Raw genomic sequence first — 72,089 nt, 5'->3', positions numbered from 1 at the left:
TCACCCAGTCATCACCTATGTGACGTGACGCAGAACCCGGAAATCAACACACATCGTCTCACAACACAACGTGTAACAATTCAAAATATAAAACTGTACTTTAAAAGGAAACAACAAGACTGTACAATTTGTAAAGTACTTTTATTTCATAATAAACCCTTCGAGAACATCCAACTATTGCCATATTCAATCAAATTGGAATTTCTTTTCTTTGCTCTCGATCAGCAAATGTTTATCGTGAGTCACGAGGTGGTCCTTTTGAGTAAACAAGGTGTTCGTTTTGGGTAAAAGAAGCGCTTTGGTCACACAGTGAATTGCAAGGCTTGTGCATCAACTTGGGGCTAGACCACCGTAAAGGATGTTATGTTGCTCCTAATGGCTGGTACCGCGTAAGGGCATATCAGCCCTTGGCGATTGTCCCAAAGAAGAGTCAAATATATCCAGTTTTTGACATGTATCTGCAGCTGCCAGTTCAAAAACCCATCAGTTGGTATCTGGAATCGATGACAATCGCAGAATGGCAGGATGTACCTGTTTGGAAAACATAATAGAAATGTGTCTCAGTAGCCGATCTTTATTACAATTTATCATTTTACTTATTAATTCGGCATTGAGTTAAAACTACCAATTAGCACAGACTTGAAACAAAGTGAACAGAGAGAAAACAACGTGAACATTACTACACAATTTGCTTCTGAGGATAGTGCTATGGAGTGTGTTCAGTTCTAAACAGGATGCGGAAGCTGACGCTGCAATTCTAGGTGCACATAGATGGCATTTTAATGAAATATTAGCGTTGAACCTGGGGCAACCGAGTGGTGGTCTACATGCATCTCAATGCTGGACTGCCCATGTGCCGGTAGAAAGACCAGTACACACAAAGGTTGTACTTGCGTTTCATTGCAATATGCCACACAGAATAAACGAGTACAATGTAACCGAGCAATAACGGTCAGCTAATGATAAGTTGATGCTTGTTCGGGTATAAAATCATTGAAAGTCAAACTTACATTATATTCAGCATTTCCATTCTCTTGGCATAACACAGACCGTAACGCAGACTCCGTTTGCATCAACAATTTTTCATTAACTGAACTTACATGTTCCTTAGTCCAGTTTTGGAATGGAGAACCTTATCATTTATTAGGTTATTACACCCCTCCTTTAATTCAATTCCTTTCGCAATGGTCCCTTTCTCTCAAGTACAAAAAACAATTGAACCTTATACTGTGTGTGCGATGCGTGGGCTTCCCCAGCTCGCAAGTAAAAATTCAAAGCTGGTGAACTTCACTCAGAATGAAGGTACATTCTTAGTTTGCAACATCTTGGCTCACCGCATCCATGAGAACTGGAATTGTGAAGCACAGGCACAGAAGGAAAAATGTGGGGGCTGTCCTTGCTCGATGTTCGTGGCGCTGCTGAGGGGTAGAGGAAGCTTGGCAATGACAGAATGCGCCCTACTCCAAAAATGGAGTCCAGGGTAAACAAAATGGAGTCAAAGTGTGTCTAGAAATAGCCCCACCTCTGCTTATGTCACAGCCTCCTTCCCTTATGTAGCCTAGGTCTCATCCCTTTTGTGGGATGAGCAGTTATTCAGCTATTTGGGCAACTGTATGGTAAGGTAACTGCTGAACCACAAAGTTTCTTTTACACTATTATCCATCTGGCCCTCCCACGATCAGTAGCTCGACGAAACTGTGAACTGTGAAAGCACAGCGTTGCATTGTAAGGCAATTGTAAAAACTGCACTAGCTGAAAAAAAAATAACAAAGACTATACATTTTAACAGCCAAATGGGATGCTTTATTTGGACACTTCATAAAAACATTGTTGATCAAATAAAACAGATGGTAATCATTTGTACCTGGATTTGAACTGTTGCACAAGCTCTGCTTTAGGTGGACAGGGCATGTTGGCAATGTTTTGTGGCAATGTTTTGTGGCAATGTATGTGTACTCGGAACAAAATCGCGTGCAAATCCATGATTATGCATCTCCAAAACATTAATAATAAGATCTTTCACAAATTCAAATACCATTTACTCATATACTGGCTTGACCACCCATTTTATGCTTCTTTTTGTAAAGGCCATAGTGTAGCGAAGCATCCCAAGGTTTCCCACAGTCCTCGATTGTTCACTGCCACATTCTCGTTATGTGCTAATACCGCTAGTAATGTCCTATATTTCATCCCTTGAATGCCGAAATGCAATCTCTTTGGCCTGTACTTTAGGCACATATTGTGGAACACCTCAAAATCTCACATGTGACATAATGCTGTGAGTCCCTTCAGATCTCTTGATAGAGTTTTATCAAACACAATCTTCTCAAGGGCTTTGTGTGGAGGCAAAGATGGAATCAACCACTTTTTCTTCCGTTCTTGCTCCGATGACAAAGGGCCATGTTCACATTGGTGGAAGTGTTGGTTTTCTGTCCAAGAGTCAACGTTGGTGCATCAGTGACCGCCATTTTTCTAGTCGAATTTCCACAGACCCATCACAAGTTTTGGAGCTCCACCAAAGATGATTGCTGAAAGATTGCGACCACTGTGAAATACTTTCAGAAGCTTTTTTCCCTGCAGCTGAGATGTTTTTATTGAAGGGTTTGGCAACGTGCAATACATCAAATTGATGGAACATATTTGGAAACTGCTCTCTCATTGTCTTGGCTATTGAAACGTGTCTATCCGTGGCTATGAGGTCAATTTGCATTCCCCTCGATTGTAGATTTTCCAGTGATTTTATGAAACCAAGTTTCTCCATGGCGACTGAGGATTTAAATTCAGAGACCTGCACGACCACCAAACTCACATTTGTTTTGCTTTACATGTCCTGAAAGTGGGATGTGCAGTACTTTGCTGAAAATCCGGGGCTGTCACACTGTCCGTCGCCAACTAGCCTGAACTGTTTTTTGGAGAATGTACTTTGAATAGACAATTGTTCAATTTTCCAAGCTTCACTAATGGCAGGGTATAGATATTGACGTTGATATTTGTAGTACTGAGTTTTAGAAATTAAATGGAGTCCCACAAATTGACAGAAACTGGAAAACTTAATGAAACTAGAGCCACTGAAAAGTAAAGCTGCTGCACACAGTAGTTTGCCAGCTGGCAGTTTCCCCTGTATTGGTTGAGCGGACCATGAACATTTTTCATGGAACATTTCACAGGTGGCATGTATTTTGAGGTTACTGCCTTGTGATACACGAGTAACATTAAATTCATTTTCTGACCATTGGGAAAATGCATCTCAAGTCTGAACATGCCACACCTAGATTAATAGTTGCTGCATGGTGAAAACAGTTTGGCAAGCAGCATCTCTCATTTGTGTTGCTGTCTGTGTCTGCATAGTCCGTACACCATTGGGAAACTAGAAGACAGGTTGGAAAAAGATGTTCAATGTAAATTTAATATACTGTATCGGACAGTTTACATTTTTTAAAAAAAGCATATTATGAAGGCCACAGCACAAAACACTGGTTACAAATTGAAATTGTTTATAAATTACCTTATCTTTCTTGCTTTTCATTGAAACCTTCTTTACTGTAACGTCTGCAACAGCAAGCTGGTCCACCGACCTGGATCCACGTGCCTCCTCTTCTATATCTGGATCTTGTACACATCCCTAGAAAAGAGTATCCATTTAAAATAAGTCATTTGTTAAGTCATTTGTATATGAAATCAAATTATTCCTTCGCACACATGGCTTACACAGATAAACGTGTACATCGTCTACGTCATTTAGTCAAAATATACATATGGGATTTCACCTGATTGATGGCTAGTTTACTCGATCAAAGTTGACTCTCCGAAGCACACTCTTCGAAATGTTGCACTCAAACAATATGCAAAAATTGCTTGTTTCTAATACTGTCACTGTCTAATAGTATCAGATCTAGGTTCGACATTCTATCATTCGAGGGAACTGTCAGTACGCATACCTCTGGCTCTGGATCAACTATAAGGGATGATGTAATTGTAGTCGAAGCTTCATCATCTACCTGTAACACAGTACTTGGATTAGTATGGTTGAAAAAATTTGAAATTTAACACACACATTGTGACGCAGACATTGTTACATATCAATAGCAATCCACGAATGAAACATTGTGTAAACGAATGACATGGTACGTAAATATGATCAGATTATCTCAAATTCCATGCATAAAACAATTCCGGAACTGAATAGCTAAGTAAGATGCCCTGATACGCGCTCGAAGTGGTTGTTGACTCCAGGCAAGACATGGATGCTGAATCTTGCTCCTTCATATTCAGTGTATAGTCATGGAGTTATAAAGGGAAAATAATATTTGATTTAGAAATGCTAATCTTAAAAATTGACATGTAAGGAGACAGATTACGAAAACATTATGCTTATTTCTAAGGACACTATAGCATAGTTATCTGTGACCATAAATCAAATTTCTATGAGGCTTCTAAAACCAAGGACAGATGTTTAGCAAAAAGGTCTTTATTTAAAAAGCAATACAATCTTACTAATATGAAAAGTATTTTAAGGGACAAACACACCTAAAACACCAATCCGTCCATTTAGTTCTCTGTTCACTACCCCAAGGGCTACAGCTAAATCCAGAACCGTGACCCACCTGAGGCGACATGTGAACGAATAGAGTCCGTATTGCATTTGGGAGCAATTTTCAAGTCGTTCAGAGATGATTCTTCTTTGTGTACATGGATGGGTCGTACATATTTTGGGTAAAGTGCAGGCTGCAGATGCAGAATCGATTATCCTTCTTGTCCTCCAAGACATCTTTGACTCTACTTTCAAGCTCTGCCAGCGCATATCCGCAATATCTGACCCATTCTCTTATTCGATCTACAGTCTTTGGGAATCCATGCATTGTAGTGCCTTCAGATTTCTCATGGGTCTTAGAAGGGCAACCGAAAATCGCACATGCAGGCATTGTAAATTCTGCAAAAAAAAAGGTCAACATTATTTGAAAATGACTTTGCATAAAAATGTGAGAAAGTAGGATTATACCATATATTCTTCTATGCAAGGTATGTTTTTTTTCACCACAACAAAACCATTGTAGCTTGGGCAGCTGTATTATAGGATAACTTTCATAAACAATTCTTTGATGTGACGAAAATCAGAACATGTTACTCGTCCCTTGAATGTACTATCGTGCATCAAAAGGAATCATGCTTATAATATTGACACGGTCTGCTAAGGATGCAATTCTATGCCGATTGACACTGATGACAATTGATATATCGATAACATAACAAATGAAACTCAAGTCAATGGCAAAGAGACGAATGAACATAACACTACTGGGTACATTCACTCGAAATAGATAGACATTTAGAGATCAAGGAGATATGAATAGGAGACATGCCCTTACCTTGACCAACAAACAGTTAGATTCAGCAAGCAGGGTAGTTAGTTGCAGGAGAACAGGGAGATGTTCACAGGTAGAACGACGACGAGCTTAGTCGCAGTGGTCACAGAAGTTCTCAGGTAGCACGACGATGAGCTGAGTCGCAGTGGTCACAGAAGTTTTCAGGTAGCACGACGACGAGCAGATTTGCAGTGGTCACAGAAGTTCACAGGTAGCATGACGACAAGCAGATTCGCAGTGGTCACCGAGGTTCTCAGGTAGCACGTTCACAAGTTGACTTGCAGTACTCAAAGATGCTCTCTTGCTAAATATCAAGTGGTTTATAAAGAATTAGAAAAGAGGGTGTGTATGTGAATGAATGACGTGTATATGTCGTGGTTTTATGTGGATTGCGGGGGCACGCCCTGCTTCAGGGGATCCTGCCTGTAGACACAGGGTCTGTATAGGCCATGTGTAGAATGGCCCTTGTGCAGAAGATACCTTTGAAGTGTACATGGTGTTTGGCACTTGGCCGTTCCCGCCCCTGCCAGCCCCCTTTTGCAGCGCATATCCACTGGTGCCAACTGCCTTTGATAATGGAGGGGGGACGGATGGGCCTGAGGCGTGCAGACAAAGGCCAGAACACTGCTGAATGTAGACACACTTATGTGGATTGCAGTGGCGCAGCCTGCTTTAGGGCATACTGCCTGGAGACAAAGGGTCTGTATAGGCCATGTGTAGAATGGCCCCTGTGCAGAAGATACCTTTGGAGTGTACATGGTGTTTGTCAACTTGGCCGTTCCCGCCCCTGCCAGCACCCTTTGGCAGTGCACATCCACTGATGCCAACTCCCTTTGATAATGGAGGGTGATGGATCGGCCTGAGGCTTGCAGACAAGGGCCGGAACACTGCTGAATAAAGACACACTTTATTCACTGTAGAACTGAAACAACCATTGATAAAAGTTCTGTTGTGCTTTATTTTTTTTCTTAATTTTATGGCACAAATGTACTACACATTATAAAATTCAGGTGGCAGCACAGTGAGGGAAAATCCCCAGTATTGTCCGTTGCCACTGGGGAATGTGTCTCTAATGGCATCAACGGTACAGGCGGGTATTACTCGTCGAACGCGGTGTCCAAGCCTCCCATGAAGCCACCATGTGTATGAACGATAGGCCACCAGCCTGTACCACCTGTGAAAGAGAAAGATACAAACTGTTTTTAAATGACCAAGATAAGTGTATTAAACCTTAGTTGCCAATGACAATTCTTGTATCCAATGGCATTCTTGCCAGTGCAAATGCTACCTAGACACTGAACAATATTGAACGACTATTATATGAATATTACTAGAGAATTGCAAGACTAAATTGGTTTGACAATGATATATTGAAGTTACAACAATATAGGAGACAACCTTGAAATAGTAGTGGCGTAAGTGACATCACAACCAGAGTACACTTACTCGTTACTTGGATTCCGAGGGCAAACTGTTGCGCGAAGTTCGTACATAAGCACCATCAAAATCCTCAACACAGACCGTGTGAGGCAGGCTGCCCTGAAGTCTGGCAGCTCGGTAACGCATTGCGGCCGTGGCTCGCCTTGCGATATGTAGGACAAGCATCCAGAGTTTTCTCGGCAGCAGCAGTTCTCCTCCTCAGTTGGCATTAGCGCGCACCGACTGCAGGTACACCAGGTGGAAATGCCGTCCATGCGACTAGGACCAGGCTCTTCATCTGTTGAATCGTCCTCCCAACTGTCGTCCGAAGCCCCATCGTTTCCGCATCTTTCTCTTTTGAGTAATTCCGCCTCGGAATACTCTGGCTCGTACTGGTAGGGCTGTATTGTTGCCATTGTGGGGGAAACAAACAAAAATAATTTATGGTAATGGTACTGGTATCTGTTTACATGGGCTACAAGCAATGAAGGTAGCTGACAGGAGCACAGAAACGAGGCACAGCATACTCAAAGAAATACAGTGAGAGGAATGGAAAAGAAAATCTGATGTTGTCTGTAGTGAAGCAATCTGTTTATACTTATTGAGGAAAGAGACATCCTGCCATTTCCATGGTGACACGTCATTAGCTGAGGCGCAGAGAATGTTGACACGAGACGTGCTTTGGCGTTGTGAAATAGGCGGTATGCGTCTAGTGGTGTCAGGCTCAGGGGCGGGGGATATGATTTAGGGCCTCATCACGAGTTTGACAGTAACCCTTAAATCCGGCGGTCACGCTATTACCGCCGGATTTAAGGGTCCGCCAAATCAGGGCTTCGGTGGATTTCTCCCCAGCTCTGAGCTGGAGGGAAATCCGCCAAAAATCCACGCTATTACTGCCGGCGGGAAATCTGCCGGCGGTAAGAGCGCGAAAATTCCCCATTGAGCCCAATGGGGAATGGGGCATTCCCGAATGGGCTCAGTGGGGAATGGGGAATTCCATTACCGCCAAACCCGTGATCGGGTGCTAGTTTGGCGGTAGGGCTAGTACCGTCGGCGGTAATACCACCGGCGTTACCGCCCAACTCGTGATAAGGCCCTTAGTGCCGCAAGGGCAGTCCTGCTTGGGCGATGCAGCAACAGATAAGATTATCACAAAATGGCCGCACCCTGTTGCTTGATTTCGCATATGTACAAAGTGGAAACTTCGGTAAGGTGCATAGGAAATTCTTGTACAATCGATCAACGTATGCTGAAAAAACACATGCCCGAACCCTCGGGACAATACTATTTCTGAGCGCACTATTCCTTTAAGTCACCTAAGGGTGTAGGAAGTATCTGTGTGCCATCCCCAGTGGGTATCATCTGATTTTGAGAAACTAAGAGTGTGTTTTGAAATGTATTATAATTGTTACATGTTTTGCTCACATCTGAAGAAGGCTTATATAACTGACTGTTAAATAAATTAATAATTGTTTAATCAAGAAACCTTGAGTATAGTTGTTTATTTGAATAACTGTCACTGTGAAAATCTGTGTTACAACCCTACTGCTGACATTGACCCGTATTGAGATAAGCCTGGCTGCTCAGTCAGACTACTAACCTGTGTAGTCCAGATGTTTACCAAATGTTGGGTTCCTATTACCAAGTTAAGGTTGCTATAGTCTTCCAAAGGATACAGCACACAATCTTGCCTAACACTGACACTGCACCAGCCCTAACAGCCTCTCAATCAATGGCATACTCACTCCAACTCACCCCGCACAAGCTCCAGCCCCACAGACTACCACATTGGGAACTTACTCTTTACCTTTTCTCCAAGAACATTTACTGGGATCTCACTAACAATGGACCAATCCCATCAGCCTCTATGAGGCAATGCATAGTGTCAGACTCTCTCCAACCCAGCTCCATCAGTCAGAGAAAGACCTAGCCTCACAATCTTCCCAGAGGGGTTTGAGGGTCCCTGGATCATGTCAGACTATGCCCTTTCATCATCCGTTTTTGAGAAACACAAATTTTGACAAGAACATGCCACACAAGACACCATTAGTCAAAGCTCTAACTTCCCCTTTCATTTAGACCCCTTAGCACAGTCTTCCTTTCAAACTTTGAAGACTGCGATTTTCTGGGGGTTTTAACATATGAAATGCATACCTCTCTGAAGAATCTGCAAATTAGGCACAGATACAGGCTCCTGTATGTAGTTCCAAAAAGAACTGGTTACATTGTAATGTTTTGCAAAAGCTTTGTTTCATCTCTGCCTGAGCAAGCAGATACATGATCATGAAAACTCACATATAAATGACTTAGCCTAAATACTTGTTTTCTTTTTGATCGCCTCTCTTTATAGTCCCTTTGGTTGACACAGTAAAAGCAGACTTAAAATAAATGGATACATTGTTAGTAAACTGTGTTTTTTCCGCAACTAAGGTAAAAGTTACTTTTCAATTCATATGGTCAGACTATTTGTAGTATTGAATATACTGGTTATCAGCAGCCTCTGCACTCCTTAACACTGAAGTGATGTTCCTTGTTATAAATAAAGGTTGATATACCTGGCTATTCATGATAAGTAAATTGTTCCATTTTATAATCTAATTATTGTGCAGCCCCACTTTTATATATAAAATTATGTTTGCAGTTAAAAAAGATAAGGGGCCTCATTACGAGGTGGTCGGTAAGGGATTACCGGCACCGCTAAGGGCACCGGTGCCAGTAATCCTTTACCGCCCTAATACGAGTTCCCTTTGCTGGTCCTCCCTTAACGCCTGGTTTTTCCAGGCGTTAAGGACGGGACCCGCAAAGGGACTCTGGAGTTAACAACGGTACCGCAATTTGCGGTACCTATTAGCACCTTCCCCATTCCCATTGAGCCCTATGGGGGCTCAATGGGAATGGGAAGGGCCTTGATGAATGGGGAATTACCGGTCCCGCCAACCTTGGAATGGACCGGTAATTGCTCCATTGACCAGGGCGGAGTCGGAACGAGTTTGAGGCAGCCATGGTGCTAATAGTGCCATAGCTACCTCCAACCTCGTAAAGAGGCCCAAGGGAGCTACATGTTAATGGCTTTTCAGCAGGACACATGTTCACCTGTTTCTTGGATGTTCTTTCCCAGCTACTGATGGTGGAATGGATATGTGGAGTGTTGGCCTCGATCGTATGATCCAATTAATAACTAGAATCCGAGCACTGCATAAGGATGTTGTTGTGAAATACAAAGTGCCAAACTTGCCAATTAGGGCTTCAGATGACAGCATTAGCAGCTGGAAGCCAATAGTTTATTCAAAGTATGTGCTAAATGCTGAAGGTAGCGCCTCCATTACGCTTTAGTGAGCTACAAGGAATATGCAGGCCTAGTAGGGGTGGTAGGTCACATTATGCATTGTGCATAAACAGGCAGGGCGGAGGCCCCAGTTCAGTAGCTAATAGAGACATTATTGGAGTGTTTGGAGTATTATGGCACCTATATAGTGCTTAGATATCCAATCTTAAGCGCTATGGACACTAAGCTATCAGTGCAGGCCTGGTAGATCTTGCTCACTTGCTCAAATGGGGTTAATTGATTTCGGCTTCTCCTAGAATATTCTCCCTTCCCTTAGCCGGGGCCCTGCCGTGCTTCGTAAACAAATCCTCTTTCACTGAGAAGGCCTGGTATGTCCTTGCCCACACGCTGATAAGGACATTCCAGTGCTTTTGCGGAGAGGGCTCCAAGGGAGGGGTAGGAGTGAGCAGGGAGCATCTCAGAGAGAGTTGGGTTTTTCCATGAGCAAGCCTATATTTTGCACAGGGAAAGTTCTGAAACTGTGCGTCATGTTGATTGACGGCATGAGGGCACAAAAGATGCACGCACCCAGAACTGGTGGGAGATCGATCTGCGGGCTTTCTCCGAGCAAGAGTGAGTGCCAGGAACCTGAGGCTCTGTGCAGTACCCTGCAGCGCTGTCATCTGAGCGGGGCTGGCAGCAGCTAGCTTAAGATGATCAAGGTCTCCAGCGCTGATGGATGATACCATCTTAAAGGGGTGTAAGACTGTTTTTCTCTATGTTTCTCTAAGTTGTGTAGGTTTCTCTAAGTTGTGTAGTTTTCTCTATATTTTGTGATTGCTCTAATGAGATTTGTAATCTTCTCTAACTTGAATTCCAAAGTGCTGCTAAATTTACTGTTTATGCTTTTAGTCTAATAAATGCTAAACATTCTGAAGGTGTCATTTTTCATTAGCATGAGGTCATTGCTCAGCACAATAGGACCTGTATTTTGGGCTGAATTGGGTAATTTTTGCTCTCAAGGGCTGGTCCCTAGGAAGATTTTCCCCTTTTCAAGAGAGATGGCAATTTTCTTCTGAGGGGTGAATGTTACTTCCTTTGTTCTGTTTTCTGCAGCTGACCCTGGTCAGTTGTTTGTTCAGTCCTAGAAGTCACATTGGAATCTTTGTGGCCGTACACATGGTGTACTGTACATGGCATTGGTTAGTGGTTTCCCACCGGGCTACCATTTATTTGTTTTTTGGGGGGATCCACGTGCAGTAGTGTGTTTAGGATTCTAATCGTCATTCATTTCCTGGGATCTATTGTTGTCCTTATCCAAGAGACTTCTTTTGATCGGTTTATCAATTTCTCCTTCTCCAATTTGTTTGGAAGGGCACTAAGTGGAGTGTTGACCCTTGTTATTTTGGTACACAATCATCTTCCCTCATTTGCTTTACTGTATTGCATTGTTTTTGGTTCATGAGAAGGAGGTGGACAGCCCAGGGCACAAAACATCAAACATCTGTGTGATTCTCTATGTTTTTACACTTAGCTCATATGGGTCCGATGGACAGTAAAGAAGTACTTCTATAATAGCCTGTTCCAACTTGGATTCCATCTTCCAAAAAATAACGCTGCCTTAATTGTAATGGGTATCTTTTTATCACCTCATTTTAAGTATCCTGTGAAGTCCCACACGGGTCATCCATCTCACCATTGTATAATCTTTGATATGGAATTGCATTTTTATGCTAAAGAATGGCAGATCAGAACCCATTTGCACGACAAACCATTTCTGCAGCCAACTATCCTTTCCTCATGTCTATCATCAGCTTAAACCTGGATGAGTTGCAGCTAACATGGCATCAACAATAGTAAGACAGAAATACACCGTTGTGGACGGGCACCTACATTCATTGTCGCAATTCTATGTCCTGCAGACCTCTGCACAGCCCCACTGCAGGCTTCTAAAATAAAATAAAAATACTGTGATCACCCTTTGACCACAACCTAATATTCTCACATCATATCTCTGCCCTGTATAGCAACTGTCACTACACCCTGAGCATATTAAGGAAGACTCCCCTAACATTCTCAATGAGGGAAAGAATCTAACCTGCCTAGTCACTCACACAATTCAATACGCCAAAGCCATGATGTGGCGGACCCTTAAATCCGGCGGTAATAGCGCTACTGCCGCAGTTAAGGTTACCGCCAGACTCATGATGAGGCCCATAGAGTTTAAAGTACTCTGCATCATTATAAATGCAGTATGCAAGACAGGACTGAAGCTTGGCCAAACACAACCCCAGAAGATCTCTTATATCCAGATCAGCCAACAACGTATCTCCATCACTCGAAAAGGGGCTGATATATGGATAGAGGAGACGTGCAGTAAGTGGTCCTGAGCTATGGAAATCCCTTCCCAAGGATCTCAAATTAAGTGGCTCACTGAAAACCCTCCTTTTAAAGAAGATGTTACCCAAATTAAGGCAAAGCCTACTTATTGTACTGTAAGAGACCTACATGCACGTATCATGGGGATCCACTAAATGATGTTAGCCATGCTAGGAACTTGATATCCTTTTGTATCTTGAACACTTTGTTCTCCCATGCCCTGCACACCTCATCCCCGGCACTCTCAAGCATTATGTACACATGAAGATCATTGCAAATCACTAACAACATAAACTAAGAAATACATAACCCCACTGATAGAGGTGTTATTCCCCAGTGAGGTACTGTGACTAATATCAGTATCCTGAATCATACTCAATGAGGCAGGTTTCTTGAGTGAATGGCCAGTTCAAGGAAGAAACCAGACTTTCACTGAAAACCTGGTTGTTCAACAAATACTAAATTCAGCAATTCCCAATCAACCAGAGCACCATATTGTCCTCGACTTATCTAACTGCAACTTTAAATGATGGTCCCATTTCCTATATGTATGTCCCAGTGGCCTAACATGTCTGCAACAAGAGTTATAAAATGAACTGCTATCACTGTTTTGATTGATATTTAACATTGTATAAGAAATCTTATAAGCTATCTGTAACTTCGACGTGATACCTGCAGGTCTGGGCGAGTAACAAATGTAATAAATAAATAAATAAAAATAAATAAATAAAAATAAAAAAAACAGCTTTACTGGATTGAACACAACTGAAGTCATCATCACAGTCTTACTTTACCAATTTGTATATGTCAATTGAAACCCTTGCGATGGCAGTTCAATGGACAAAACATTGGCACCCTTGTACGATTATTATATAAACCTATGTAGGCACGCAGTTATTGTTTGTAAATTGTAATTATTTTTTCCGTAATGACCTAATTCAATCCTGGTTGGAATCTCACAGACCATTTAACATTATTAATTTCTTTTCCATCCTATTTCATGATGTCATTATCTTTTTTTTTATTATCCTACTTAAGGATATGTTAATGGGGTTTCTATTGAGCATTCAACTACTGGCACAGAACAAGGAGCACGCCATGCATTTTAAAATATAATTAAGACTCAGAAAGGTCAACATTAAGTACACATTCCTATTACTTTATCATGGGTATGATTTGACTCCCAATATTGTTATACTAAAAGGCACTGCATTCAAAGCTTTTTTTTCAAAGCTACAATGTTTGCAGAACAGATTAAATTAAACTGTGTTTTCAATATAGGACTCTAGCCTGATATTGAGACATCACCATTGAATTCTCACTGACACAGCCACTTTTTTGCCAATGTCAAAAGAAATGTACGAAATAATTAATCACAGACGATACAATGCTGCTATTGAATACTTTCAAAGCCTCCCCTTTTTGAGAGATATAGGGTCAGGCAGTAGTTGCCTTGCATGCCCTGGAGTGGAAATTTGATGTAGAGATTGCACAGGCTGTCCACGTTCACACGCCTTGCTTTTCAACCAGAAAGCATATATTTGTAATCAATTATTACATTTTTGGGAGATAATCTTATTGTTTCTGGGAAAGTAATGAAAGTACCAGTAGAGCTCTCTGTATTTATAAGTGTACCTGGTGGTATCTATACACAGTTTGTGAACCAAAAGTATGTGTTATTGGCAATAAGTCCAGAGACTGCGGGCCATTAATGCCTAAGGTAAGGCCTCCTGGGCCCATAGTTACAGTCCAGAGCGTAGCCAGCTTCCCATTCTTATCTGACCTGTTAGGTCTTAGACAATCAGGCTTCAGACCCGTCCATGGAACTGAAACTGCTCTCATAGATCTCAAAGTGCAAATTGACCAGATAAAAGACAAAAGACAACGTGCACTACTCTTGCTACTAGACCTTTCTGCTGCCTTAAACTTAGTAGACCACAATATGATGAGTGATGAGTCCCATTCACATGCAACTGACATAGTTGACTTAATTAGTAACAATGGCCTTGACTTCCTAGCTGTATCAGAAACATGGCTCCATGCCACCGCAGGTCCCTCTCTCATGCTTGCCATTCCAAATTCCTACAACATCACCCGAGTAGATCAAGAAAAGGAGGAGGGTCACCTTCATAGCCAGAGCTAACATGGCACTTAGACCAGAGTCCACCCTCACATTGAAATCATGTGAACTTATCACAGTTAATATAACAACCTCCCACTCCAGTGCCTCACTGTCCATCTCATAAACAGACCCCCTGGCTCTAATGGAGACTTCAAAGCAGATATTATTACACTGCTCTCAGACAATACCAAACCTACGTCATAAATCTTGATTCTTGGTGACTTTAACTTAGGTTTTTGTGACCCTCACAACCAGGCCGCTAAATCCTTGGGAGATTCGCTAAGTGAATTAAACTTTATGCAAAGAATCCATCAACCTACTCATTCAAAAGGGTGAACCTTGGACTGACTTGTGGACCATAATTGCCCTACAGTAATTACCGCCATTGAACCACTAACCTGGATTGATCACTTCTTCATCACCTTCAGCACCAATGCAAAATGCCCAGCCACCAAAGCTAAAGTTAATGCACCACCATTAGTCACCAGAAACAAGCGCAACATCACAGCTGAAATACGTACCCCTATCTTGCTCCCAATACTGAATTCCAATTTCACTGAAGACCCTGAAGAACTAATAGATCTCTTTAACAACACTATAATTACTGCCTTATACTCTACTGCTCCCCTGAAACTCTGTAAGAGCAAACCTAAACACCACCTTAACACCTGATTTACACCACAACTGAAAGCCCTTAGATCAGAAAAAAGGAAATGTGAAATCACATGGAATAACCTTCCTTCTAAGGAGAATAAAGACATAGGAGGTCATCACAACCTTGGCAGTAGAGGGGGTTAACGGGGCCGGTAGATCTGCCAGCCCTGTTAACCCCCTACCGCCTCTTTACGAGTTCTGCTCGCAGGACCCGCTAAGGACGCCTGGTTTTACCAGGTGTCCTTAGCGGGTCCTGCGAGCGGTCCAGCATGCTAACAACGGGCCTGTTATTAACGGGCCCATTGTTAGCATGCTCCACATTGGGGATGGGTTCCTTGGATCGGAATGGCCTGGTAATTCCTCATTCAAGGAACACAGACCTGGTACCCGGTATGGGGTAGCCATGCCCCTAATAGCGGCATGGTTACCTCCATACTCGGAATGACCCTCATAGTATCTGAGATCTCTGCTCAATACAAAGCACAAATCATCAGGACTAAACAAGAAACATACAATGACAGGATCCAGAAGGCTAGTTCGAGTATCAAGGAACTATTTGGTATCCTAAGGGAATTAGAATCCCCTATAGCCCCGGACAATTCTCACCCAAAAGATAAAACTTGGTGCACAGGCATACACAATGCAAAATGCCCTTGCTAACAAAATAGCCAACCTTCAAAAGAAAATTGCCTTAAAAAAACTCACCATTAGTGATTCCACCCAAGTGTCCACAACTGAGGCTGTAAAAATGATAACCTCCTTGAAAGCGTCACGGTGTCAAGGCAATATCTGCCCATCCCAAATTATAAAAGACGCAATGAGTGATCTTGCACCTTTTATCACCAGATTAATTAATGCCTCCTTCAAAGCATGCCAGGTTCCTGCCATCCTGAAAGAAGCATGGGTACTCCCTCTATTGAAAAAAGAGTCTCTGGATCCGACGAACCCAACTAATTACAGACCGATGACCACCGTCCCCTTCCTACTTAAAATCATTGATAAGGTAGCATACCTCCAAATCCAGTCGTACCTAGAGGTAAATCGTATGTTAGGTCTTATACATTCGAGTTTCAGACCCCTCCATGGAACTGAAACTGCTCTCATAGATCTCAAAGCGCAAATTGACCAGATAAAAGACAAAAGACAATGTGCACTACTCTTGCTACTAGACATCTCTGCTGCCTTCGACTTGGTAGACCACAATATACTCTATGAGCACCTCTCAACAGCAGCAAACGTCTCACCTGAGGCTGCATTGTGGATCAAGTCCTTCTTAAACAAAAAAATGATGAGAGTATTCTCTCCATCAGACGCCACTGACCCGATCCCCATCACTTGCGGAGTGCCACAAGGATCATGCGTCTCCCCCACATTGTATACTGTCTTCACAAAACCATTCTTTGATTTACTGCACCACAAGGGTGTCATCTACACTAATTATGCAGATGACACCCAGATACTGATCCCACTCTCAGGCAATTATGACGCTGACAATGAGCGACTTAATCAAATATATCTTGTCATTCAGGCCTGGATGGCTTCCCACAGCTTATGCCTGAATGACGAGAAGACTGAAATTCTCATTTTAGCTGCCCCTAGCTACCTTAAAAAATGTAACCCCAAATACGACATAGACGGCAACTTGATTACAACGGCCAAGGAAACCAAAACCCTAGTCTTCTATCTAGATTCTGAACTGAATCTTAAAAAACAGGTTAACGCCACTCTGTCGGCTACTGCCTATACCTGCAAACTTATCCACGGATGTAAAAATTATCTTTCCACTAACAGCCGCATGATCCTAGCACATGCATTTATCTTGTCCAAACCTGACTATTGCAATGCACTTTATGCAGGAGCCAACAAATATGTGCTTAACAAACTTCAAACTTTGCAAAACAATGCGTTAAGGACCGCCTTGAGCATTCCTAGAAAGGACCACATCTCTGAAACCAGAAAGAGTAACAAATGGCTTAACAATCAGGACGGAATCTACTTTAATCTTGTTTGCATCACTCACAAATGCCTTAACAATGCCACCCCCAAATACCTGATAGACAAAGTCAATCTAAAAACTTCAACTAGACCTACCAGATCAGTCAACACCTGTCATGGGGCCTCATTACGACCCTGGCGGTAAGGGGTTAACGCCAGCGTTAGCTGCGCCGACCCCTTACCGCCAATTACGAGGTCCCCTAGTGCCATGGTGCTTTTAACACCTGCTTTTAGCGGGTGTTAAAATCCATGCCGCTAAGGGACCATGGAGTTAATTACGCCACCGTAATTTACGGTGGCGTAATTAACGCCTTCCCCACTCCCATTATGCCCTATGGGGCAAAAATGGGAATGGGGAAGGGTAAATGGGGATTGGGGACTTACCACCCCGCCAAGGTCGGAATGGGGCGGTAAGTCCGCCAACCACCATGGCGTAAACGTAGTTTACGCCATGGTGGTAAAGTCACGGCCCAGGCGGTAACTTACCGCCTGGGTCGTAATGAGGCCCATGATCTCTGCTTCCAAAAGATCAGGGTTTTCCCAACTCCCTTGGAAGCAGATCCATAACCCAGGTTCCGAGTGCCAACCAGTCCCAATTGGGACCTTTTGGACCCAGTCCTGGCGCCAGTGGCACCAGGCTCATAAATATGCCCAGTCCCAGCGCTGGAAGCGCCGGGCTCATAATGCTTGGGTGGACTTACCTGCAGCAGACCATGCTGCTTACTTGCCTGCCAGTTGAGCCTCTGATCCTCTTCTGTTTGGAACTACTTTTCCTGTTGGGTGGGGCAGGAGCCACTCCCTAGATTCAGAACACTGGAACTCTTCTGGAAAGCAGGAACGCTTTTCTTACCTAGGCGTGGCTGTGGAAGGAGACACCTAAGCACTACAGGAGGCTATTTAAACCACACCCGATGTATGAATCTTGCTTTGCGTTATTCTGCATCCTCTGCAGCAGAACGCTCATCGTGTCTTCTGCATCTGATCCTGGGCCTAAGGAAAAAGGCTTACCATCCTGAATCCAGTCTTCAGCAACACCTATAAAGACAAGAAAGAACAGGTTAGCATTACGGTCTTCAGTGACAGCTCTTCACTTACCTGGTCCATCGGCTGTCACCAACGCCTCGCGCTGCATTCCGGCATCTGAAAGACAAAGGCTTACCTACTCTTCGTGCGCTCCGGAGGTCTTCACACTGCATTCCGGCATCTGAAAGACAAAAGCTTACCAACTCTTTGCACGCTCCGGAGGCCTTCGGCGCTGCATCCCGCATCTGAAAGACAAAACAAGGTGCGTTTAAAGACATTGGGGAACTTTAATACTCACGTGCCATTACTCCTTTCCACATCTAACCCAGTGGGTATTCCGGCACCCTGCAGCCGCTCCGAACTTGTACCTGCAAAATAAAAAGACAGTTAGAGCGCATCGTGAAGCAGGCAACAAGCGCTTACTTACGTGCTTCCAGGCGCTTCTATTCATCACACAGGCTCCATCTTCAACTCACTTCAGCCCGTCATCCGCCATCGCCGGAACCCTGCAAAACAAGAAACATCATTACTAAAGACTTTAAAGACATTAGAATTACTCGAAACTTACCGTTCGTGCAGTAAACGACGGACAGCAGTCCTCTGAAGTCAAGAGGCCTGCGCCCCTTATCCAGTGAAGAAACTGGTTACAGCACCCTGCCCCGAGGCAGATGGAGAGCACGGCGTTCACTTACCTAAGGTGAGAGCGTTAACCTTTGGGGTTCTACAGGAGAAGAGAAAGGGAAGAAGAGAGAGACATTCAATAACCCAGTTCCTTAATCCCATATTTTCTATCTGCAGACATCTTACCCTTCGAGTCAGACATACAGTGCACAGAGGTCCAGCCCAAAGAGCCAGCCGTGTGTTACACATCACCTTTGAAGATATGGTATACGCCCAGTCAAGACCGGCGTCTCTACGGGAATCAGGTGAGCGTTACAGAACGCAAAGCCTACCACAAAACTCCCGTCCAGGCGCTATGGAAACCTCGGATACCGACCAGCTAGCCCAGTTACTTGGGGAACTAAGGGCAGAAGTGCATGCAGCCCGTCAGGAAACGAATGCTCTAAGAAGGGAACAGATTATTTCCAAGGAGCGAACAGATGATCTCGCTAGACAATTGCTACAGTCACAAGCCGGACAGACCCTGTTACCCGCATCTGGGGGAAATCTTCCTTCTACATCCTCTATGAATCCAGTGCAGATCAACCTACCTGGGAATGTACCTCTGGCTCCGCCCGAACGATTTTCTGGTGACCCAAAGAGGTTTGCAGTATTTATCAATCAGTGCCGGTTGCATTTCTTATGCCGGCCAGCAGCCTTTCCAACTGATCAAGCTAAAGTAGCTTTCGTGCTTTCGTACCTTAGTGGCAATGCGGCAGACTGGTCGATCCCTCTAGTAAATCAAGATGATCCGGTCCTCCATGATTTTCAAGCTTTTCAGCTCAGTATGGAAAAACTGTTCGCAAGACATTCACAGGGGCAGGCCTTGGACAATGAGCTTCTTTCGTTGCGACAAGGTAATCAAGACCTTTTGGCTTATATTGCGTCTTTCAACAGACTGATAGTGGAAACTCAATGGCCTGAGGACAAAAGGATTACGCTGTTTTATAGAGGTCTACGTGGAGAGCTCAAAGATGTGTTAGCCCAAGTAGTGAATCCCCCACAAGATTGTTCGGACTATATAGACTTAGTCGTTCAAATAGATCACAGACTGCAGAACAGGAAGGCCGATCGTTCCAAGTTTGATGCTCGAGTATTTTCCAAACCGCCAACTCCTTCCAAAGGAGTAGACTCCGGGGAACCCATGCAAATAGGGGGTCTGAAAGGTCCTCTAACACAAAAGGAGCGGGAAAGGAGAAAACAGTTGCAATTATGCCTCCATTGCGGAAACTCAGGGCACTTTCTTCAAGACTGTCCGGTGAAACCTGCCAAGAAGGCAGTAGAAGCTGCAGTTACCAAAGTTACAAACCCTGAGCAGGGAAACGACCTCGCCCGACAAGAATAGAGGTCCTCTTGCCGAGCGTGAAAACCAGTTCCGTGACCTCGCATTTCGTGATACCTATGGTCCTCATTAGCCCTGATAATCCGGATCGATAACATGCAATTGAAGCTTACGTCGACAGCGGTGCCATCGGCAATTATGTGGATCATGAAATGGTTTTGAGGATGAATCTAACTCTTTGTCCCAAGGCTGTAAAGGACGTCATTACTACGGTGGATGGTACGGAGATAGCCTCCGGGCCAGTAACGCATACCACTCAAGAGGTGACGCTAGTAAGTCAAGATGGACACCATGAGAAGATCGTGTTCGATGTGATCAAGGCCCCTCAGTTTCAGATTATTCTAGGAATACCTTGGTTAGAGAAACACAATCCTCTAATCGATTGGCGAGCAAGAACGGTCCAGTTTCCAGAATGTGTCTCTACTTGTCACCCTCCACCTGGTGTTGCACTGGCAGCAATTTCTTCAGAGACTCCCCAGTTACCTCCCGAATACCTAGAATACCAAGATGTTTTCCGGAAGGATCAGGCTAACTCTCTACCTCCTCATAGGTCTTATGACTGCCAGATAGACCTGATACCTGGATCTACTCCTCCTTGTAGTAGAATTTATGCCCTCACCGAGCCTGAGAACCTTCACCTTCGACAATACCTGGATCAATACCTGGCAAATGGGTTTATTCGTCCTTCCAAGTCCCCTGCTTCTTCAGCTTTGTTCTTCGTTCCAAAAAAGGAAGGAGACCTTAGAACTTGTATAGATTATCGCTCCCTGAATCAGATCACCGTTAAGAATAGATATCCGTTACCTTTGATCCCTGAACTCCTGGACCAAGTCAGAAAAGCATGCATATATACAAAGCTGGATCTTAGAGGAGCTTACCACTTGGTACGAGTAAAAGAGGGCGATGAATGGAAGACGGCCTTCCGCACCAAGTATGGGCTATTTGAATATCAGGTCATGCCCTTCGGACTTTGCAATGCCCCGGCCGCCTTTCAATATTTTATGAACGATGTCCTCAGAGAGCTCATAGATGTGTGTGTTGTTGTTTACATTGACGACATCCTCCTTTATTCTTCATCGGAATCTGAACATCGGAAACACGTGAAAATGGTCCTCGAAAGATTGCGTCAACACAAACTTTTCGCTAAGTTGGAAAAATGTGTTTTCAACGTGACTGAAGTTGAATTCTTGGGATTCATATTATCACCTGGCGGAGTGCGTATGGATTCAAAGAAGGTTGATGCAGTTCTCAAATGGCCATCACCATCCTCCGTAAAAGGTGTGCAAAGCATGTTAGGCTTCGCTAACTTTTACCGCAGGTTTATCCCCGAATTCTCTCGAATAGTCCAGCCCATCACTGCCTTGTTAAAGAAAAACAAACATTTTGAATGGTCTACCGAGGCGGAACAAGCTTTCCAGGATTTGAAGACTAAATTTATCTCTGTACCAATCTTAAAACACCCTCGCCCCGAACTCCCCTACATCGTGGAAACTGATGCTTCAAGCCTTGCCATGGGGGCAGTTCTATCACAAAAGGACCCGGTAACCAATCAGTTGCATCCCGTGGCATTTTGGTCCCGCAAATTCTCGCCTCCTGAAATCAATTACACGATTACTGACAAGGGACTTCTGGCTATCAAGTCTGCCTTTAAGGCTTGGCGGCATTATCTGCTTCGGGCCCGACACACCGTTACTGTGATTACGGATCACCGAAACCTGCAATATTTGAAAACCGCAAAAGCCCAATCCTCTAGACAACTCCGTTGGGCATTATTCTTTGCCGAGTTTGACTTCATAAGTACCTATCGACCTGGTACAAAGAACGGTAAAGCTGATGCCCTTTCTCGGATGGAAGTGGAAGAACACTTGATCAACCCTAAACCTGTACCAATCATTCCCGAACAAAGAATTCTGGGTGTAATCGCCACAGAATCCATAGAGGAAGTTAAGGATAAAGCCAGGCAACTTGTAACTCCAGCAGACATACAGAATTGACATCTGCAGGGAAAGGACTTTGCAGTAAAGGACAACTTATTGTATTTCCAAGAACGATTATACCTACCCAGCACAGATTTACAGAAAAAAGTAATCTCTTGTTATCACGATTCTTTAATGGAAGGACATCCCGGTATGGCCAAGACCTCAGAAAAGATCAAGCGCTACTTCTGGTGGCCGTCTTGGAAAAAATATATCAGAGACTTTATAATGTCCTGTGGAGTATGCGCCCAAAAAACAAGAGTCAAAAGGAAAGACCAGCAGGCCTCTTACGCCCTATTGACATCCCACCTCGCCCTTGGCATACGCTTTCTATGGACTTCATCACCGATCTACCTCCATGCTCCGGATACAATACGATTCTAGTAATCGTGGACTTATTCTCCAAGATGGCGCATTTCATTCCGCTCAAAGGCTTGCCAACAGTAGCAACTCTGGCCCGAGAATTTCTCGAAAACATCGTCCGACTGCACGGTTTTCCTTCGGTTCTAATTTCGGATCGAGGTAGTCAATTTATTTCTCATTTTTGGCGAAGTTGCTGTCGGTCGGCTCAAATTGATGTGAGACTATCGACCAGTCACCACCCTCAGACCGACGGACAAACCGAGAGGACCAATCAAACTCTGGAACAGTATTTACGCTGCATGCTGCAACAAACTGAAAAAACTTGGAAAGACATCCTTTGGATAGCCGAATATGCCTACAATAACTCTGTCCATTCGGGAACTGGGAAAACCCCATTTTTTCTTTTGTACGGCAGTCACCCTCGAACCTCGGAGTTGGATCCCCTCCAAGATCTTGAAACACCAGCAGTAGACTACCTGCATTCTACAATCACCCAAGCCTTTAAGGAAGCTGTTTCTCACCTTCAAAGGGCTAAAGAACAATACAAGAAAGGAGCAGATCAACATCGGAAGGAAGCCCCTCAATATCAAGTAGGGGATCAAGTCTGGTTATCCACCAAATATCTACCTCTAAAAGGACCACGCACATTCAACCCAAGATACCTTGGTCCCTATTCCATCACTACCATAGTAAACCCAGTAGCGGTCAAGTTGCACTCTATTAAAACCCGTGCAACCTCAAACCCGACTAACTAAATCTCCAAAACCTATCCTAGTTGATGGAGAACTCGAGTTTGAAGTCAAAAGCATTCTGGACTCCAAGATCTCCAAATCTAAACTATTTTACCTAATTGACTGGAAAGGCTACGGCCCCCAAGAGAGATCCTGGGAACCTGCTGAATATGTCCACGCTCCTCGCCTAATCAAAAGATTTCACCGAACATTTCCTGACAAGCCAAAACCCCCGGAGAAGCCCGGTTTGGGAGGGGCCTTGAGGGGGGGTACTGTCATGATCTCTGCTTCCAAAAGGTCAGGATTTTCCCAACTCCCTTGGAAGCAGATCCATAACCCAGGTTCCGAGTGCCAACCAGTCCCAATTGGGACCTTTTGGACCCAGTCCTGGCGCCAGTGGCACCAGGCTCATAAATATGCCCAGTCCCAGCGCTGGAAGCGCCGGGCTCATAATGCTTGGGTGGACTTACCTGCAGCAGACCATGCTGCTTACTTGCCTGCCAGTTGAGCCTCTGATCCTCTTCTGTTTGGAACTACTTTTCCTGTTGGGTGGGGCAAGAGCCACTCCCTAGATTCAGAACACTGGAACTCTTCTGGAAAGCAGGAACTCTTTTCTTACCTAGGCGTGGCTGTGGAAGGAGACACCTATGCACTACAGGAGGCTATTTAAACCACACCCGATGGATGAATCTTGCTTTGCGTTATTCTGCATCCTCTGCAGCAGAACACTCATTGTGTCTTCTGCATCTGATCCTGGGCCTAAGGAAAAAGGCTTACCATCCTGAATCCAGTCTTCAGCAACACCTATAAGGACAAGAAAGAACAGGTTAGCATTACGGTCTTCAGTGACAGCTCTTCACTTACCTGGTCCATCGGCTTCACCAACGCCTCGCGCTGCATTCCGGCATCTGAAAGACAAAGGCTTACCTACTCTTCGTGCGCTCCGGAGGTCTTCACACTGCATTCCGGCATCTGAAAGACAAAAGCTTACCAACTCTTCGCACGCTCCGGAGGCCTTCGGCGCTGCATCCCGCATCTGAAAGACAAAACAAGGTGCGTTTAAAGACATTGGGGAACTTTAATAATCACGTGCCATTACTCCTTTCCACATCTAACCCAGTGGGTATTCCGGCACCCTGCAGCCGCTCCGAACTTGTACCTGCAAAATAAAAAGACAGTTGCAGCGCATCGTGAAGCAGGCAACAAGCGCTTACTTACGTGCTTCCAGGCGCTTCTATTCATCACACGGGCTCCATCTTCAACTCACTTCAGCCCGTCATCCGCCATCGCCGGAACCATGCAAAACAAGAAACATCATTACTAAAGACTTTAAAGACATTAGAATTACTCGAAACTTACCGTTCGTGCAGTAAACGACGGACAGCAGTCCTCTGAAGTCAAGAGGCCTGCTCCCCTTATCCAGTGAAGAAACTGGTTACAGCACCCTGCCCCGAGGCAGATGGAGAGCACGGCGTTCACTTACCTAAGGTGAGAGCGTTAACCTTTGGGGTTCTACAGGAGAAGAGAAAGGGAAGAAGAGAGAGACATTCAATAACCCAGTTCCTTAATCCCATATTTTCTATCTGCAGACATCTTACCCTTCGAGTCAGACATACAGTGCACAGAGGTCCAGCCCAAAGAGCCAGCTGTGTGTTACACATCACCTTTGAAGATACGGTATACGCCCAGTCAAGACCGGCGCCTCTACGGGAATCAGGTGAGCGTTACAACACCCTGCGTTTCAACTTAAAATGAGCAGGGGGTACCAGCTTTCCTCTACAAGCTGCATCAGCTTGGAACTCCCTCCCTCTGAACCTTCGGTTTGACTTACATTTCCACACCTTTAGGCTTAACACCAAAAATTGCCTTCTTACCAACGACGCCACAGCCCTCCTGGCCTGAAACTTATACGAGACTCGAACTGCAACTGCAACCTGCCTCTATGACTAGGCCTACTGACCATCTTGCAGATCGCTCTAGACCATTGTATTGTGTATTTTGAATGTCTAGTTATTCTTAATCTCCAAGGATATTGTTAAATGTTTACATCTCATTTCTTTGTATTCATCTCGACCTTTATACACTGTTTGCATCTTATTTCTATTCTGCAGTCTTGTACCTTGCATATTATGATGTCTTGATAAGCACCCAGATACCTGAGGGTTTGGCACGCTGTATAAATAATAAACAAACAAACAAACAACCCTACAATGGAATGCCCTCCCACCGCCCCTAAGAGCAGACACCTCCCACTTAGCCTTCCGCAAAGCCATCAAGATACTTCTATTCACTTTTAAATAATGAACTATACCCACACATTGTTCGCACTCCATCTGCCCTAATTACAAGATATGAAACTGTTCTACAATGCATGTGAAGAACTGTTTTCTACACATTGCTTGATGTATACCTCAGGTATCTTAGCCCTTTAAATGTCTGATGTATGCCTCATGTAACTAAGCTCATCACATGCAAATGCATGTTCTATGCCTCATGTAACTAAGTCCACTAATTGTAACAGCGCCTCGATGCCTCTGGGCTGTTTGCACGCTTTATACATTTAAATAAATAAATAAATAATCACTTCTGGCCTCTGGAAAAGCAGAAGACTTGTGTGCCTGGTACGCCTTCTTGTGCAACTGATCCACAAGGTTCCTCATGGTTCTGCCTGCCCATGTTTGTCCCTCTTTCCTCAGACATCCAGCATACATAAGCTTTCAGGCTCCTCCAGTTTGATAGTCTTCCCTGGTGGCAATGCAACTAGTCCCACACCAAGGACCAACTAAGCTGTGTATGACAGTTCAGGTCATCACTCCCTGTCACGTATCCCGCGCATGGCTTTTCTCTAGAACCACAGCAGCATCAGAAATATGCTCATTCTCCAATACCTGCTCCTCTACATAATCCTCCCCTCGGGAAGGTCTACCACATGCTGTGGCACCTCCATAGTATGGTCTTCCTCTTGAGACTCCTCCTATTAATCTCCCCCTTTTATCCTCCACAACTCCCTTGTTGTGATAGTTGGAGACCAATTCTTCCCATAATTCCTCTATTCAGAGAGAAGCCATCTAAACCCCTCCTCCCGGGTGCTTGTTGCAGCTTTCCCTTCCTTCCACATAAGGAAAATGCCCACCTGCTCCACCAATGCCTCTGTGGGTTGTCCCCATGATGCTCTACCTCTGCAGCTCATGTTGGGGTGTCCATATAATTCCCTGCCTACCTTGCCTTGCCACAGGTGGCTTCAACCCTCCCTATGTGCTACTTGTCCCCAGGGACTACTATTCCTTAGAGATTCTCCAATGCCTTAGTCTCTCCAATGACTTGGAGAATCAGTGATGCTGTATTGCCTGGGCCCATGGATCAGTGCCAACAAAAAGTATGAAGTCCCCTCCTCTTCCATCATGAGAGAATATTCTTCCTTCTGTAAGGAGTAATTAAGCTCCTCCTCCTAACCAACCATCATATCTTTCCCCTCCCAACATCGCAGGCGTGCAATGACAAGTGTCACATATGGAAATGTAGGGAACCATTTGTATCTCCTGAGAACCCAAATGTTTGACTACAAAGTAGCCTGAGAGAACCAGGCCCCAACCCCAAGTGAACAAGCCTACTATTCATTGTACCACATAAAACACTTCACTACCCCAATACTATACTAACACAATACTACTAAGGTACTATCAATGGACAAACAACCGAACATGAAAAACATGCATGCACAGACTTTGAAAGTGTAAATAATGTGTGCGTTTTTATATTATTCTAGGGATTGGGATTCAGTGCAGGAACCCACATGGTTTATTTTTAAATAGTATAACATGGCACAAAGGGGAAAGGCAAAGCTACTTCCACTTTTATACTTGATCCCAAAACTGTCTAAGCCTATTGGTTCAATGTTTTACTCTAACGTTGAGGAGGATATAGCCCCTGCTTCTGCTGGACTGGACCCGGTAAACTGGGTGCACATCCCTCACCCCAGGCCACGAATGGATCCCACAGAATCAACCACCCCCAGCCCCAGAGCTCCTGGACAGCAAGGGGCACTTTGAAACCTGCAAATAAATGTGATGTTAAGACAGGAGACGGGCTATGTCCTGAGTCCTTAACTTCTTCCTTCACATGGGTCCCAGATGCCCAGGTGGATTTTTTAGGGATACCATGAGGATCCATTTGTATTCATAAAAACACACAATAAATGTTCTTTACCTACCTCAAAACACTTGTTAAAGTCATATTATCTGTTACCCTGGCATGAAGTCCCACAAACTGTCCCATCAGTCTGCCCTCCTTGAGAGGGATCAAAGGTAGACCCTTAGGTTGGAACTGACAGAACAGAATCCTATACCTTACCAAGCACCACCCACTGTTAAGGGGAGGCCAGAGGATGGTTCCAGTGGGTGGCTTCACTCAGTAGCAGCCCTTGACAGGCTGCCATTTCTTCTTTCCCTCTCATGCCACTTGAGATGACAACACACCCATATCCATTCCCCGTCTTTTTCAAATGCAACACAACTCCATCCTCAACAACCATAAAAAAAAATATAAACCCCACCAGACCACACAAATAACTATACATATAAACACATAACAAATTATAACAAATATATTCCATATTACAAGGGGTGGCTATTGCATTCAGCCACCCCTTTCTTCAGTACCCTGTTTCTGTGTGGTGCTGTCCGTTTTGGATTGGGTCTGCCCACTGCTGTAAAATGGGCCTGACCCACCACAGTTTTTGTCCTTCATTGGTGATGCCACCACCACCGAAGTGGGAACCACTTCACTGCATGCCCCCCACACAAAAATGTATGTCTTTAATTCAGCCCCGTACACCATGTGTGGCTGCCTACTCACTGCTGCATCACACGTGGCCATAAACATCTTATTAGGTGGGCACATGCTCAGGGGTGCTGCTAATGATGCCATGACACTCGTCGCTGCACCCCATGGTCTTGGTATTCCCGAATGGGCTCAATGGGGAATGGTTATTTTCCAAATCTGACAAACCCGTGATCCGGCGCTAATAGTGCTGGTGAGTTTGGTGGTAGGGCAGATAGCACCAGCGCTATTAGCGCCGGCGTTACCGCCCAACTCGTGATGAGGCTCACAAGGGAAAAAACCCTCACATATCAGAACATGCCCGAACCACATTATCACAGGACTCTCAGTTCCATCTTCATGCAAATACAACTACAGAAAGAAAACCACAGGTGCAAGTCATCATTCCAAACAAACCTCAAAACTTTAGGTCGTGCACCTCAGATGGGACAGGCAACAAGGGCATCGGCACATCTATCACAGTTGTGTTTTTATGCAGCAACTAGGGAATGAAAATAACAAAAAACACTGCAAGAATGGCCCGCTCCAGAAAAATGTTAGCAAACAAAGGCATGTCCCAAACCAAAGTTATCTGCAACCCTTGGCTCTCCAGATGTTGTTGACTACAAATACCATCAGCACAAGACAAAATACTCACTAGTGATGCGTCATGAGAATCATAGTTCATAATTCAAAACAGCTGGAGAGTTGCAGGTTACAGACCCCGACTGTAACCTCAATATGATCTTCAAAATAATCAGCAGCAAGTTCAAGGATGAAATCAGGTATTGCCTCACAGGCAAGACACAGACAACCCCAGCAGCAGGATGCACAGCCGAGTCCTTTAATAAGTGCCTGACTTCACAGGCCTATCTGTTCTCTCCCTGTAGGGCAAACACGCCGCTGGGCACCGGCAATGTTGTTGTCGCATGCAGCAACCACAGTTGAACTCTTTTGAATTTTCAAAGCATGTGCTCAAAAACAGCCAACCACTTACTAGTAATAGCACTGAGTGTTAGTAAGGGTAGGATAAATAGTGGTATATGTTAGTCATGGATTGAATTCTCTCACTCATTAAATAAGGTCAGAAATGGAGAGGGACATTGCAGGCACCATAATGTGGAGGTGGCGAAGTTACAAGCACATATGTAATCTGTCTCTTGCACGCTTTCTCTCTCTCTAACCTCTCCCCTCCCCCCTTTCTCTCTCTCTATCTTGCTTCTTCTCTGTCTTAAGTAGACCCACTAAGGGCCCGATTAATGGACTTGTTTGCACTGCCAACACAACCCTGATTCACGAAACTGTGCAAAGTTATTTGTTCAGGGCAAAGTCAGAGCAAAGTTAATTTTGAACTGCAAAAAATGACTTTGCACTAAAAAAAATGATAAGCTATGGCATTTGTAACGTGCCTATACAGAGGTGTTTCCAGGTGCAACAACGCCAATAATACACTTCGCACAGTTCCATTAATCAGGGATTGTGTCTGTAGTGCAGTCACTTTTCATTAGTGCAAATATTCCATGTATCGGACCCTAACTGTGCAATAACTTTCAGGAACTGGTAGCTGAACTGGTTGATAGTAGCCTGACAACTCCCCTCTTTTTCATTAGTACTTCAATAGTGGAGATTTTTAGGTGGAGAGAAAGGTCGCCCAGGAGTGTGAAACATGGAAGCTCCTATTTCTCCACGTTTAGTGTGCACGGGGCCGTCAGACAGCAGTATGGCTCCACATGCCTTGTACAGTTACTGTGCCCAGAGGGCGCTCCTTGATCTTTGCTGTAAGGGGAAAGAACAGAGTTGTCCAGGTCTTTAAATAGAAGTTAGGGCTGGGGCTAGACTCTAGCCATTTCCCCTCCAATTTGCTCCAGAGATTCCTGCAAAAAGCATAACTTTGGGAGTCTGCGCCAATAGGCCCTCGTTGTATAAGAGGAAGTCTGACAAAGAACACAGTCTTTGCAGAATGTGGGTCTGTTGGGTCATTGCTCAGCAGCACAAGATGCAGGCACCTCGAGGGGCCATACCAACATTTCACAGACACAGTGGTATGCATTGTATCTAACCAACATCAACAGACTGAAAGGCTTCATCCCTACTATTAAAAACTGTCAGCAAGAGTGACACTGTTTACCTACTTGTTCACCTACTTATCAAGGTGATGTTATTTTACGTGGGATTTGTAGAGCGCACCTCTCCTATTTAAGCAACATTGTGCTGCTATCAATGTCATACCAGTCATTCCAAAGTGGCATTAGATGTTTCCACTAGCTGTGGAACAGACTGTGGCTGCAGCCATACACATGCACACACTATGCCAAAGCGCATGACTGATTCTCTGTGGCATAGGCTGATTGCCCATCGTAGGATAGTCAAAATCCACTTCTCCAGTAACCTTTTTTCCATAACTAAACTAAAGCCAGATACAACCTATACAATATGTGGTGGCACCTTAAAGAGCAGCGCCAGGCCATTACAGAATCTCGGCAGTGCCTCCATTTATGCAACACCTGTTTTTGTTTACTCACCATTCCCTTACCAGCATGGAACCAGCTGGAATCACTATTGTCTTTTCCTAGCCCCGACAAATCTCTGGCACTTGTGGTACCCACATAGGCAGATACTGATGGGGATAAACCTGCCGCTCATGTTGGCAGTTCCAATCCTGTTACTGGACAATGGCTTGTAGCACCATATCAATAATGTAGACATGGACTAAACATTTGTTTAGTGACATTAAGCAACCCTATGGGCTAGATGGGGTGGGCAGGTGGCCTAAGAGCATAGCAGACCCGCCGATGAGAGACAGAAGGTGGTTGTGTGGAGATCCGGATCACCGTGTCTCAAGCAGCCAGGTAATATATCTGCAGTGACCACCAAAGTTCATGTACAGGTATGCTGAGCAAAGGTGGGCACTGCCAAGAGATTTGCTCTACACGGGATGCCCACAGGTGGTGCACTGCAAGCAGGAAGGAGCACAAACCTGTGTGTATCACTGCACCACAGAGGAAATCAATAAGGTTCAGCACCACAGAGGGAATACATAAAACTACACCGTCACAGAGGAAAGGTTAGAGCTGATGTTGCCATGGAGGAAATTATTTAAAGTGCACTGTAGGTCACTTCCATAGGGGAAATATCAATGTTGTTCAGGCATGGATGAAGCCCCTTCCTGATAATGGAAATCTTGTATAAACCACCTGCAGTAGAGTGGTGATTAGGGCTATACATGTCCAGAAGCCAACACCACTGCATTAGACTAGTGATAAGTTACTGTGCCCTGAGAGGGAATTGTATATATGTGCACGAGAAATGACATGAGATACATCATCTTTAAGGCAGAATGCAGCTGTCATTAGTATGCTAGGATACAAATGTTCAATGTTCAAGGAAAGAGGTAGTTACTAACAGGCTGAGGACCCCGGCCTTCAGTTAATTCCACCTTTTGCAGCAGTCCTCACTGTCCCGTGGAACCCTGCCCCCTGCCGCAACCTTGTCCATGATGCTCATCCATATGGCAGCCTTCCTCAGGCCAGAGGCCTTCCGGTGTCCAGTGCCATAGAGCTCATCAGCCTGAACCCCCACCTCACTGGCAAGCACATGAAGCTCACCCTCACTGAATTCCAGCTTGTGCAGCCTCATGGAGTTGTTTAGTGACTGCAAGGTAGGTGGTTCTGCCCAAGGGGGTTGCCCCTTAACTTTTTTATAAAGTGACAGCTAGATCAGGGCGTATGCATGGGGTGGGGATGACAGTAGGGTAGTGTGTGTTTGATTGACCTATTAGTCATTCTTTTTAATATACTTACCAGTAAGGGTTTCAAACGCCCCCTTGTGTGGTGTGCATTATTGAGCGGTAAGAACTCAGGTGTTAAGCGATTTCTTGTGGTAATATGTGTCATCTGTGGAAGCAGGTTGACTAACATGCTTCTCTTTCAGCTGGACAGTGGTTAAGAAGGTAGAGAGTGGTCCCTATCTGACATGACTGGTTAGGATCTGCCCCAATAGGCCAGTGCAAAAACACCAGGGCTCCATTGGTTATCCAGACGCACATAGTGTTCAACAGTTGCAGTACCTGATCTTCACCGAACTCTTTTAGTGACAATTGAAAAAGCTCTGACATGCACACCATACATATGATTTTGGGCCCTATGGGCCAGTGCACAGGCAACATTGTATGTGTGCATCAGAGCAATTGGGCCACCTAGCCCTGACAACATCAGCTGACATACTGAAAAAGTCACCAGAATGCACCTATTTCAAACTTTGTCATGGAGAAAGCCTACACTGGAGCACACATCTCGAAGCCAATGTTTTAGGAAGACTTAAACGAAAAGGATTGACTGTTAATATTATTGTCAGCGATAATGGTGGTAACGTGAAGCATTCAATAGTGGAAGCAAAAGATGACCCTGTACACTGTTCTGTGCCTATGGATTCCTAATGGAATACATAGAGGTGCACATCTGTTGCCAGATATGTTGCCATTTCAGGCATTCAGTCAAAGACTGGAAGACAATGAGCAGATTGAAAACTGTGAATGGGCTTCCCCAGCTCAGTCTCATACAAGTGGTTTCCATCCAGTGGTATTCAACTCTATAGATGTGCCAAAGGTTGTGATGCAACACAAAGTTGAAGAGCACAGTCTTCCATGTCTTTGACTCCTAGTAAATGAGGTCTCCGAAAAAATGGCTTATACCTCTTCTACTGCCTTTTGAATGTGCTAAATATGTCAGCAGTGATAACAGAACCAGCAGTGATGGCGTCCCTCAAATTCAGGTGGGCAAACACTAGATCGTGACCATGAGACACAACGTAGGAAATTAGTAAATAAGAGGATTTGGAAGCTCTTGGTCTAGCAAAAAGCATACACTAGAGCCAAGAAACAAATGTCAGCCTCAAGTTCATCCGTTCCACAATTGTAAACCCATGCTACAAATAGAATATACAAGATACAATAAGGAGATGTCTCACTTCAATATTCATAGGAAAACAGGAGGCACGCTCTATTATTCCACCTCCAAACTGAACAGTCCCAGTCTCACCAGTACCGCCAACCACACCCTTGCCAACACTCTCCCGGGGCAGTGGATGGCAATCACTGTACTTTTCAATACCTCCTCCATCTGTTACCTGTGGATGCAAATTTAGATTGAAGTCTCAGCCAACAAAACAATTGCCTATTTCAAGAAGGAAAAGTCATTTGTAGTGTTTCACAGATCGTGAGCTGTTGACCATATATGATGAGCATCTGTTTTATTGTAAGATCAAATTGAATCACTAGGCGACACCAAGCTGACTGTGCCATGCAGTGAGGGTCAACTCTCAACATCTCATTAGTGATGCCAGCCATCCTCATACAAAGAATGACACATCTGTTAGCCAAGAATGTAGGAATCCTGATGATTCTGAAGATGAACCAGCTCTACTGTTCCAGAAGATGAGGGTTTGTAGAAAGCACATCTGGGAGATGTCAGAAATTTCCCTGGTGCTAATGCTGATTCATATAACAATTATGCAGCAGACCAGCACTCTGCACCTGAGAGACTGAGACATTTTCAACAAAGGTTCTATGCTGGATTAGTTGTCTCTATATTTGTATATCACTTATTTTTTGAATGCACACTGCCTTTTACTGCAAGGTATTTCATGTAATAGACTCAGTGACATTGTGGAGAAATGTACATGTGATGTAAATAGGAAATGTCAGATTTTAAGAGAAGAATAAACCAATATGCATCACGACTACAGCACAGGAGCCCATGTGACTTAGGCTCAACGTCAGCCATGCATCTTGCTGCCACTTCCCTTGAAATTATGACATGTGTCTATTGTTTATGCTGACCCGTACAACATAACATGGCAAATGTCTCAAGGAGGTGAAAACACATGTGTATTACAAAAAAAATAACTGTAATTTGTTACAACATAAAAGTAAATATGGAAAAGGGTGTGCCACTGTCCAGGGTGAAGAAGCTAAGGATGTTGTCCCTACTTCCCTGGGAGGAGACCTTTCCCATGGGGCCAGGGCGGTCCAGAGTACAGTAGTCCCCCTGGGGGTGGTCACTGAGGGAGGATCATATGGGGAAGGAATCACCTATGGGATTGGGGATGACCATCACCAGGGAACCTGGTATCGCCCCTCTTTACTCACTCTACCCCTTTTCCAAGACTTAGCCCTACTACCCCCTCCTTCAATACAGCTAATATGTATTACTGTAGTTAGTGAAACTAACCTGCATGACAATATTTAAGACCCAAGCACCATAAATGAATATGATAATAGCCAAACTGACCTATATAACAACACTGATAAAACAGATAATCGGAAATATTCTGAAAGTAACTTGCAAGACGATACTGTAACGAAGAAGATGGCCAGTAATACAAAGATCACTCGTTAACAACCGAACGATTGGTCTAGTTTCCAAAGGCCAGCGATTGTCTCTAAGAAATACATCAATCCAATGTGGGAGTTCCAATGAAGGTCAAGCTCAGGCCAAACAAAAGCATTGGAGAGACGCAAGAGAAGGAGAGCCATTCCCCGAAGAGGCAGAGCAGGAGCGGGAACTGCATGAGAGGCAAAGAGCGGAAGGAACAGAACACGCAACTGGAGAGAAGCCTTAGTCTATAGGGGAGCTGCAGCCCCTGCTGGCTGCCCGAACCTCCTGGAAGGAGAAAGCAGCCCTGGGACAGCAGAGACTGCCAAGAAGTAGACAAACAGGTAGGTGGGTCACTCAGGAGCTGTAAGAGGTCCAGGGAAGCATATGGAAGATCTAAGGAGCTGGAGAAAGAGGGTCTGATACCCTACACCAAAATGAAAAAAACAGTGTATACTTGGCAGGAGAGTGAACTTAGGGCCTACGACAGCATAGTGTGAGTCTGGGTTCCAGACCCAAGAAAAAGATGGTCTGGGACCCTAATTACAGAGATGGTCTGGGACCCTAATAACAGTGATGTTCTGGGACCCTAATAAGAGAGGGTCTGAGACCCTGAAGTAAATAAAAGACAGCTGTATATTTGACAGGAGAGTGGAAAAAAAAACAATACAACACAACTTTGCGAGTCTGGGACCCACATCCAAAAACAAAGAAGGTCTGGGACCCTGAAACATATGCGAGAGAGTTGCATACTTGGCAGGAGAGTGAACCAAGTAGATACACGACATTGTTGTGAGTATTACATTTTAGGTTTTAAAGTTTAGATTTTAAATGTGATTTAAAAGTTAAATGAGACACACATTTCACAATGCACTGGCTTTCACTTACTACCATCTTCTGCTCCTGTTACAAGCCAGGGTCCTGCATTCTCTTGCACCAGCACAACAAGGCTCACAAGCAGGTCTGTCTCCCAACTCATTGTCCTACTGACATGCCTGTTGATGGTGCATTGGATAACAGTTCTCACCTCCATGTTTTAGACCAACCTCTCCCATAATATCATCCTAACTGGGTGGCATATGCCCTCTTACTCTACTCTGACACACATGCTTTCTAATATGGCACATAGAAATTAGTCAGGACACCTACATCTTGCCGGATTGTGTGCTCATAGGGCCTTGTCCCAAACCACAATCACTTAGAGACAGTCACCAAGAGAAAATAGTATACAGCATCATCCCAAAGTCTGATGTGTTGTGTGTGTAGCTGGACCTCGACTTCAACCTCAGTCATGTGCACTGCGAGTGAACAGATAATACTGTAAATATCTATATGTTTTTTTCTGCAGAATGCACGTTTAGCCATTTATATTCTCCACAAGTGTGGTTATTGGTGTTTATTAAGTTCCACTGAATGTACTTTAGCAAGTAATAGGCCGGAAATGGCAATACATTCTTCTCAATTCCTCATTATATTGTTGAAAACTACTTCACACACATTCGGGTGTGTGAGGATTTTTACCCATAAACATAATTGATGTGAATTGTAATCGGCTAAATGAATGGTGCAGGCAAAAAGACCTCATCCACCAGTGTACGCAGATAAAAGGCAACTTTCCATAGCAGCGAAGCTGTGAACCTCTTAATTGAACAATGCCAGCAGAAATACAAGGACAATAACTTTACACATCTATAGCCTCTACCCATGTCTTTGTATTCTCTGTGTGGAGATGGGATTTCATTATATCAAGGGCAACTGGTATAATTTGCTCTGGCGCGATATAAAAACTTCACACAATGAATAACTCTACTTGGTATTGAGATGGAATTTAAATCTATATTTACTTCCTTTCTTTCCTTTGCCATTTTCTTTATAGTGACTATGCAATGGGTTCGGAACCAATATTGCACATTTCAGTTTCTTTCTTTCTTTCTTTCTTTCTTTCTTTCTTTCTTTCTTTCTTTCTTTCTTTCTTTCTTTCTTTCTTTCTTTCTTTCTTTCCTTCTTTCCTTCTTTCCTTCTTTCCTTCTTTCCTTCTTTCGTTCTTTCTTTCTTTCTTTTTTCCATATCGTTTCAGTTGTAAATAAAATAGTTCATTGCTGTACCACAAACTTCTTTGCTTTCTCACGCACACACTTCAATGTTCTCTATTTCCACACACCATTTTATGAAGCTGGTCTCCTTATTCTACATCCCATATATTTGATCCTACCTAATACCTCTTTGGTTTCTGCTAGCCATATCCACTAACCCAGAAGTGAATTAAGAACTGTTGATGAGGCTGAGCTGAACACTCTAATTTCAGCCCTTTAGTGCAAGTTAATCGTTAGCAGATGTCGCACTTGCATCCTAACTCAGCTATCTTGAATTTTGATATGTCTATATCAAAAGAGATAATAGCAGCAAGATAGGCAGCAACAGTACCAAAAGACTACCTATGCCAATATTATGGAAATGAGAAAACGGTGGAAAACCTAAAACATCTCTATGTATCATGCCAAGGGTTGACTAAATTAAGGACAAAGCACTTTGGGCATCTGATAAACTGACTTAAGATCCTGATCCCAGACAAGTCGTGGGACGTTTTCGTGAGAGGAGAACAGATCTGGCAGGTATTGGCTGGGGTGTCATTTATAGAGGACATTTTGGTGGATTAAGACTGCAAAGAAAGAGGCTGGAAGGCTATGTTCTTTTATTTTCTTCTTTTCTCTTCTCAGTTATTGTGTTTGCTAAAGAAAAAATGTATAAATTAAAGCAATAAAAACAAAAACGATTTGTCTATATCTCAGGAACTGGACCATAAAGTCTTTTGACAACTGTCCTTTTTTTCTCTAACCCAAGTTCACAGCCACAGGCCAGTGCAAGGCTGCTAGCACTTGACCTTCCTTGGTGTTCCTCAGAGGAAATGGCAAAGCACTGCATGGCTTAGAGATTGATGGGCTGCACTCCAGAGTACAGGAAAGTTCCCCTGGAGAGGCCTCATTTTCGTACCAGTCTTTGTTTCTGGAGTACCTCCTTTATTTTGTTTCCCACCACTCTTTGCACTGTGGTCCCATTCAGCTCAACCTTGTCGTTGGACAGTACACCACAACGTTGCTGCTTGCCTGCATCTTCTTCGCTTTGTCAGCGTAGCTGCAGGGTCCCTAGTCGACTGGTCGAAGTAAAGTCAAGCCAGCACACGTTGCACACCACCTTTTACACAGGGGAGTAAATAAATGTATCCGCCCGAACTTGCTGAAACAAGTTTCCCAAAAGCTCTGGAAAGATCTGACGGTTCAGTCAGTCGAGATTTTCCACCATGAACCCTATCTGTAAAATGGCATCCTCCCTCAAACAGGCCAGGGTTCCCATCCCAAGCATGGTGCTGGAGACAAACCTAACCTTGCCGGTGCTCATTCCTCCTCTAGAAGACAGTCCATATCTAGGCTGGAACCTAAACTAGCCTGCAGGGAAAATAAAAGGAAACATTCCTTCTTCTGCCATTTCCCAGCACCCTGGAACACCCTTCCAGCAGCAAACAGAACTGTTCCAAAGCTCCTGCCGCTCAGGAAAGATGTTGAAACTCTGTTCTTCAGTGAACTCCAGGTTCGACATAGTACCTGTCCCCGGTTGTACCAGTGCTTGGTACCCATTGAAAAATGCCCTCCTGTTCCTTGATCTCGTGTAAAGCTCTACATTGCACTCGAGTTAGGTTTACACTGTTTAAATCAAAAATACAAAATACTAATACAAGAAAGAAATAATAATTGCTTATGCTAAACAGTGGAATTTCCCATCTCAATTCTTGAAAATAATAAAAGAGATCTATTAAGCAATTTAGGATGAAAACATCTTTCTACTAAAACTCTATCGACTTACAGTATATGCAGACTGTAACACAACTTCCTTGATATGCCAAAGGTCAAACTCAGGATTCCCTTGTTTAAACGAATGAGGCATTACCCACTTGTCAGAAAATCTCCCCAAAGAAGCATGCCACACATGCTCTCTTATGCAGTTTATTTTCCAAAACCTTTTTTATCAGCACAGTTGGTCTGCTCCATTTATCATTGTAGATCTCCTCCATCAGCATTATTTTGGGATGCACTTTCAGCGTCCCTGCCAGGCAAAATGGTTCAGGCTGAGAAAAACCTATTAGCACGTACCACAGTATGAGCAAGGTTAGTGTTGTGTGGCAGAAGGTGCACGTATCACTTGTAGTTAGTTTAACACATTTTATATACCCACTATAGCAACACCGAAGGAACAACACGTATACTAATGTTTTGGTTGCAGAGGTTATAAATAGGGCATTGTTATAGGCCCTGTGTTTTGGTGTTGTATACAAAGTTCGGTTTTTCAGAGAGCTGCGAGGAAAGAGCTGAAGCAGGTGGAAGATGGAGACAGAATGGTACTGTGGAAGGAACAAGGACAGCGCGCTAGCTTGGCAGACGTGCCATCATATTGGATTTTAAGGCTTAGTACACAATTAACAGAATAGAATGCAGGCTTTGTTGTGGAACGGCGCTCTGTTTAGGTTAGCCCAAAGACAAATCTCATTTCTGTCCCCCAGGAGAGAACCTGAGGTCAGAGGCATCTGCAATGCATAGATAAACACTAATTGTATTCAGCAGCAGGGTCCGACCATGACGGGAGCTGTAGGTTAGCTTTGGAGAGGGAAAGTAGGGATACACCCTTCGAAGAACAAATTCATGAGAATAGGGCATGAGGTTTTGTGATGCCAATAGAGCAGGAAAAGATTTAGAGCACTACTGCCCTCACCCAAGGAGCGGTCATCCCATTTGAATTACAAGTAGATGCATGACCAAGGCAATTAAATCCCTGACATTCAGACACAAGAGTGGTGCGCTGGCCACATCATTACATGGCACTTGTGAACTGAAGAAGATACAGGGGCAATGTGTCTGGAACGTTCTGTGATTTAGGATAGGAGAAGAAGAGGTGATGCCAATAAATACGGTACAAGGTCTGGGGTGCAGCATTTGTGCGCCACAGCATCTGGTTTAATAAGAAGGCTTATTTTCATATCAAAGTTGGTCTTGCCAGTTTTCCTTTGAACTTGTTTGGGTTAGCGGGGAGGACATCACGTGACGGTAATTATTTATTAGTACAACAATATACTCATAGCCAATCCCACACCTGGATTTAATTGTGATGACATGGTGGGCCAAGTGAATACACTGGTATAGCAGGTTATTTTAGGACATTTGCATTTTTATTGCCTTTGTTTTTTCGTCCCATGTTTTATTGACAAAATGTGAACTAGAAACTCTTCTAAACAAAGTTTCTCAATTAATCTTAGGTTTTACCAAACAAATCCAACCTATTTTGTTTAGCGAATCAAAATGGCCTTGCTTACCAGTCAGTCAAACGCTGTCTTCATTGGGAGAAGCCTGCATTCATTGTGATGACATGGTGGGCCAAGTGAATAGGGGAATGGCTTTAAATAAGGTGTGGCCAATTGGTCCAGGGAATGTAGTGAGCCGGGAGGGTATTGACATGTTCTATAGGTGGTAGACAATGAGTGACGTGGGATAACATTATAACTTATGCATGCTGATTTGCGGTTTTCCGCTATATGACATGTAACCTCTTGGGGCATGACGAGCTCCATGTCATTTAGGTTCTACAGGACCTTTTGAGACCTTGTTGCATGTAATAAACTTAGTTTTCCTTTGCAAAACAGTGCAGTGATCAGTTGGTCTTGTGGATTTGTTTTTATTTTACCACACATGTTGTGGTTTACTATTCTCTTTACAAATCATTAGCACATTCACTGGATTTCATTTATGGTCGCCCAATGGTCTTGTGAGTGCCTTTAACTTGTAACAGCGTACCCTCACTGTGTACCTCAAGTTGAACTTTCTCCAGGGTGGATCACACAAGCATCAAAGGCCAGGGAAGAGGCTCCTCTCATGCAGTCAAAAATCACTGCATGAGAAGCACCTAAGCAAGTAGCCTGGAAATTGCCATCAAACCAGACAATACCATTAAAGGGCTCATCAGATGACACCTGTGTCTCCTTGCCCTCTATCGTTGGCTGTTTATGATTGGTCTTTCTCCTTCATCGCCAAATGTAGGTCACTGCTCACATTAGAAGTTGAGATAGAGTGTGCTCTTCCGCCAGACGAACATATCAATGCCTCATCTTCCCTAACTTTTTCAACCTTAACCTTATTGTAGTCCTCAATACTTAAGTTAAATTGATTTGTTTCTTCTGATATTTTAACTAATATTCCTAAGGATTATTTCCATTTTTATGACGCAGGACCTTACACTGGTATAGCAGGTTATTTTAGGACATTTGCATTTTTATTGCCTTTGTTTTTTCGTCCCATGTTTTATTGACAAAATGTGAACTATAAACTCTTCTAAACAAAGTTTCTCAATTAATCTTAGGTTTTACCAAACAAATCCAACCTATTTTGTTTAGCGAATCAAAATGGCCTTGCTTACCAGTCAGTCAAAGGCTGTCTTCATTGGGAGAAGCCTGCATTCAGTTCAGCTTGTCAACTGAATGTTCCCCACCTCTTGAGCTATTGCAAACATACAAGCCCCTCACTTACCTTAGCACCAACACAGTGACAACATGCAAGATTAGGTCTTTTGTTAACCAAATAAATTAAAAACGACAATGTCTTTCTTGGCAATTCTCCTTGTCCTTACTCTTGTCCATTTATTGTCTGTGTTGTTTAGATGTGTGTAATTACCACTGAAAATGGTCTAAAACAAAATGGAGCAGCATCACCCAGAATAAAAGATGATTTATTGCTTCACTAAAACCTATAGCACGTGTGTCTAGATATCATATGTGCTAATGATGTCAATCAGTAGAAGGGTCTGACGACTCTGCCAGTAACTGTACCTACATCGACTTTAAGGCACCCTGCTTCGCCCGGACCCTTAACTTGGGTGACGGGATGATAGCAGTAGGACCAACCAGCAGTGGCAGGTATTTATTTATTTATTGGACATTTGTATGGTGCCTATAAACAAGTGTTTCAAGGTCCTGCCAGACAAAAAAGGGAGGGGGACCGAGGAGAAACAAGAACAATAAACGGTGCTAATAGGCCTTGTGGCATTCAGACCATACACGGGCAGTGACAGTAGGTGCAGGGGGAGGGGCCAGTTAAGGGTTGAAGGGCTGCGATACAGGGAGTGGGAGGGGATAAATGCAGGAGGTTTGGGTCCCAGGGCCTGGGCAAGTACTGACAGTAGCCTAGGAGGACAAGTGCCAGGGGAAGCAGAGTTAAGGGTCTACTAGTGCCAAGACGGGGTGGACCAGCGTCAGGCTAGTCAGGAAAGGGTGGCCGAGGGCAAGTGCTCAATAAGGGGTCCTGGGGAAGACTGGATGAGGAGGGCCTGGCCCCCGTAGTGCGCATAAGGGACCAATCACCAGTCACAGTGACAGTGGGACAATTAGCACGGGAGGGCGAAAAGGAAGGGAGAGGAGAAAAGGAAATTATTCAGACGTTTACAGAACTTAAGGTGATCCAACTCAAGTCTGAGAGGGGCAGGAAGGCTGTTCCAGGGAGAGGCACCTGCCGAACAGAAAGATCTACCTCCTCTCTCTTCTATGAGAAATGTCTGATCTGCAGAGAGTTGGAGCTAGAGGACTGCAGGACTCCAGTAGGGAGCTATTTAGGGAGAGCAAGTTGGATGTAGCCGGGTCCCAGGCCCCAGAAAGCCTTGTGGATGATGAAGAGGGCCTTGAATTTAATCCTTGCTACAACCGGGAGCAAATGGAGTGATGTAAGGGCTGGAGAGCTGCAGCCTGTTAGGAAAGATTTCCATTTGATAGTTATTTTCCCTCCAGTTGTGAACCCCCTAATGTTTTGCTTTTGCCTGACGAGTCTAGCCTGACATTTGCCAGTGGAGCCCAGCCATCTGCTGTACTTCACTGGGATTCTGCTCATTTTGTTATGGGGAAACTGACATGCACTTCAGACTGTCAGTACTGGGAGACTTAGTTTAGTCTTTCACTTTGTTGCCATTTGTTGGTAGTATGTTATCAGTTCACAATGTACCATACAGTACAGCGCAATGAGATCTCTTCATTTTTTAAAGGCCCTAGACACCCTCAAAGGATTGTTGGTGAATGTACAAGTGTACCCAGGAATGAGCTGGTGACAGCAGTTACTTTTAAAGAATTTTTGACTCCTAATGGTCCAAACCGCGTTTACCGGATTTGGCACACAACATTAGCCAGTGCCTAAAATGGCCAGGCCACAAGGTCCTTTGTTCGTCCTTTGACCATTTTGTCCCTTTCCCTTCCCCAGGTCGAGCAGACCCAGGAAACTCCTTATTTGATCATACAGGCCCCCATGCAAACCGAAGTTTTCGCGGGCTTCTGCATGCCTTGTGTGTGTGCGGCCAGGATGTGGGCTGGTACTGTCTACTTCCAAGACACATCCTGGATGCCAGTATGTCTGGTGTGTTGGAATGACTGGGACCACTGTGGTCCTTGATTGGTCCATAGCTGGAATGGCTGAATGTGAGTTGTTCTCCTACAGGTTTCTCTCTGTTTTGGCATGAAGGAGATTCTGGATAAGAGAAGGCACACTAAACCTATTCCAGGTCGATATTCTGAGTTCACAACAAACTTACTAAAGGAGTCAAGTATCTTGAACCAAAGAAGCAGAGCCGTAGAACCGCTGGTGAACCGCTGGAAGGTTTGGCACCCTAAACCTGCTTTTGTCCCGTCTGAGCCATTGTTTCTGATCGATCACAGAAGGCCTGCAAGGTTGCTTCGACCCGTTGTAATAGTGGGACTAACTATTCTCGGCAACTTCTGCTTAACCTGCAAACAAGCCTTTTCGGAAGTGTTCCTGGACAGCCCAGTGAACTGACCAGCTTGTACAGGACCTTTGCCTTGGAACTGCCGCCGTCTCAAGTTGCAACTTGAAACTTTAGGAACTGTAAGCTGTGAGTAGAAGAGAATCTCCCGCTGAGTTTTGTACACCTAGAATTCCTAGGTCTGAAATTAAGAGAGTCTGCCTGAACCCGAGCAGACGCAGTACCTGAGTTGCCCAGCTGTAGTGATGACTTTGTGGGTGCCTTGTTGCTGTGCCCCCCTGTGCCCTAAGATGAGCTGCAGTGGAACTGGCCCAATCCTTTCACCAAAAGTGGAGAAATCATCACTGCCCCGCCATGGACTTAGGTCCAGGAACGCAGCCCCTGAAAGCCAGAGAGACGTGCAACTGCTGGACTCGAACCTGCAAGCAAACTGGACTTGACTGGTGAAGTTTTATACAGAGTGCATTGAGTGTCAGTGAGTACTTGCATCACTTATCGGTGGCCCCTGGTGCCTCCATAGATTTTTATGCATGAGTGTCCACCAAGGGCCACTCTCCTTTGTAAGGTAGCCTGTGCTACTATCCTATTCCCGATTCCTGGAACTCGCTCTGCCTCTTGTGGAAACCATCCTTGAATAGTGGAACTCTATTCTTCATTGCCTTTCCCCTCTTCCTGCGACACTACAGACCCTTGAAGAGACCCCCTGTGTACTTTTTACGCACGCTCAAGTGCTGCTGCGCTGAATGCACTTTTTGAACACAAGGCTCCACACTTCATAGGGACTGGACTGCCTATTACTTAGTGTTAAGACTATTGAAGAATTGCCTAAAGTATATTTGCACTTTATGATTCCTTTCTGTTGCAGGTTGAGGATCGCTACTTGTTGAATATAACTTTAGACTATAGTTACTGTATATTTGTTTCCTAGTATAGTGTTGTGTTGGTTTTGTTGATATTGCTGTGGTGTCACTTTGTGTTTGACTAAAAAGGTCTTTAATAAATGTATATGTATTTTTGATATATACACCTTTTTGAGAGTAATTTGTGGTGTTTACTGTGTGTGCTCATTGTGGGCTTTTGATCACTCTCACCCCTCCTGAGACCTGGTCTTGACCTCCGCCAATGCTACCTTGACTGATCTGGCTTGTCCAGGATTACCCTGTTCCAAAAAACTAGGCTGCTCACCAGGTCAGAGTTCAAAAATCCATTTTAACATGGTGCCGGGGCTTGAGATCAAGGATAAGTTCTGCATCCCTATTCTGTATTAGTTGAAGCGGTTGAAGGGAAGAAAGAGGCAGATTGAGGAAGAGGCTGTTGCAGTAGTCCAGCCTGGAGAGAACCAGATCTCTGGAGACATTGAGCTTCTGATAAAAGGTGAGGAAAGAGAGAAGGCCTGTGAGGAGGAGAATCTGAAAGTTGGACTTCTTGGCAAGGTCCGTGATGTGAGGGGAGACCGAGAGAGAGGCATTGAAGATGACCCCAAGGTTTTTTGCCTCAAAAGAGGGTGAGGGGAGGGGCAGGTGGCTGCGAAAGACAGGTGTCTATGATTACGATGCCTGACGGCAATTGAGGTAGAGCCAGAACTTTAACAAGGCATGGGGAGGGAAAGGAGGAGGAGAGGGAAGGTGGAGAGAGGTAGGCGGCTACGATTACTATGCCTGACAGCAATTGAGTTAGTGCCAGAGATTTACAGGAGGAAGGAAGGCGAGGGGAGGGGGGAGAACATTAAGAAAGGCAATAAAAGGAGAAGAGGAGGTAAAGGGGGACAAGAGGGTGTGGGGGAGGCACGGGGGAGGAGGGGACACATAAGACCAGTAAAGGGAGGATGGGGCAGGGGTGGGAAAAATGACAATCACAGGGTGCATGAGGTTAAAGGGGGACAGAAGACACTCACGGGGAGCACATGGGTGGAAGCTGGCAAACAGGCGCTCACTGGGCAGTGGAGACAGAGTCTTGAGGCGCTATATGAGAGAGAAGTGAGATTGCTTTATACATAATGCTATACACTGCCGATATTATGAAACGGTCTAAGATAGCATAATCAGCTGCTGATTGCCCTTATGTGCAATTTGACATACAAGTGAGTAAGCACAAGGCTAGGCGCCATAAAACAGGCTCTGAGATGTCTCCACCTGTGCTGGGATGACTCGGGACTGTAACTGGATTGGAGGTCTGTACAGCCCCGCACATCTTAAGGTGAAAGGCCAGTGCCCCCGTTATACAGAGGAATGGGACGAGGAAACACAGTTTCTCGTGTTCCCAGAACACTCACAGTAAATGGCCTGAAAAAGAATACCGTTGCTATCCCCTGGGCACAAACGTGTTCGATGGTCCTGCGTGTATGAGCACAAGAAGAATAAAAGTGCACTCTGTACAATGCTCCTGTGTGTCTCTTTATCAATGCGATACACTGGATTCCACAATAGAATGAATGCATGCACCGACACTGATTTCTAAAAGTAACAGAAAATGGTTGCAGGAGACGGCCTTTTGTGGGTCCACAAGCTTCAATAAAGGTTCGAAACTGCAGAAAGCCCGCCCAGTCACTGCACGCTGATCAGTGGGAAGATGTACCCGTGTTCCGCATGCAATTTTGAGCGAAACCTTTCACAATAGCCGTGACCCATGTCTTCAAAACATAGCAGCGTACTCTAAAGGCATGCCATTGTACCGTAGAAATCACTCAAATACAGAAAAAGTAGGTTTCCATGGGCTTTGTGTCCACTTCTATCAGAAAGGTGGCTTATTTTCATGGCACGCTGGTCCATGCGAAGGCTGACTCTGTGAATGGCAAGATGGACTGCAAAGGGGTCCAGGGAATGACGATTGCAGGTAGTTCATAATTTGAGCACATGGAAAAACAAAGTTGGCTGTGGCGCTGAAAAGAAGATTCTTGGGATTTCAGGAACCTTAGTTATGGCTCACAATGCACGGCCTTACTGACAACCTGTCACTGCAGAAGGGACTGAGATGTGGGGAGCTGCATCTGCGTTCTTGCCCTGAGGGCACGGCTTTTCTTCTAGAAACACAATCAGCACAGGCCACCTCTGTGCGCCCAGGGATTCTTATTGGGGAGATCAATAGCATGCACACATTGGTCAGTAAGAATCAATAGGCATTTCTGTGAGCATTGCACATACAAAGGGAACCCAGAACAGCTGAATGGGGGCTTTCAACCCGCCAGCAGACCCTTTGTCATGCTCCAGGGGGGCTTGGATTAAAAGAAATTGGAGCCCGCTTCAAACACATTGCCGTTCCTTTTGAAAATGTGTCAGGTAGACACACGCATCTATCCAGGTTATTCTTCAAAAGACAGCGAAAGTTCTCTCAGCAGAATTCTACCTGTTCCATGATACTCTCTAACCCATGATTGTGAGGTCATATATACGAGTGCTTTATCTCTTTACTGCCACTTTACATAGAAGGCAAAACATGGGAGACTGATTCACACAAGTGAACTGTATTCTGTTGAAAAGGGTTGATATAGTTCTGCCCCAAACAGTATACTGTTTTTATTGACCATTGTCCTGTACTATTGTTGCCATGCTGGTCTCTGCTTTCTGAATCTGACATTATAACCAACTGGTCTTCCTTGGTCTCGGCTGTTTGGTGTGTCTTTTTACAACTGGAAGTAATACATGTTGAAAACTAAATGACTTGTTTACTTCTACACGAATTACATCATAGTGCTTTTTCCATGGGTGCTCTGTCTTGTGATACAATTGAGCTGCTGTTAGGGCGAATTTTCAGTTTCTGTGCTAATTTCCTTTAACCTAAGTGACCCCCAGAACCTTTGCTGGACTCTGGACTTTTTTTTTAATTTTAACTCCTGAGTGAGTGGAACCTTTTACCACTCATTCTTTTTCTCTGACTGGGATTTTTTATTTGTACTGTTTTCTTGAGTCTGGTAAACTCCTTATGTTTAATATGGGCATCTGCTTTTTGCTTTGTCACATCCAGCACCCTATGTGCAGTGCCACTGAATAGTCTCTTGGACTTCTCTTTATGTTTCAATACATTTTCTTGTGAGAACTACAGTTCCCAAAAATAGTAAGTAAGTTTTTCTTTCTTACTTGTTTCTTTTGTGGGTCCAGCACACCATCCTTATCCCATTCCTCATGTAACCTTTTGTTACAACTGACTAAGTTAAATTTCTGGTGGCAGTGGTTTGTTTTTACTACCTTTTGCACAAGTTATTAGCAGGCTGATTTCTCAGCTGCAGTACAGCACCTATGGGTGACCATTTTCTAAATATTGGTCCCTGTCTTCTTTGTTTAGCCATTTTTCATGTGTCAATACCTTCTGGGCTGTTCCTCTACCCTTTAGAGTAGATTTGAGTTCTTTGTGCATTTTAACTTTAGCAGGCTTCAGCCCTGAAGCCCGACCATACTCCAGTGTGTCTGGGAAGGCAGGAAGTGAGGGAGGAGCCCAAAACATCACTGTCCTTTGTCTGTAGGTAAGCCTGGCTGAAACCAGTTCTAACAAGGTGTCTGGCTGGCTTGCAGGACAGCCAACCCCCAGGTGATTGACAGCTCTGAGACTGTGAATGACTGGGATCCAGCATAAAAGGTGAGGATTTTGGGACCACAGGTAGAGTCGAACACTGTAACAAGGAATCCAAAGCAAAAGATGAGCAGAGATGCCAGCAGCACATTGCAGAACCGCAGAAGCACCAGTGAAGCCTTGCAGCTGTGCTGACCCCATATTCACATCGACAGGGAAGACCCGCCAAGGATTACTTCCTACAGGCTGGTGGGACCAACTAGCCTCAAGACCTTCCTCATTTTGGGCCATCCCCGACTTTCTGCAACTTTTCTGAGCTGGAGAATCCCTATATCCGGGGTGCCTGGACCATTATCGAGTGCATCATCTTCTGAAGATGTTGAATCCAGCTGAAACTTTGCAGTCTTCTGTGTGGACCTCAAGAGGCAGGAATTCTTAACCAAAAGTCCCCTCACCAGAGTTCAGGACTGAGTAATCGAAGAGAATCCAAGCAGCAAAGAAAAAGTCACAAAAACAAAAAAGAGCCGCTGGAGTGAGCTGAATCCATTGCTGCTGAACCCTTCCCCCTAATGCTGCTGCAAAAGCCGGCCAGAGGCCCCCCCTTTCGTCACCACAACCAAAGAGCAGGAATCAAGGTCTGCAATGTTGCATCTAGGAGGATGCCAGCTACAATGTCGTCTTCACATTCAAGGTACTGCCGGGCTTGGGTTGTAATTACTGTGTGCCATTTTCGGTGCTTCCTGGCTTGGTAAGTGCTGTCTTGTTCAATTTAGAGTTCACCTCAACTTCTTAGTGCAGGCCTTACAGCTTGTGCACTATCGGGTAGGCTCCCCTTGAGCTCCTGTGTTTCTTCAAGAACCACTGACTGGTTCATTAACTTTTCCTCTGAAGATCTTTATCGTAACTGGAACTGTCCATTTGACCATAACTCACGCCACCACTGTGCACTGCTAAGACTAACACCCAGGACATCAAAGATGACATAAATATCATTGATGACATCACTGATGACATCACATGCCTAGCCCCTTCTTTTTTGTTCACTGCTATATCTAGGCCAGGTGGTTTTATTTACTGACAGTCAGAAACTTAACTTTCAAAAGGTATTACATTTATAGATATTGCTATTCTCACATGTTCATACACTAATTTCCTTACAATTTAATTGCATTTTATGATTTACATATATAGGGGAAGAAGCAGGCCTGAAACACAGCAATCATTTGTTTGCGCAAATGCAATCATGTAGATTATACACAGTTGCTAATTATACTGCCTCTTGTTTGCTTACTTTACTCTCCATACATAAGCCCCATATGTGTATGCATTGTAGTCTATTCATGTTTTGTGTGTATTAGTAGAAATATGTAGTAAGTGATGCATTATTACCTACTTAGTACATGTTTCACAATATGGAAAAGTCTGATACAGAAGCATTCAACGTTTTCTTTATATAACTTTTGAAAATTAAAAATATAGTACCTCTGTGGGGTATGCTGCAGCCAATACCTACATTTCTGTATGAGTAGGTTGCTGTACTAGAAAGAACACTGCAATGGAATGTTCTTTAGAACACTACATTGCGTGATGAATTGTGTAGTTTATTACACATCGCCCGATAATCCCTGATACTTTTTTGCCAACATTACATTCACAACCCCTTGTATGAAAAGTAAATGCACATGTGATGTCATCAGTGATACGCCTTTGGCGTCCCGGTTTAGGAAGGAAAATCCTTTTCCAAGATGGCCACCATGGAAAGAGAAGGTGAGGGTTCCATACAGGGCCCCCCTTCGCATTCCATGGCAGCCTGCAGAAGGCAAAAAGAGAACCCTATGACCATATTACCACAAGCACATTTTTCTTCCCTTTCAAATCTATCCTAATTTCGAATAACTTTACCACAAAGCCAGTCCCAGGTGGACATGGCCAATTTAATCCTAGGTTTTGTCCCTTCTGGATATGGCCAGTAGCCAGAATGTCCGGATCATGACCTTATTCCATGACCCGTGCATTCTGGCCACTACCCATGGCCACAGGCTACCCCTCAGTCACTAAAGCTATACCGCTATTGACACTTGTCAAATAAGAAAACACTGCCACATTTGCAAAACCATGCTTGTAGATCCTTGCCGCCAATGCACCATACGCAAGTTTGCTGGAAATCCACCCACTTTTTATTTTCTCAAAAGTGCCAAATGAATGCACATACAATCGTCATATAAGCTACCCCCACTTCACAAAATCCATTCAGACTTTACGAAAACATTTATATCTAGATCTATAATCTTTTTGCAAACCTTTGTGTACATTTCTCAAATGGCACCACATTTATAAGCCTTTACATTATTTTCGGAAACCACCCCTCTAATTTTGCTCCCTCTTGACAGAATCCCACAAAACTTTGCAAAAACATTTATATCTAGATCTATTATCAGTTTGCCAAAAGAAATGTAGATTCATCAAATGACACCTCATTTATAAGCCTTTACATTATTTTAGCACCCCCCCTCTAATTTTGCCCCCTCTGCACAAAATCCCACCAAACTTTGTAAACTCATTTGAAATCGGGTCAGAAATATCCCATCCCATCCTCATCACCCCTCACCTCCCCAGAGATCATTTCATAAGTTTGACAAGTCCAATGCTCAGAAAATATTATTGTCCCGAGGGTCTGGGCATGTATTTTTATACATACGCTGATCTATCACACACACATTTCCAATTCAACTTATCTCACTTTTTCTCTTTTTTTTAAACATGTGAAATTTGGCAGCAGGGCGTGGCTATCTTGTGCTAATCTTATCCATTGCTGCATCAACCTAAGGTAAACTGCCCTGACGTCACTAAATCATATGCCCCACCCCTGAGCCTCACATCACGACACCTGGTGATATTCTCCACCTTTCTCGGTGACATTCCTCGTCAGCGTAGTATTTTCTGTGGTGTTTGGAGGCAGCTGTCATAACGGTTCCATAGCTTCTGCCGCAACCTGTTTGTGGTGACCTCTTTTCATGGTGAGTGGTGGCAGGTCAATTGCAGATGGGGAGTATAATTGCACATGACATAGGTTGGTAGGGAGCGTGGGTGGCGGTGCGCTGCAGATGGAATGCGGTAGTTGGGCACATGGAGGTATGCATGGGTGAATGAAGGTGTGGTGGGTCTGTGGAAGGATTACACTATTGGGTGCATGGCCAAAGCCCGTAGGCCATAGGCTGTTGGGCATGCAGTCAAGCACGTAGGGCTGCAACATACACACTGCAGGAAGACATGTTTGACTCTGCATCCGGTACAGGTTGTTGTTTGCATAGTGCAGTGTGTGCAGATTGGTTGCAATAGAGTCAGTGTTGCAAACTGAATGTGGGTAGGTTGACAATGACACACAGTACTTTGTGAATGGAAGTGGGTACGCTCATAGTATGTGAATGAAAGTGAATAGGGGTACATTGTGTTAACTGTTGCAATTCTTTGCTGCATAGCTCCATCGTGGTGCACAGGTTGTTTAGGACTGCTGGTAGCAGTGGTGTGTATGTGGATGGTCATAGTTGCTGACATGGTGACATGCATGGTGGCATTATGTTGCTGTAAGCGTGTTCAATGCCTATGCTGTGTGCAGATTTGTTGAAGTAGGCCCAATGTTGTGGGAATTTTGTCGTCAGTGGCACACTACTTTGTGAATGGCTGTGGGTAGGGGTGGTGGAGGATGTGGTATGTTTGTGCATTCTGGTAAGTGCAACCTGTTTTTGTGAATGGGTCTTTTATGGTGTGGGGGAATTGGGGTGAAGTGGTGCTACCTACTTATGGCATGTTTGTGCAAAATGTCAGCTGCCTACATGGCCATTATGTTAACTGTTGCAATTTGTTGCTGCGTAGTGCCATGGCGGTGTACACGTTTGGTAGGAGTGTTGGTGGGAGTGGTGTGTATGTGGAATGTCATAGTTGCTGGCATGAGACATGCATCATGGCATTACGTTGCTGTGATTGTGTTCAAGGCCTAGACTATTGGGTGCATGGCCGAAGGCCATAGGCCATGCTCTCAAGAGCCTAGGCCTTGAGGACACCCACGGCAGTAATGTATTTTTCAATGTGCATCAGTTAGAGGGTGGTGACATGTAAGGAATGGGTTTGGAGCACATTCAAGCCATTATAGACCACTGTTGCAAACAGATTGTGGGTAATTTGGCAGTGGCAAAATACTTTGTGAATGGTAGTGGGTACGCCTACGGTATGTGATTGAAAGTGCACAGGGATGCAGGAGAGAGTGTCTTGTGTGAATATTCTGGTAACTGTTGCAATTTGTTGCTGAATAGCTCCATGGCGGTGTGCTGTGGTTGGAGACGCTGCAGTGAAAAGTCACGCAGTGTGGCACTGGGTGCAATGCTTGTATACCATCAGTATGGTACAGCGTATGGTTGAAGGGCAGCTTATGTGTGCTTGGATAGTGTGCTGTGTGCACAATGCTTGCAGTATGGGCAATGTTGTAAACATTTTGTGGTTAAGTGTTGCACTTTGTTGCTGTGTAGCGCCATGGCAGTGGGCAGGTTGGGTAGGAGTGTTGGTGGCAATGGTGTGTTTGTGGATTGTTGTAGTTGCTGACGTGGAGACATGCATGGTGGCATTACATTGCAGTGAGTGTGTTCAATGCCTAGATTATTGGGTGTATGGCCGAAGGCTGTAGGCCGTAGGCCATGCACTCAAGAGCCTAGGCCTTGAGAACACCGACAGCAGCAACACATTTTTCAATGTGTATCAGCTAGAGGGTGGTGACATGTAAGGAATGGGTGTGGAACACATTTCAGCCGTTATAGGCCACTGTTTCAAAGTAGGTTGGCAGTAGAACAATACTTTGTGAATGGTAGTAGGTACGCCTACGGTATGTGATTAAAAGTGCACAGGGATGCAGGAGAGAGTGTCTGGTTTGTACAGTATGGTAACTGTTGCAATGGGTTGCTGCATAGCTCCATGGCGGTGCATTGTGGTTGGAGATGTTGCAGTGAAAAGTCACGCAGTGTGGGCACTCAGTGCAATGCTTGTATACTGTCAGTATGGTAAAGGGTATGGTTGAAGGGCAGCTTGTATGTGCTTGGATAGTGTGCTCTGTGCACAATGCTTGCACTTTGGACAATGTTGTAAACATTTTGTGGTTACGTTGGCAGTGAAACAATCCTTTGTAAGTGGAAGCAGGTAAGGAAATAGTATGTGAACAAAAGGGCGTAGGGGTGCCAGAGACAGTGTAATGTTTACACATTGTGGTAATTGTTGTATGTAACGATGTGCATGTCCATTGCAGTGTGGAGCTTGGTTAGAAATGCTGGTGCCAGTGGTGCATATGTGCATAGTGGTAGTTGGTGACATGCTGACATGCATGGTTGCATTACGGTGGGGGGAATGTGTGAAAGGAGCACACCCAGCGGAGCAATGCAGGTTTGGCAGTGTATGAGGCACAGGGTGGTGATCTTTGGAGAATGCATGTGGAACGCATTGTCGACGTGCTACAGCAGCACAAGTGAGTTGCAAAGTGTGTATTGTGCATTCTATGGTTGTGGTGATAGTTGGAACATGCTACAGTATTTGGTTTGTGGCAGGTGATGGTGCAGTGAGAAGTTGTGTACTGTGGGCACAGGGTGCAGTGTGTACGTAATGCGATTATGGAAGTCGGCATGGTTGAAGTGCAGCTTATATGTGGTTGGTTACTCTGCTGTGTGCAGATTTATTTAAGTAGGCCCAATGTTGTGAAGCTGTTGTTCATAGGTTGGCAGTGACACAATAGCTTGTGAATGGCAGTGCATAGGGGTGGTGCAGCCTGCGGTATGTTTGTGGCTTCTGCTAAGTGTGACACTTTTTTGTGAATGTGTGTTTTATGGTGTGGAGCAGTTGTGTAGAAGTGCCGCAAAATATGTTACGTTTCTGCATAATGTTAGGTGCCCACATGGTCGCTTGGTTGGATGTATAATGTTGTGGTGGGTGTGGAAGGGGTTGCAATGTGGTGTGCATGGCCAAAGGTGTGCTGGGTGCGTTTTAGGATGTTTGTGGATGCTGCAACCATGCATTCTTTAGCAGAAGTTTCTGGTGGAGGGGCTTTGCAATCAAATGGAAGGTGTACTGAGAGTGTTTAACAGTAAATATGGAGTAGTGTATAGGAATGACAGTGTGAAATGCAGAGGTTTTGTATCTGATTGGTGCATGCATGTTTTAAAATGTGACAGCACCCAATGGGGGATTGCTGCAAAAAGTGACCGTGCAAAGGGAAGATGTATTGTCTGAGCTTTACTGGGCCATGGCCCTCACTGTAGATGGGAAAGCCCACGTGCACAACCTCCCATTATGAGCAGGGTAGAAAGGGACATGGAATTGTGGGAAATAGGCAATTAGGAGTTTAGGGTGTGGTTCATAGGAAGGGACAGTACCATTTCATCCCAATACTGTTTCGTGAGGGTGGTCGAGACGCACAGTGCTTATCGTCAGTGATACCTTTGTGCACCATCTGCACAGGTGTTGCCTGCAAAGCGACGTTGCTGGTAATTTTGGGTTGGATGGAGTTGTGCACTATAGAAGTACACATTTGGGTTACATGTCGTGTGGACAATTAATCTGTCTCCTGGAGAGATTGCTGACTGCAGTGGTGTATATTTTTCCTACTGCCAAGGTCATTTTCTCATACATAACACCAAGAGGAGTATGGGTCCATGACGGTGGAATTTGTCCCCAGCCAGAGGTCGGAAGGTGTGCTATAAACAGAATTATGCATTAGTTTATGCAGACTGCTGGCATGTTGTCCACCCACTATGAGACCATGAGGTCGCAAAATATGCTGTGGTTCCGTAGAAATGGCATTTATTTGAGCGCCATTGGCAATGCTGTTTTCTTTTACACTGTGCAAGAAGCATTGACCAGATTGTGGTAGAAAAATGAGGAGAACCAAACAGAAACGTATATAAAGAGAAAATGCAAAAAAAGTTGCTTGCACGCACGTCCCAAAAAAAAAAAAAAAAAAAAAACTTTATACATCTACGCTGGAAGACTGAATCCCTACCCAGTTTCATATTGTTTATCCCCCCCCCCTCTTCACTATCACGAAAAGGTAGTAGATTACGCTGTACTTTCAGGATTGCATGTGCCACAGCCTGGGTTGCAATGTGGATGTATGCGGATGGAGAAATTGTGCATACTTTCATTGAACTTTGTAGTGGACATGCTTTGGAATTGCACAACATTTGTACTGTAAATGTGTAACGGTACATTTCAAGTGTTGTACAGGAGTGACTGTATTTGATGATGGCAGCTTCAATGTGATTGGTGGATGTGTTTTTGCCTATTTCCGCATAACCCAATAAGGTAGAGCTGCAGAGAAGATAGTGCAAAGGGAAGAAGGACTGCTCCAGTTTTACAGGGGTGCGGCCCACGCGCTACTTTGTGAGGTGCACGTGCCAAAATATGCCCATACACTACCTTGCCGAATTGCCATGGCAGTGTGGGGTTTAGCCAATCAGGTAGTGTGGGTGTAGTTAACAGGAAGGGGAGGTGGAACGGTTTCACATTATACTCTGCGTACTGAGGGTGGCTGACTTGCATTGTGTTGACTGTAGGTGATCCCTTTGTCATAGATCTGCACAACTATGCCCTGCAAAGACACTTTGACAGAATATTTGGTTTGGAAGTAGTGGACGCATTGTGGAACCCTGTGTATGAGTGCAATGTCTTTGATATGCATGCACTTTGCAAAGACCTCGCCAAGCTTCCAGTAGTAGATGTCATCGTCATCCATTATGGCGGCATGCATATGGGTTACCTGCCTTGCTTAGATTTGTTCCGTGGACTGAAGAGGTTGCTGGATGTCATGAGGATGCTTTTTCCCACCGCCAAGGTGCTTTTCTCATCTATAATACCACAAAGAGTATGGCCCACTGCTCATGGATGTTGTTCCGATCCAGATGCAGGAAGGTGTCTCATCAACAGAAGCATGTACAGTTTTTTGTCCACTCGTGGAATGTTCTTCTGCAACAATCACTTCTTTAGTTTTGGAAATGGAGAGTTTTTCCAAGAAAATGGCATATTGTTGTCACCGATTGGCAATGCAGTTTTGTTTGCTCATCTACAGGATGCGGTGTACTAATTGAGCAGAAGAAAACACACAAGCTACTAAAAACTGACAAAAAAGGTGTTTCTGTAGAAGTATCTAAACAAAAAATAAAACAACAGACTCTTTTAAGAATCGCCCCTTACCACAAACTACGCCTGCCCTGGTTGCAAATTATTCCCCCACGACCGCACGCCGCATGAAAGCCACATCTGGGGACTTTGTGGGTGGCAGCCATGAAAATGGAACTTTGGGTATTGTCCAATGAGTGTGGTAATAGGAAGAGGGACTCCTGATGCATTGGGGACCAGTCCTCGATGCACTTGGGGACCCACACGTGCCACATGCGATGCAGCTCACCATGCTGGCCTATCGAAATGGGACTGTAGCGATTGTCCTATTAGGTGGTGCTCAGGGTGTGCATCAGAGGAAAGCATGCCAATAGGAAGAAGGACTCCTCCTGCTTCACTGGGGCGAGGCCCTGGCGGTACTTGGAGAAAGGCACGTGCCACATTCTAAGCTTGTAAGTATGCTGGCCAATGGAAATGGGACTATGGCCTTTGGCCAATCAGGTGCTTTGGGTATGTGTCACAGGAAAGGGAGGCATTCACTTTCCCCATTACTTTGTGTACTGCGGCTGGCAAACATGGCAAGACACACAGTTTTCGCTGTGGGTGATGGCTTTGTGGAAGATGTGTGCATGTATGCCCTCCAAGAAGACATGTCTGGCAATTTCAGTTTGGAGGGAGTGGACGCTGTGTGGTGTAATGTCAAAGCGTGCTGTTTCAGCGGACTGCTTGTTGAATGACGACGCGTGGCCTCTTCATCAACTGTACATGTAGTGATCATGCACTTTGGAGCTTTCTTTATGGGTTACATACATTGTTCCCATGTGTTCCGTCAACTGAAGATTATGATGAAAGCAGTGCAGTGCATTTTTCCTACTGCCAAGGTGCTTTTCTCATGTATACTCCCGAGAATAGTGTGGAAGTATTCCAATGATTCCTGTCGTCAGCCAGAGGTCGGAAGGGGTTTCATCAACAGAAGCATGTGTGACTTCTTAAGTACTGCTAGGATGTTCTACTGTGAGAATTAGAACATTGGGTTGTGATACATACACCTTTTCACGACAAAAGGCATGTCTGTCATACAGTGACAATTAAATGCTGTTTTGCAATCTACACACTGCACTGAAGAGCCTATTATAAGTATGTGAGCTAACGTTGAAAACACACATTTACGTATGAAAACAGCAAAAAGAGTGTTTCTAGGGAAGCAACTTTAAAAAATAAAATAATAAAAAACAAAGTCACCACAACTAACGACATCCGCTCCCCTAGTTCAAAGTTATTCCCCCACTCCCGCGCATGCCCAGCACGAAAAGTCTGTGAATATCGTGATAATTGCAGGGTGGCACATGTTACATATGCCCCTTTTGCAGATGATGCCCATAGAAGTTTGTGGGTGTGGTGTGTACGGACAGACTGTGCTACACGGTGTATTTGTGGACAGAAATGCAGAGGGTGCGTTATGGCTGTGTGTTTCACAAGGCACAGTGTGCAGGTTTTAGGGGATTTCGGGATACATTGACTGAAAGTGAATGGAAAACACTGTGCAGTGGCTACTCATTTTGCAATCTATGATGTGCATGTGTAGTTCTATGGAGTAGCTATTATGAAGTGCCTGATTTTGGTTACTCTGTGTGACACTTTGGTGACAAGCAATCATGCCGATATTATTGTTGTTGATTATGCAGGGAAAATTGCCCAGCATGTTACACGAGTTTCTGTGCCGTTTGCGATGAAGGATGCACTTGCCCAGTTCATGCTTTTGTTTCCGATCTCTTGCATAAATTTCTACCGCATTATGCAGCCACCGATGTGCGAGCGTCATTTTCTATTTGGTCCGTGAATGCAGACAGTCTGGTACATTGCAAAGAAGTGAATTTCTGCCTTTGTTCGACATGTGCCAATGACATACTTTGCCCTTGGAAATATGACGTTTCACTGCATGAATACTTTTCATCAGCTATAACATTCATCTTAGTATGCCAGCAATCCCAATGTGTGTACACCCCATCTACATTGGTTTGGTGCCCTTCTTGAAAGTATTCATATTTTTTTGTAGTTAGTGTTGCGCTGTGACTCTCTTGAAAACGCTCTGCAAAAACCTATTTGTACAGCAATCCCCTTTCCAACCGATTCAACTACAGTGTTTACACTGCCACGCCGCCAGCCCTGCATGCGTGCATTGGCAATTCCGTTGTTGATCTGTAATTTCTTTATTTACCTTTTGTTCCTTTACCAGTTCATTTTCATTTATAATGGTGTTCTCACACACGCCACAGAAGGAACAACAGGAAAGGTCCGGTACAGAAGGGGCAGAATGATTGGGTGGCCCTCATGTACATAGGAACCAGTCATTGTAATGCTCCCATAAGGACCGTTCCCACGCACTTCGAAGTACCTTCCCTCTGTCCAGTAGCGCATTCCAGTACATGCACAATACAATGCCCTTTGCTGGGTAAGGGTCTGTTATGTGGCACATGGTTTGCTAAGGTTGTTTTACAGTTCCACTGCCCTACAGGAGTGCCCCTCTTGTTGCCCATAGCAGATGTGGGAAATGCTGTACATGAAAGTAGTCTATGTAATTGTTGGAAGGGCCGTATCCTGCCCACTGGTCCCTTGTGCTTTCATTTCAGTTGTCGTCACCTGCACTTTATGCTACGCCATTAGTGTTAGGGGTAGCATTCACGGATATACATACATTGTGGAATACAGTAATGTTTACAACAACGGGAAACACAGCTTCATTACATGCAGCAGGAAGCCATTTATTGTGCACCCCATGCAGCTACAGTGCTTTTCTAAAAAACCTCTAAGGTTGTTTGCGCTCTGCATATTCTGCTGTTTCCTTATTTGCCTTTACGTGCACTAGTTTGTGAGTGAGGAAGGTGCACCAGCTTTACCATTTTGCAGACTTAGTACAAAATGCCCCACCTGCAGTTACATGTTTTCTTCAACTGCACACCCGGCAGGCAACCTCTTCATACTTTCCGTCACACTGCTGAGTGCAGACTCAATTTATCTGTTTCACGGGTCATGGCAAGGCAAGCAGCAGATAAATCAAAGTAATGCGACATTCACCACGCCCATGTGACACTGCAGGTTGCTGTTACTTGTTTACCAGTGGCCGTTATAGAGTAAGGAGTACTTTAGCAACACATTGGTAGGTTTGCACAACCACCCACGAAGTCGGCAGCAGTACTTTAAATGCGGTATCCTACTGCATGAAGCCGTAGGGCTAGCGACAGGGGTGGTGTTACCAGCATACAGTGGATGACCTATGCATGGGTCTAGGTGTGGAACGAAAACACGTGACCTTCCACAACTACTTAAAAGTGCATTTGACGATGCGGACATGCGGCCACTAATGGAGTCCTACGGATGCAGTGTGATGACATCACCAATGTCATCAATGACATTAGTGAAGTCATCTTTGAGGTCAATGGTGTTAGTCCTTGCAGTGCAAAGCGGTAGCGCGAGTTATGGTTGCATACCTTACCATAACTTGCGAACGTCTGGGGTTTTTCAGTTTTACCTGTAACCATAACGTCCCTGTAGGAATGTTTTCCTAATGAATTTCATAGGTTTCAAGTAGTCCAACTTAAACATAACGTCCCTTTAACAACGTTTTTTGTTAGTGAATTTCATAGGTTTTTAGTGGGGCACATTAACCGTAACGTTGCTTTAGGCTAGTTGTTTCAATAAAGGGGAAATGTTTTCAGTAGCACAAATAAACCATAATGTCCCTTTAACAATGTTTTTGTTAGTACATTTCATAGGTTTTTAGTAGAGCTGATAGATTTTTAATAGCACAACTTAACTATGATGTCCCTTTAACAATATTTTTTGTTTGTGAATTTCATAGGTTTTTAGTAGGGCACAGTAACCTGAACGTTGCTGTAGCATAGTGTTTTCTGTGAAGATTATAGCTGTTTTGTACTACAACAGAACCATAACGTCCCGTAAACAATGGTTTGTCACTGATTCCCTTGGCTGCTGTCATGATGAAAATGTGGAAAGGCCAACATCTCTGGTGTATGTAACCATTTGTGCTACCCCTTCCTTTTCCTAATAGTTTGGTGCATTTTAGCAATTATAGATGTTCATGGTAAGTGGGGGTGAGTGAGTGGTTTCTCGTTTTGTGGTCACATCTGTGTCGCACAGTACTGGCCAAGATGACTGCAGGTGAGGAATATGGCCATTTCCTAGGGAGACGGCCGACACATGTGCAATCACACTGCAAGTATCTGTAGCACTCCATTAGTGGCCGCATGTCTGTATCTTCTAATGCACTTTTAAATCAATTTGGGAGTGCACGTGTATCCGTTGCACAGCTATACCCATACATAGGGCATCCTCTGTGTGCTTGTGACAACGGATCTGTCGTCAGCGCTACGGATTCATACCGTATGCAACCCCATTTCAAGTACTCCTGCCTGTGGGTGGCTCTGCAAATGTACCAATATATTGCTGCAGCACGCCTGGCTGTATTAGGCCCACTGGTAAAGAAGGAACAGCAACCTTCAGTGTAACAGGGGCGTGTTAAATGTGGCATTAATTTGCTTGAGGCGTTGCTTGCCTTTCCATGACCCGTGAAGAGGACGCCTGCGGGTCGTTCAGTTGAAGAGAACATGTAACTGCAGGTGGGACAGTTTATAGTGAGTCTGGAAAATGGCAAAGGTGGTGTGGCTTGGTCACGCACATACCAGTGCATGTAAAGGCAAGTAAGCAAAGAACATAATGGGCAGAACGCAAACAATATCGTTGCTGGTCATTGGTGGTTAGGAATGAACTGTAGCCACATGGGTCGCGCTGACTAATTATTTTCCTGCTCCACGTAATGAAGCTGTGTTGCACGTTGTTGTAAACATTCTTGTATTCCAGAATGCTACTCCTACGGCTGATGGTGCAGCATGAACTGTTTGTAGTGCCTGTAACAACAACTGAAATGGAAGCATAAGGGACCAGTGGGCAGTCTACCACCCTACCAACAATGCAGTAGGGTAATTTGCTGTACAGCATTTTCCACATCTGCTGCGGCCAATAACAGTGTCACTCCAATAGGGCAGCAGAGCCCTAAAACATCCTTGCAGACTGTATGCCGCGATACAGACCCTTACCCGACAAAGTGAATTGTATTGTGCATGTACAGCAACGCGCTACTCTACAGAGGGAAGGAACTTGAAAGTGCGTGGAAAGGGTCCTTCCGGGAGCATCACAAAGACTGGCGCCTAAGGAGGTGAGGGCCACACAATAATGCTGTCTCTCGGCACGTCCCCTATGGTATCCATGCCGGTGCAGCCCCTTCCGTACTGAGCCTTTCCCGCGGTTCCTACTGTGGCATGTGTTAGAAGACCAAAATAAACAGAAAAGAACTAGGAAAGGAAAAAAGGGAAATAAAAAAGCTCCTTTCAGAGATGAACAATGGAATTGCCAATGAACAACGGCATGGCGGGATGCATGGCACTGTGCAAAACACTGTAGTTGATTCGGGTGGAAAGGGGTTCGCTGTAGAAAGCGGTTTCTTTTTTTAAAACTTTTGTTTATTGGCAGAAAGATAAGACAGGCACAGCACAGATTACATACCAATAATCTAGCAACATATCATCACAAAAGGCAGCGCAACATGACTAAATTCAGCATCTCAGGATAGGGACGGTTGATGTCTTGGAGAGGCGCCAAAAGAAAAAAAGGGAAGGAGAGTTATTCTACACATGGCGTGTTGGGCTGTACAGTTGGGGGAGTAGACCTCCCTTCCACTTCGTCTCTATTGTTCAGGTAGCTACAGAATTCTGTCCACACGTTTTTTGGGCGTGATCCAATGTATTCTTCTTCGCACATTTATATCTTTCAGCCACATCATAAGGGTGGGGGGATTATGGCGCTTCCAGCATTGCAATATACATCTTTTGGCAACAATGGCACTTAAATTTACAAATTTTGACATTTTCCTTACATTTTCCCCTTCCCAGATACCAAACAACAGAGCAAGTGGGTCCATATCCACTGGGGAAGCAATTATTTTGGAGAGCGCTTCCGTCACAGCCACCCAGAACGTGTTGATTGCAGCACAGGACCAGAACATGTGTATGTGATCTGCTTCGCAGGATTTGCATTTAGGGCATATATGAGTCAGGGTACATGTGAATTTCGCCACTCTGTACGGTGTATAATAGATCCTGTTGAGGAGTTTGAATTGTATGTAGCGGAATCTGGCGCTAAGCGAGACTCTGCGCGTGTGTGCGCACATTTTTCCAGACAGTTCATCGGTTATTTCAGTTTCAAGCTCCCTAGCCCATGCTTCACGTGATTTGAGAGACTTATCCACCATTTTCTCCAGCTATATTGTGTACAAATTGGATATTATACCTTTGGTGCCTGCAGAGTTTGCTATATGTTGGAGTTCTGGGGGTTCATCTGGGTATGATGGCCACATAGCTTGTACCGCTGCTCTAAGCCTGTAGTACTGTAACTTCTCGAGTAAAGAGTTGGAGTATTCTGTTCGCCATGTTTGAGGGGTGACAAACGTACCATCGGGGAAGAGGTCAGCAAGGGATCGGTAGCCCAGATTCTCCGAGTGTCATGAGAGGTGTTGGTCGTGTGTGGGGGGGAGTCCGGGAAATTGCCATATAGGAAGCCACGTATAGTTTGGGTGTTGCTCTTGCTCATAGCAGAGGATACCACTCCAAGCCCTGATTGTGGTGGCCACCGGGTCTGCCTGGGTGTCTGTTTTGGAATGGAGTTGTGAGTTTATGTGGGCTATGTGTTGATTGCTGGGTTGGTGCACATCATCCTATTGGATGGGGAAGCGCCTGCGTGGGTCCGCCCACGCATTCAGTAATTAAGAAGAAGAAGGAACGTGCGGTGCAAAACTAGGGTCATGATGTTGGTCCCTCCCCCCGCTAGTTTCTCAAGTTTTACATGCGGGGGCGGATTCTGGAACGTGAACCAATGAGAGGCGTGTTGGGCCTGTGCCGCGTTCCAGTACAGACGGAGATCTGGGGCTGTGAGTCCCCCTTTATCATAGGGTAAAGTCATGTGTTGACACTTCTTGCGGACCGAACCCGAGTGCCATAGAAATTGGGCGCACTCCGAATGGAGCCTCTTAAAGTATTGCATCCTGGGCCAGACTGGTACATTAGTGAAGATGTAGAGAAGCTTGGGGACCACTATCATCTTTATTAGAGAGAGTCTGCCCACCAGGGATAGCGGTAGATTGCACCATCTGGAGAACTTGGAGACGACGAGCTGAGCCATAGCCTCGTAGTTGTCCATTAGTAGGGAAGTTTTGGTCAGTGACACCTGTATCCCGAGATACCTGACTCCACCCGGGGACCAGCTTAGGGGGTACTCACATGCCAGTTGTTGAGTTGCTATAGTGAGAGGGAACATTTCAGATTTAGAATAGTTGATTGTGAAACCGGAGTATGTGCCTATTTTGATAATGTAACCGATGATCGGGTCCAGATATGTGGAGGGGTTTCTAATATACAAGAGTATGTCATCTGCGTAAAGTGAGATGATTTCCGGTGTATCCAGTAACCAAATGCCTTTATTGGTGTGACGCCCTCTTACATGGTCAGCCATTGGTTCGATAGCGAGCGCAAAAAGGAGGGGGGAGAATGGACAACCCTGGCGAGTACCACGGTGTAGCGTGAATGGAGAGGAGGGAACAGAGTTTACCAGGACCCTAGCTAGTTGACCCGTGTATAAGAGCTTTATGTAAGAGATCCTATTTGGCCCCACACCCGCTTTTTCCAGCACGGCCCATAGATATTGCCATGAGACCATATCAAAAGCCTTTTGGGCATCTAGTGTTACTGCCACAGCATCAGCGTTCGGGTCAATTCTGGACATCACATTAAATAGGCGGCGGATGTTGAGTGCCGTGGATCGACCGGGAATGAATCCAGTCTGGTCCGCATGGACTATGTGGGACATGAAAGGGAGAAACCTGTTTGCGATTATCTTGGCAAAGATTTTCATGTCAGTGTTAATAAGGGATAGGGGCCTGTAGGACCCTCACTCATCTGGGGGTTTTCCTGGTTTGGGCAGGACTATTATTAAGGCTTCCCTTAAGGAGGGGGGGAGGATGTTTAATCAAAGCGATTTGGCCCAGACCCTGTGTAGCACTGGTGCCAATATGGCCATGTGCTCCTGGTAGAACTCAGAGGTGAGCCCATCTTGGCTAGGAGCCTTGTTTTTGGGGAGGTCTGATATCACCTGGACTATCTCATCCAAGGTGAACGGAGTGTCTAGTCTTTCCCTGGTGTCCTGGGAGATAAGGGTCATAGGAATGCTTTCCAGCAGGTCGTCCAAGTCCTGAGCTGAGTGTTCAGGCTGGGGGCCATATAGATTGGCATAAAAGCTAGCAAATGTGTCTAGAATGGATTGGTCTGACCAGTACCTCACCCCATTCTCATCTATAATGCTATCAATACGGGTCTTACCACCCTCCGCACGCACCAGCCTGGCCAGGGTTCTACCCGGTCTTGCTACCTCTCCATATCTATGGGCAGCAATAGGGCGAGCATGGTATTGCACCTCTCTCATGGCATGTGACTCAAACTGTTCCAGTTCTGATCTGATCCCAGCTAGGGTTATCGGGGTCGGAGTGGAGAGGTATTCCTGTTCTAGGGCTTTAAGCTTAGTTTCAGAATTGTTTAGGGCTTGCCTTATATCATTCAGGACTTCAGCTTCCCTAGAGATGCACATCCCTCTTAAAGAATGTGGTTATGTCTGCTAGGATCTCAGCTTTGAAGACAATGTCAGACAGGGTGGCGGATTTAAAGCGCCAGGCGGGTCGTGTCAGCTTTGTGTTGCTGAGTTGGATCTGTAGGAGCACAGGGGAATGGTCAGATAGCGTGCGTGCGAGGATCCTGACATCTGAGACCCTACCCACAAAGTTGTCAGACAATAGGAACAAATCTATTCTTGAGGAACTGTCATGAACCGTTGAATAGAAAGTATAGTCCCTTTCATGGGGGTGGAGCATTCTCCATATATCGTGTAAATTCAGAGGTTCCATGTGTATGAGGAGTCGCTTGGCCGCTCGAGTTGTGGTTCTGCGAGTGGTCGTTGTTCTGTCTAGGACATTATCAAGTATCAGATTCATGCCCCCCCCCATATGATGGGGACGTCTAGATAGTGGCGGTCACAATGTCAATAAACTTGGGGGAGTCAGTATTGGGTGCATATAAATTGACCAGCAAACATTGTTTGTGCGCCAAAGTGCAGTGTAGGATCACATATCTGCCTTCCGTGTCGATGTGGGATGTGTGGAGTATGAAGTTTACCGACTTATGGATAAGGGTCAGAACTCCCCTAGCTTGGGTGGAGTATTGGGTATAGTATCTATTGAGACCCCAGGTCTGTGCTATTGTAGATCATAAGTGTTTCAGAGCGTGTGTCTCCTGTAGTAGGAGGACCTTGACCCCGTGCCTTTGTGCATAAGCCGCGATCCTACGTGACTTCGAGAAATTTGGCAGCCCCCGAACATTCCATGTCATCATTTTGATCGCCATACAGACAACTTACGGGACATCCCAAGCAAAGGATCTGCAACTGACAGACGCCATGTGTGCTGCAATGGCATAAGAGTGCCTCTTTTTAGAACCGGTCTCAACCTTCCCGCCATTTTGTATACAACCTACCCCAACTTCTTCACCCCCCACCCTCACCGCCCCAGCAGTGTGTAGGTACCCACCCTTAGAGTGAACACCTGCGTGCCATCCCCAACTCGGCAACGCAGGGGAAATTGCCCAAGCGGGGCTAAAACACAAACATTTAGACTCAGAGGGAATTGCAGCTGCAGTGGGGGCTGCCGCTGCCGTTCTGCCCACATGTAGTAATACAAGTTTTAATAAAACCACATGAATCTGAAGATCAGCAGATGAAAGTAAGGTTGCAAAGTGAGGATACTAAGTAGAGCGTGTTACAATGGGTGAATTTTAGGCGGGCAGGGAAAAGCATTGACATAATATGGTGAAACCACAGTAAACGGCTGATGAAACTGAGGTTACAAGGCAAAACAATTACGTTCTTAGGTAAAGCAAGCTAAGAAGATATTGCCATAGGCCACTGTATTGCAGTGAGGCCTGGCCTCCCGAAGTTCGGGCACAGCGTACAGTACTATAGTCTGGAGAATTGAGAATGTGTCCCCTCACAAAAGTTGAGTTCTTGATGCACTGGTGTATAGGCACAGTAAGGCCCAGAGAAGGACGGAGAGTGGGGGTCATCGACCCAACGGGGAGGGAGTTAGTAGGATGGCCACAGCCGCTGAAGTCCGCAGTTGGGGGCCAGAGGTCCTGGTGTTAGTCGTCATCCATAGGTTTCTCTGCGGGATCCAGCAATGGGATATGCGCCTCTATAAATCTGACCGCCTCTTCTGGGACCGTGAAAAAGTACAGTTTATTGCAGTGGTTGAATTTTAGGCGAGCCGGAAAGAGCATAGCATAATCAATTTTCCTGTCTCTTAGCATTTTTTTCACCCCTCCGAATTGGCGTTGCTCCAGTTGCACACCAACCGAAAAGTCTGGAAAAATCCTGATGATTTGTGAGTCCAGCCTTATCTCCCCTTTCTCTCTGGCCAGGCGGAGTATGTGGTCCCTGTCTTTATAACTCAGCAATTTAGCAATTATTGGCCTAGGGAAGTCACCTGGCTTAGACCGGGGTGCCAGTGAGCGATGTGCTCTTTCGATTGTGAAGAAAGGTGAGAGCTCGGGGTTGTCCAGGAGGTCTTTGATAAGTTGTTCGACTGGGAGTTCCGTACAACCTTTTAGGGCAGATTCAGGGACCCCCACTATTCGAATGTTGTTTCTACGAGATCTTGATTCAAGGTCATCGCACTTAGCTTTGACCTGTTTCATGTCGTGGACAAGCTCAGTGACTGTGTTTTGTAGGGTATGAACATTATCCTCATTGGTTCCTATTCTTTGGTCTGCCTCAGCAATTCTGGACCCATGTTGGTCGAGTTTAGCTCTTAAGGAGGCTACATTAGCATTAATATCATCCAGTTTTTCATGGAAAGCCGCAAAGCTTTTGGCCATGGACTCCATCATCACGGTGAAGTCCGGGTGTGGGGGGTCCGGCATAACAACGCCATCCTCTTGTGTTGTGGAGGGAGAAGCCTGGTCCGCCCTGGGCGCCGCCTTGGTGAACTTGTCCATGGCGCCTACCTTGCCAGCCCCTCACGATCTGTTGGACATTGCTGTGGTGGGGAGCAGCGCCTAGCTTGATGGGTTGGTGGCGGCCGCGTTCCCGGCGACCCGCACGGGGAGCGGTAACAGGACAGAGGGTGCGCCGTGTAGGTAGCCCAAGTTTGGTGGTACTGGTATTTACCCCCAAGAGTTGGAGGTGAGCAATCTGTGGATGGACAGTGAAAGCGGAGCGACTGTGGGTCAGGGGCAGCCCGGCAGGCTATCTAATGATGGCCTCCGCAGGCGCACTGTTGTAGTCACAGGCCCAATGGATTAAGAGATTGGGGGGATCAAGCAAGCTCCTGTGTGGCAGTGTCACCTCGGGGTATGTTAGGGCGCGCTGGGCTTGTGCTGTTAGCAGGTTGGGTGGGGGGGCACACCAAGGCAAAGAGATGGCATTATTCACAGCTATGTATATTGATAGAATGGGGCGTTTCCCCTCTCGATGTCACCCCTCCAGACCTAGTTCAGCCGTGGGAGTTTCGCAGCTCCAGGATATGGGGAGCCCCTCAAAGCGGGGGAGGCCATGGGAGATGCCAATTGGAGCCATGGAGGCGGCAGTTCAGTCCGGTGTCACAGTTGCCCACTTCGTTGGTTTGATAGGCTCACAATCAGCGAGGCACAGTATTCAGAGAGCGGTCAAGGGTTTTGTGCAATGTCTGGCTCTGGCAGGGGCCACCAAGCACCGTGGGCTGGAGGGCTGGGAGGAGCAGGGCGGGCCCCGGGTAAGCAGTCTCGCCTCAGCTGTATTAGGGCTCACTGGGCGAAGGGCGAGTAGCTGGGTAGGTGATGGGGGTCCAGCGGGGTGAAACAGAGAGGGACAATGAGGCCATCAGCACCCACAGCACCCACCTTGCAGCCTTTGGGGCAGCTGAACCCGCGTGTCCACCGATTCAGGATAGTGCACCAGGCGAGGTCGGGCCCGGACCCAGGGCCGATGGGAAGGTTGGCGTCTGGAGGCAGGGCAATGCTGTCGCCCCACAGCAGATGTACGCGGTGTAGGCCGTGCGCCTCGCCAGGTGAAGCGCGCCGCCGGGGACCGTGCTGGAGGATCCTCGGTAGCCGTAGGACAGCGCCCGCAGAAAGACGCGGGGGGGCCACCTCCTGTATTCCGCGGCCAAAGCAGATCGCCAACACCGCCACCCATGCACTTGGGTTGCTGGGAAGGGAGAGCTAGCGTGTGTACAGTGGCTCTTCTGTCTTCTCCCCTTTATTCCGCAGCAGGCCTCTCACGATGAAGCCCAGCAGCGGCAACCGAGCCGGCGGCCGCCCCCTCAGTCACAGGGGCAGCGTTTATGGTTGCAGAGCTCGTCCGCCCGCAGCTCCGATGCGAGCAGGGAACCAGATTCTCACGACCACCGAGTGCCTCAAAGTATATGTGGCAAGTGGCTCTGGGCATCCGGCAACTCGGCGCCACCAGGCAGTGAGACGCAGCAGGCGGCCGTGTGACGGCAATGGCAAGGGCCAGAGGGAAGGCCGCAAATCGCTCCGGAGTCGGATAGCCGTTTCTCAGTATCCAGGCCCCGATATTTCTCGAAACCACGAACACGGAAAGGAGGGTTTCAAAAGACAAATCGTGGCACAGTTGGTAAGGAATATAAAGAATGAGTGCCGATTTCCATTTCCTGGGCTGCTCAACAGCGCACCCCAGAAAGCGGTTTCTTGACGTGTTGCAGAGTGTTGAAGAGTTTCAGTGCACAACACTTACTACAAACATTCTGCCACATCTTTCAAGAAGGGCACCAAGGCAATTAGAATGGGGTTTGCAGAAATCGGGATGGCTGGAATAGTAAGAAGAACGTTAATGCTGGGGGAAAGTGTTTGTGCAGTGAAACATCATATTCCTATGTGTGAAGTACGCCATTGGCACATGTTGTAGAAAGGCACAAATAGATTTCTTTGCAATGTACTGCGCATTCTCCATTTACGGACCAAATGAAAAATAACGCAGCCACATCGGTGTCTGCATAATGCAATAGAAAGTTTAGCAGGAGATTGGAAACAGACGCACGACCTGGGCAAGTGCCTCCTTCATCGCAAACGGCACTGAAACTTGTAAAACATGCTGCGCAATTTTCCCTCCAAAATTAAGAACAGTAAAATTGGCATGATTGCGCATCACCACAGTGTCACACAGGCAAACCACATTCTGTCACTTCATTCTAGGTATTCCATAGCACTACACATCCACATGATAGAATTCACAATGAGCAGCTACTGCACAGTGTTTTCCAATTACTTTCAAGCAATGTATTTCGAACTCCCCTAAAATCCACATGCTGTGGCTCATAAAACACACAGCCATAACCGCACCCGGTGCATTTCTGTCGACAACTATACTGTGTGCCAAAGTCTGTGCATACAAACCACACCCTGAAACCTTATTGCCCAATCACGTAGCCTCTACAGGCCCATTTCTATGGCAGTCATCTGCAAAAAGGGCGTATCTAACACGTGCCACCCGGCAAGTATCGCAATATCTGCTGACTTTTCGTGCTGTGCGTGCATGGGAGTGGGGGAATACATTTCAACCAGGGTAGGGGATGCTGTTAGTTGTGGCGGCTCTTAACAAAAAACCCTGGCAGTAGGGAAAATGTACTTCACTGCTTTTATCAGCTTCTTCAGTTGACTGTACACACGGGAACAAGCAATGGATCCCAAATGGAATGCTCCATAGTGCAAGGCTACACATTGTGTACTAGCTGAAGTGGCCACTCATTGACATACTCAAGCACAGTGCCGAAACTGCTCAGATCGCCACAGCACCACAAAGCGTCCACTCCCTCCAAATCAAAATTACCAAGATAGCCTACTGCAACAGATCTTCCACAAAGGCATCACCGACTATCAAGACAGTGCATGTCGCCATTTCTGCCTGCCACCCTCACTACACATAGTAATGAAAAAAAATATTGACACCTTTTCTGATTGGACAATAATACAATTTCCTTTGGCCAGCATGGTGAGAAGCACAGAATGTTGCACGTGCGCTTCCCCAAGTACCGTGAGGGTTGCGCCCTTGGAAAGCAGGAGGATTCCTTCTTCCAATTGGCGCTTTTCCTGTAATGCACACCCTGAGCACCTGATTGGACAATCCCCACAGTACCATTTCCATTGGCCAGCATGATGAGGAGCACAGATTGTGGTACGTGCGCTTTCCCAAGTAAAGCGAGGGCCGTGCCCCAGTTAAGCAGGAGGAGTCCTTCTTCCTATTAGCGTGCTTTGCTGTGACGCATACCCTGAGCACCTGATAGGACAATCCTTACAGTCCCATTTCCATAGGCCAGCATGGTGAGAAGCGCTGAATGTGGCACGTGCGTTTCCCTAACTACCGTGAGGGCTGGGCCTGAGTGAGCGCAGAGGCCTTCTTCCTATTCAATGTTGTTTGTGTACAACAGGCCCATCAATATGTCAAGAAAAAATCAACAATAGCGCTGTGAGTGTGCTAAACGTATATTATGCACTTAGCTACTGTAAAAAAAGAAAAACAAAACAAAAACTTTGTACATTTTCTGTGAAAAGAAAACAACCCCTACTGCCCGCTGGGTGCTGTCCTGGACAAGATAACCTGTCGTTTTGCATTTTGAGATATGAATGAGTGCATTGGCAAATGCTGTGCATTACCGTTAAATTGCTTGGAACGTTTTAAATACATCCATAAAGGAAACTCAAGGCTCAAAAAGAGATTTTCAATAACCTATGTGGATTCATAAACCTTTCTGTGATATAGCCATTCTCCACCCATCAGGATATGCAGGCAGAGGGAGCCTGCTTCCTTTTTCTAATGGATATTGAAGCACCATTTTTATTTTGTTTCGGAACCATAATTTGACCATGTTTTTTTTTTTTAACCATGATTTTTACATGGTTCTTTTTGCAGTTTGTCTCTCTCTCTCTCTCTCTCTCTCTCTCTCTCTCTCTCTCTATATATATATATATATATATATATATATATATATATATATATATATATATATATATATATACATGTTTAAGTTGCTGTTTCCATAGGAAGAGCACTTTTTGGTCAGCTTATAACTTCGCTCCCCCTGGACGAATCCTCACCAAACTTTCCAAACAAAGTATATGGCCCACTCTGAATTTTTTTGCAAAGTTTGGTAAGGATTCGTCCAGGGTGGGGCAAAGTTATAGGGGGGGTCCCAAAACTTTTTTTTTCCCCATAGACTGAATGGGGAAAAAACTTTGCTCGCGCCTGCAGCCCAAACCGCTGGACGGATTTTCACCAAATTTGGACCAGGAGTAGCGGCTTGGTTCTGAAAGCGTGCTTTTGCAGATTTGGCGAAAATCCGTCCAGTAGTTTTTGGGAAAATGACAAAAAAGTAGGTCATAAAAAATCTGTGATATCTGTGTTCGGTCCACGGACACACTTCCCTGTTCGCTCCGCGGACAGTGTCCTGATTGGCCAATCGGCTTGCGTGATTACCGCGGACATGCAACGTGTTTGCTGATTGGACGGCGTGAAGCGCGTTAGATTTTCGGTAGCGCCCGCCATCTTGGATTCGCGGACATCCGCGGACAGCGCAGTGAAACTTGATTATAAATTTGTATTTAGTAGAGCGTGTTGGTGTGTAAGAGTGTTTGGGGAGGGTGGGAGAGTATGAGATAGGTTAAATGTTGTGTTTTTTTATGTTGTGGACGCTCCTGTTGTGTTTGATTTGTCTGCGGACAACACGGCTGTTCTGAAATGTTCTAAATAAACTAAATGGGGGAGGACGCAATATGTGTCCGTTTTGTTCGCAAGCAAGCTGAAACTGTTCTAAGAACACTCGCGGTGTCCTGAAATGTTCGTAAATAAACAAAATGGGGGTGTCCTGAGGACGCTGTCCGTATTGTTCTCTGGTAAATTGAATGTGTTCTAAGAAAACTTGTGTTGTCCTGAAATGTTCGTAAAAAACAAAATGGGGGTGTTCTCAGGACGCTGTCCGTATGGTTTGTTGTGAAGTTTAAA

The sequence above is a fragment of the Ambystoma mexicanum genome, chromosome 3p, assembly GCF_040938575.1.
Source record: "Ambystoma mexicanum isolate Mex_15411 chromosome 3p, UKY_AmexF1_1, whole genome shotgun sequence".
NCBI lineage: Eukaryota > Metazoa > Chordata > Amphibia > Caudata > Ambystomatidae > Ambystoma > Ambystoma mexicanum.
Note: the sequence above shows the minus strand (reverse complement) of the source record.